The 72,089-nt window shown below is 38.0% G+C and overlaps 1 protein-coding gene across 3 annotated transcripts; it reads left to right on the top strand.

Annotated features, from left to right (window-relative positions):
• The first annotated feature begins 34,628 nt into the window (after positions 1–34,628).
• On the top strand, positions 34,629–40,070 carry LOC148038827 (DEAD-box ATP-dependent RNA helicase 15). 3 transcript variants are annotated; one of them, XM_087674710.1, is made up of 12 exons: positions 34,629–34,839; positions 35,462–35,604; positions 37,412–37,512; positions 37,627–37,799; positions 37,881–38,112; positions 38,203–38,321; positions 38,527–38,583; positions 38,690–38,874; positions 38,963–39,107; positions 39,236–39,319; positions 39,404–39,467; positions 39,595–40,070. In XM_087674710.1, exons 2-12 carry the CDS (start codon positions 35,489–35,491, stop codon positions 39,603–39,605), a joined length of 1,287 nt encoding a protein of 428 aa, XP_087530836.1. In that variant the 5' UTR covers positions 34,629–34,839; positions 35,462–35,488; the 3' UTR covers positions 39,606–40,070. The 3 variants fall into 3 exon arrangements, with proteins under 3 accessions (XP_087530836.1, XP_087530837.1, XP_087530838.1); XM_087674711.1 differs by lacking the exon at positions 34,629–34,839 and having other exon boundaries at positions 35,468–36,327; XM_087674712.1 differs by lacking the exon at positions 34,629–34,839 and having other exon boundaries at positions 35,468–36,455.
• Positions 40,071–72,089: the final 32,019 nt, after the last annotated feature.

The raw sequence follows: 72,089 nt of genomic DNA, 5'->3' as shown, positions 1-72,089 counted from the left end.
ATTGTGCACTGTCATGTTTTTTCTTATTCAAGTTATGTGTGTGCATTAGTGAAATTCTATATCTAGCACTTAGTATTAAAGTTGGCTTTAGATTCTTGGGTAGAGTCATCAACCCTCTTTGCTTTATCTCCTCTCATTTGGATGAGATTTCACAATCATTTTCTAGCAAATTATACTACCAATAAGCCTATAAGGCTTGATATCATTAGATTTTTTACTTGGCTCATTTTGGGCTCCATTATTCATTTTATAGATAAAGAATTTGAATGTCTAATTCATGATGTGCTATATAGCATATGTTGATTTTTTGCAAATTTTCCCCTACACAAACAACCTTTGCATCCTGTAATTAATGACTACCGTTGACCACAACAAGGTATTTCATACATGTGGTGTTAAGGATAAATTAGATGGAACTAACTATCCATTGTGGAATTATATGATGCATCATGTATGTATTGGCAAAAGGGTTGTGGAACATTTTATGAGGGAAATTTGTATATGTCCTATTGTGGCTATGGAAGCTACAAGTGTAGCCAAAATTAGATGCTAGTAAGAATGTTGTAGGTTTCAATTTCATAGCTACTAATACTAGAGAACCACTACCTATCACTAAGTAGATTCAATGGGATAGTAGAGATATGTAAGCTCATGCCTTGACTACTTTATCTATTAAATGTACCATGATCCCACACTGTTAACCCCAGTGCAAGAAAGGCACAAAAAAGGGAAGCAAAACAAAATTTTAAAATACAAGGCAAAGTGGAAAAAGGTGGATTGACAACATATATAAGAGGAAAACCCAAGGCGAGTGCAATATAGAAGAGGCACATTTTAAAATGCAAAGGCACCCCTAAATCTTTGTAAAAGAGTGCCAAAGCTCCCTCTTGTGAAATTTGTAAAAAGTAGACGAGCATGGGTGAAGGCAAAATGTAGATAGAAGGGAATAGGAAAAGAAAACCTAGGCTAAAATGGCCAATCATGTAAAAAAGGGGTGGGTGCCCAAAAGGGATTAGGGCATGTATGAAAGCAAAAAAGTGAATAGAGAAGCTCAATCTTGTGTGTGGCCAAAACTAGCCCTCCTCTTCTCTTCTTCTTCTTGTTCTTGCTTGCTTGAGCTTGTGCTTTGAGAGAGGGGGTGTGAGGGAGTGATAGAGTCAGAGTGTGAGGGTGAGGAACCGTGGTGGAGAAGCTCTCCATTTTCTCCTCTCTTCTTCTTCTTCTCTTCTCTTCTCTTGTCTCGCACACATCAATGAAGCATAGAGCTTGGAGCTTGGAGATCAAACCTGCTTGAGCTTGTACCTTGGATTGTGGAGCTAACAGAGTGCTTGAGGGAGGAGGAACTTGATCGAGCATGGATGTAAGCTCACTACACTCATAGGTGTGAGAGTGTATATGGCTATGTGAGAGGTAGCTATTGCACTTGGCTTGAAACGCTTGAAACAATAAGTGGTCAGTGGATCTTGGCAGTTGAGCGAGAGGCTCCCACATTTTGGTTCCATTGTGCCAGGACCAACAAATTCAATCTTTGAGTGCTTTACGCTGTGAATCGAACATTGAAGTAGGGTTTTCCCCAAATTGGTACTTGAGGTAGATATGTAGGAAGTGAGGGAGTTTGAAGAGGTATTCGATCTCTTAGCAAGTAAGTTTTTTGATTTTTTGGATCTAGAGATGAATAGGTTGGATTAGTGTAGGCATTTGGTTGTGATTTGAATGCATTAGGAAAAATAAAAATTAAGAAAAAGAAGGTTATACACATTAGGGTTTCTGGTATTGTAAACATGCCAAACAAGGAAAAAGGGAGAAAAAAAGAGCTTTAATGTGTAATGCATCAAAAGGAAGAAAGGAAAAATATCAAAACTGAGTAGAGAAGGGATTTAATAGGCTAGGAATAGGTGGGAGAGCTCATTTTCTCATTTGAGAGAGAGAGAGAGAGAGAGAGAGAGAGAGAGAGAGAGAGAGAGTGCTAGTTATAGGCAAAGAGGGGAGATTTTGCTTCGTGATCTTCGTGGCAGTGTGTTTTGGCCCTCCAAGTATGTTTTGGATGTTGCTTGATGCTTGTTGATCAGTGTCAGCACCCTAGTTGTAATCATTAGAAAGGTGTATATAGGATTTTTAAGATTTTTTCTCATTCTGTAACTTGCCGTTGTAATTGGACGTGCATCGCAGGCTCCAATTTCCCTAATTGGACCATCCAATTTTCATCCATTCAAACATGCTTCCCTCGTCCGAGTCAGCAAACTCAAACACTCAAACCACTTGTCCACTCAAACACACCTTGTTCGTTTGAGTCTCCAGACTCAGACCACTTTGTTTAGCCCATCCAAGGGCCGAGGGTCGAATGCCCAATTTCGCCCTTCCAAGGGCCGAGGGCCAAATGTAACAGGTCCGAATATCAAATTTGGCCAGTCTAAATGTGGTTGTTCGAGGGCCGAGTGGGCCGAGTGGGTTGAGGGCTGAGGGCCGAGTGCCAAGTTGGTCCGAATGGTCGATTCAGACGGGCCGAGCAGTGAGTGTCTGAGTAAGATGGGCCGAATGGTTGATTCGGTCGGGGCCGAGGGCCGATTTTGGGACTCGACCTAGAATCACTGTCACTCGGACGAGCCAAACGAGGCACAATTTTGACCGACGTAGCAACAAATCGCTCGAATCACACGATTTAGGTCACGGTCTGTCACACACACCTCCAAATCAAAGCTATGGGTGGAGGGGAAGAGTTGTATATACCTAGAATAGGCAATAAACTCCAAAATGCAAATCGCCAAATGAATCAAATCCTCATGCCTTGTTATGACAACAGAAACCCTAGTGCTTCTTTTTCTTTGTCTTTTCCTACCCTAATGCATCCGAATCACAAAGCAAATACCTACACTACTCCAATATGCTTTTCCAAGTCCAAAAACCAAAAACCTACTTGCTAAGGAGATCGAATACCTCTTCAAACTCCCTCCTTCCTACCTATCTACCTCACGCATTGGTTCGAAAAAAACCCTACTTCAATGCTCGATTTGAAGTGCTCAAGGCTTGAATTCGTTGGTCCCAGCAACAGAACCAAAATGTGGGAGCTTTCGCTCAACCACCAAGACCCACGGACCGCTTATTGCTTCAAGCATTCCAAGCCAAGCACTAATGGCTACCTCTCATATAGCCGATGCGCCATCCATATCTACGGGTGTAGTGAGCTTACCTCCATGCCCGATCGAGTTACCTCCTCTCCCGAGCATTTCGGTAGCTCCACGATCCAAGTGCAAGCTTCAAGCGAGCTCCATCCTCAAGCTCCTTGCTCCAAGCTCCATTGCCACGAGCAAGAGAAGAGAAGAGAAGAGAAGAGAAGAGAAGAGAAGAGAAGAGAAGAAGAAAGGAGAAGATGGAGAGCTTCTCCTCCACAATCCCTCACCCTCACACACTCACACCCTCACACTCCCTCTCTCAAGCACAAGCTCAAGCAAGTAAGAACAAGAAGAAGAAGAAGAGGAGGAGGAGAGTCACTTTTGGCCACACACAAGAATGAGCTTCTCAATCACTTTTCAACTTTATATACAAAACCCTAAATCCCTTTTGGGCAGTTATCCCCTTATCCCCTTTTTTACATGGCCGGCCTTGGCCTAGGCCCTTTTTCCCATTGTCCTCCTATCTTCCTAGCTTCCTTCCTACCGCCCATCTACCTTTACAAAATTGCACGGGTGAGAGCCCGGTGCTCTTTAAATTAAATCATGATGCACTTGCGCTCTTTTACAAAAGTATTGACTTGCGCTTTTTCTTGTGCGCCTTTTTCATTTATTTAGGACTTTTTTGCACTTCTTGTGTTTCTATATTTTTATTAGCACGTCTTCGTCTTCCGTTTCACTTTTGCCTTGGCCTTGTCTTCTACTTTAGATTTTCCAGCTTTTCCACCTTGTTCGTTTGAGGGTTAACACCTTCCATTAGTATAATTCCATTCACTCTCATACTTTGAGAGAGACATCGCATTCACTCCCATAGTTTGTCAACACATACACAATGCCTTAATGACTATGAAAGGTTAGTTCAAGGAAAGAGTGCTTGATTAAGAATGACAAAATAGTAACTTCATGAATAGGAAGCATGCTTCAAGGGTTGATCATCATCAAAATTAATGCATAGATGGTACATCATGACCAAGAAGTATACCTCTAGATTTTATATTAAAATTGTCTGCACACCAAAATGTAGTAGATACAAATGAGAAAAATTATAGGAACATAGCTTCATACCATTACACATCTATATGAGCAAGTTTAGTTTTGCACCACCATAAGTCTCTCCAATTAGTCAAAATCAAACGTTGTGCACTCAAAAATTCATAATGGCTTATAACTATAATCATTGCACCATGTGTCTCTCTAAGCAAACACATTGCTCATTCATCCTCTCAAAGCTTGAAACAATTCAACTTTTTCCCAAGCATCTTGATGAATGAATTCATTGACAAGGGTTCAAAGCCTAGAACATTTAAGAACATATTATACATATGCTTTGCAAGGGACATAAACTTGATGCTTGCTTTCTCTATTTTGAAAACCATCACATGTGCAATGCGAAAACTCTAAAATTGATATGGACTAATTAACACCTAGATCTCTACTCCCTTCTATGCTAATATGGAGCACATGCAACTCATTGCACATCACAATGGCCTCCTAAACAACTTTTGCATCCAATATGTTACCCTTTAGAATATTTTCCTATAATTTTTTTGTCAATCTTAATCTCCACTTCACTAATTTACCATATTGATATGAAGATTGATATCCACTGAGAACAACACACTGTAGATGAAAGGATATACGCGTTCTTATGGTCTAGCACATGCTCTAGAGCTTTGGATGTAACACTTTGTGCTTGCTTGGCATGGTCCAAATAGTTCTCCATTCTTTAATTGTTGGAAAACTATATTCCTCTCTCTCTCTCTCTCTCTCTCTCTCTCTCTCTCTCTCTCTCTCTCTCTCTCTCTCTCTCTCTCTCTCTCTCTCTCTCTCTCTCTCTCCTTCCAAACATTCCCCATAAGCATCAATAGAGCATAAATTAATTAAATACTTACTATCCAAATTAGAATTGTTATATTCTATGTAAAACAAAGAACTAAAAATTGCACAGAATCAACTCTATGAGTGCTTGAATCTATAACTCTCATCATGCTCTTCATTTCTAGTTATAAAACACTTGAATCTGATATTGTATGTAAAAGTTATGGCCAAAATACAAAAGTGTTATGAAGCTGCCATAGTTGACCATGACTTCTGCAGCATGCTCTATATCCACTCAAAATGGATGGGATGTCTGCTTCTCAGCCTTGGGAAGCTCCTCAATAAGTTGGGAGCAAGTTGAAACAAGCCAGAGAAGGGAAGAATCAATGCATATCTCAAGAGGAAGAAACGATGGCTGCCATGAAACTTTAAGCTGAAGCTTCTTCACAGGTTGAAGCAATTGATTGGTGAAGCTCCTAAAGTCCAATCTTTGATACTAGTTGAAAGGTAGAGCCCAAGTGGAAGCACACAAGCAGAAGCAAGAGTAAAGCAAGAGCTATGGTGGATGGAGCAAAAGAGAGAGACACCATATGTGGGAACTCCAATAGTCACAATGTGTGACCAACCTTCCCTTTATTGAATAGTCATTGAAAGAATAAAGAATGAAGTGACAATGATGGACGCCTACCACCTACAGTGTACACATGTGTGAGTATATTGTATAGTGAGTAAGTATGGTTGGCTAGGCACAAGTGCCTTTACCCCTGACAGTTTATAATGAGAGCCAAGCATGCCATAAAATGCATATTAGTGTCCATAGCTCGAATGTAGTTGGCCAAACCACACTTCAATATTGATTCCCTTGTCATTTGATATGTGTTGATCAACCTTGTCATTTTTTTCAAGAGTTAGAACCGTATTAGTCCCACTTCCCACGTACATGTTTGCAAGTTAAAATTCACCATTTGTTGCATAATAAACACTAATTTATCTTAATTGAGGGGATATTTGACTAGTATTAGGTATGAAATTGGTAATATAGGAGGAAAATGGTGGTGTTGAATTGCAATCTACAAAAAGAATTAATGTTCACTAGCATTATTTAAAAATGTTTAAATATAGTTTATTTACCACCATTTTACTTTATTAACCCCCTTTACAAAAAAAATTGATTGTAGATTGATTCCTTGATGGTCAGTTTGTTCTTAGGAGGAATTGGTCATACGAGAATAACTTGAAGCTCTCCCCCTATAAAAAAATAATATAAGCTTTAGAGCTTGTGGACTTAGTTCAGTGTGTGTAGTATTTTTAAAGTTATTAATATCAATTCCATGCAAAGCAATAGGGTGAGGTACACTAGCATTTAAGGCATTTTACTTGGTAAGGTTCTAAAGTCTTGTAGCTACTACGTGGGTGGGAAGAATGCGACACTTTTAGAGTGGGTTTTGGATAGCTTACAAGAGAGTTGCTTGTGGATAGGAATGTTCTTATGAAATACATGATTGTACTCTTCCCATGTGGGATGTCACTAGGCTACAAGTGCACCTATATCATGATCAATTAGACCTAGATCTATCATTGCAAAAAGTTTGGCAAAAGTACCAAAGTTAGAGTCTATTTCTAGGAAACATTCAATCAAGGTACTCTAGGTTTGTTGGACCAATTCTTCTACCATTTCATAGATAGAGTAGTAGTGCCTACTCTTCTTTAAATGACCAAGCAAAAGTGGCTTGTGATCATTGACTCTGAAGGGGGGTGCATTGAGTTCATACATGTGGGATGATCAAGCAAGTGGTGACTCAACCAGAGGTGTTGCATGTCAATTGTTAGGCTCATAACTTTCATGCCATGCATGTTGTGGGTAGATTAAAGGGATTTATATGGTCTCCTTAGATCAATAAACCATGATGGGTCTAGCATTCTTTTTTACATCAATAGTCATGGTGCTTGGCCTAAATGTGGTCGAGTGCAATGGACTTTGCAACTTGGTGGATAAGTCAATGTTAATGGTTTTAATATATGATTTGTGAGTTATAGCAACAACATGGGATTGTTGCTTCCATGGTTCCTATGGGTAAATGTGTATGTGGGTCTTCATAGGGTAATGCAATGGTTTTTATTTATCCAATTGCATGGGCATGGTTTGTTTGGTAAGACAAATGTATGTGCAGCCTTGATAATATCTCTAAGCACGTAGGAGAGCCTTGGGAACCCAACGAGGTGTTATTCAAGATATATGATGGTTAAGACACCGCTTACTACATATTTATTTAGAATGCACATGGAGCCTTGAAGAGAGGAAACTTGCTTGTGTAATGGATTGGGGTTCTTGGTGGGGTTGAGGCAACTTGGCATCAATACTCACTTGCCATTGGTTTTGAGCATGCATAATTAGCAACTAATAGGAGGGCCATTTCAATTGTGGGGATGTTTTATCACAGCTGTGTTGTGAGAGTCCTTTTTGGGAATGGGTTGTAAAGTCGTTCCACCAGGACTAAATATTGAGATGACCTTTGCCTCAAAAATTTCAAATTATGCACTTGTTAACGTAGTTGATATGCCAATAATCTGTGATGGATTTAAATAAGAATCCTAACAAGATGTCTATCTCGGTCCTTCCTTGCTCATTAAAACATATAAAAAGATAGGAATGGTATCTATTTCAACAACCAAGTATACTTTACACTTACCCAATAATGAATAAGGTTGGCTTTCATAGAATTATAGTTTTGAATCAACAGTTGTAGCATTGGTTGCCCTAATTCTAGCCAATTATAGTATGGAAGGGTATTGTAATCAGCACCTTTATCAATGAGCATATCAATTATGAGCTCTTTGGCAATAGTCAATTAGATTCGAAGTAAGTAGGGAGAATTATAATGTCATCCTCCAATCCTTGATCACTGATAGTGGCATCTTTGATGTTAAAGATTCTATGAAGAAGACTAGTTGTGGGCTAATGGGTGAGTTATGTGTATTGCTCCATTTGTTCATACCATGTTTGCTCAATTACCATGATGGCTTGTACAAGAACATTCAGCTCCTTTATGGTGCGTGGCTCATGCAAATAATGTGTTGAAGGGTAGTAGGAATGGTAACGGTGTTTAATGTGAGTTCTATTGAAGTGATCAATGCTTTGCCCATCCAAGGTTTCTAAGTCTACATTGCATGTTCTACTAATGACACGGACATGGCAAGGTCAAAGGCCTCGAAAATTGAGTTATTGCTTATGGCCTTTAATTGTGTATAGCAATATGAGACCACCTTTCTCAAAGGATCACTACATGATGTGTTTATCAAACCAGGTCTTTCATCGAGCTTTTTTAGCAACCAGGGCATACATTGCAAGTAGTCCTATTTCAGTTTTGTAAGGCAAGATTTTATACCTTTCTAGCACTCATGAGTCATATGCACTCATGAGTACAATATGAATACTTGGAATAAGGAACTCGACTAGCATAACTGTATCAATCTTCTAAGTCAACCTAAAGAATGGTTGGTCTATGCCCATGGTCTATGGCCATTTCATAGGTTGTTTGATAAGCCCAAAGTGTATCCATGAGCTTATTATCCCAATCCAATCTAGAAGCTCAGACAATTTTTTCAAAATGTTAACCCAGATTTTATTCATTGCTTTTGCTTGGCCATTTTCTTGTGGATAGTAGGAGCTAGACTTTTGGTGCAAGGCCATGAACATGGACAAAAGATGTTCAATAACTTCATTGAGAAAATGAGTTCCTTGGTCACCACACTAACAATCTTAATGGGGCAACGAAAGCATGAGATGGCCACAACATGGCTCCAATTGTGACTTTAAATGCATCAATATGCACATGAAAGGTAATTGTCCAATGGGGGGCTCATCAAATGGGTGCTATTATGAGAGCCTTTTTCAAAGCTTCATATGAAGCCTAGAATTTACCTATCCATTCCTTGACTTGTCAAGAGGTCATGCTATGGAAGTGTAGTTCGACACGATGTGGCGATAATAACCTGTATGTCTAAGGAAACATTAGATGCCCTTATGATTGTGTGGTGGGAGATCCATTATCACCTTAATCGTGGTTGTATCTATTGCAATGCTTTTCCTAGATACCACATGGCCCAAAATGATGCCATGTTTAACCAATAATTGGCACTTCAAGGGATTCAGATATAGGTGGTGTTATTGATAGCGCTTGAAGACTAGTCAAAGCTTTTCAAGGTGTTCCTCCCAACTAGAGTGGACACAAAGAAGTTACACAAATATTTGAGCCAACATCTTAGCATGTCCTTGAAGATAGTATAAATGAGTCTCTTGAAGGTTTTTGGTGCATTTGTCAAACCAAAAGACATGACAATCTAGAGGAGTACCCCCAATTTAATGGCAAATGCATTTTCCAAGTAATTTGCACTTGGTTGTAGCCTGACAAGCCATCCATGTAAGCTTCTTTTCCTACCATGCCTTCAATCATGTAATCTGTGTAAGGCAAGGGTAATGATCTCTTTTGGTTGCAACATTCAATTTCTTGTAGTTAATGCATACTCAAGTTTTACCATTCTTCTTAAGAACCATGACAATGGGTGATCACTTAGTCTATTATGCTCAATCTAATAAATGAATTCTGCTTTCAACGATTTCTCAAGCTCTTCTTGTACATGGTATACATAGTAGGGATTCACAAGCTAGGGTCATTGCTTACTAGCCTTGGCATCTGCAACTTCAAAGGAAATATATGTATCAACACCCATGATAGAATGCCCTTGAGGTTAGATTAATTCCAAGTGAACTTCAAAGGAATCTATCAACACATAGGATAGAATGCCATTGAGGTTATATTAATTTCAAGAGAACACATCATAATACTCTTAGAGTAGGTTGACTAGTTTTATCATTCATTTTCTACACCAAGATCCTCATTTACATAGATTGGTTAAGGGATTTCCCCTAGTTTAACAAGGTTAATCTCCTAGAGTAGATCTTTGTCGAGCTCTCAATGTGTTTGCTTGTTTGCCCTTCCCTTTCACCCTAAGCAGCAAATGACTCAATCTTCTTTTTTTACCACCCTAAAGAGCTTAGGGAGATCCTATGGTTTTCTTTTACTCTTAGTTTTAGACTCGTTGCAGTCATTACCACTCTTACCATCATGTTTGCCCCTAACAATCAATGCATGGAAGTACATGCTACATCCACATTCTTCTTATTTATCTCCTCTATGAGTAAAGTACCCTCAACATCTAGAGTTTCAAGCCATCCTTAGGCACATTAGCACACATGGTTGTATAGAGAGTGTCCCATGACTCAAGAAGTGTAATAAGTAAGAATAAGGAAGGTAGGTTATCCTTGAACTCAATGACTAAAATTTGTGCCATCAAGCAGTAGAAGAGGCTTTGCATCCACTCTTCTTTGTCATAAATGTAGGAATAAATAGATATGCCACGATAAGACTACTTATTTGAGCTACTCTTTTACCTAGACAAGAGGATATGAAATCTAGGAAGTTTACTAGTAGTAGTGACCCCTTTCTTTCATCTACACACCTAGTTGCAAGGGTAGCACTAAAGACCTAATAGGGTATGCTTGGAAAGATCACTACAACCACTACCTTGGCCAATATTGAGGAACTAAATAGAGCCATAATGAAGTTTCCATTTGAGAGAGAGAGAGAGAGAGAGAGAGAGAGAGAGAGAGAGAGAGAGAGAGAGAGAGAGAGAGAGAGAGGGAGGGAGGGAGAGAGATGTAAACAAAATTCTCATTACGAACCCTCATAGTCACATCACCTAGGGGTCCCTAACTTGGGTACATGTTATAACAACAACTTGCAAGATCCATCCCTAACCCTTGGCCCTGTATAAACGCAAAAATGAATGGATAAGATCATTCTTGTGGTGTGCAATCTTGTGGAGTTCTCTTCTTGCTTCTTGCTTCTTGCTTGCATCTCGCTTGAGAGAGAGAGAGAGAGAGAGAGAGAGAGAGACAGAGAGAGACAGAGAGAGAGAGAGAGTGTGTGTGTGTGTGTGTGTGTGTGTGAAAGAGGTAGAGAGAGAGAGATTAGTGTGGGAGAAGCTCTTCCTTCCTCTTCTTCATCCTCCTCCTCCTCCTCATCTTCTTGTTCTCCAACATGAAGCTCGCATGATGATCATTATGGAGGTGGAGCTTGCTTGAGGTGCATCACTTGAATCATAGAGCCATCAATGACCCTTTTGCAGATAAACTACACGAAGAAGGTAAATCAATGTGTTTGCCATGTTTGTTTTGAGAGTGTATAATTGTTATGTGAGAGGTAGCCATATTTGTGTTACTCAAAGCACTTGTAACACTAAGCATTAAGTTTGGCATGTGTTGCTTGTGAAAGCAACAATAGCACAATCAACTACCACCAACGTGCATCTAAAGTTTTACTTGAGCAATTGCATGAGACATTGGCTACATTGATTGGCCTTAGTCTTAACCCTTTAAAGAGGTTGAGAGCTTCATCCATGGCCCTACACAAATATCAAGAGGAATAGAAGGGACTCAAAGACAAAGTGCCACCATTATAAGAGCCAATCAATGATCAATCTAAGTCTACGAGAAGCTATATTTTTTTGGTAACTTGCTATTTTTATTCCATATAGTCAAGTTATTCCATTCAGTCACTACCATCACCATCACTACCATCAACTCGTCCCATAAAATTCCTCTATTTCTCATCCATTTCTCTCACTCTTTCTCGCTATGATCCATTTGATCCCCTTGCCTCTCTCTCTCTCTCTCTCTCTCTCTCTCTCTCTCTCTCTCTCTCTCTCTCTCTCTCTCTCTCTCTCTCTCTCTCTCTCTCTCTCTCTCTCTCTACAACATATAGTGTGCACATTTTTGTATTGTCGATACTATTACTTTATGCATTTTCTTTGATTTCTATGGAACAAGAGTAACAATATATTTACCAGCTCAAAAATGTTATAGCAGGTTTGGAACTTATATCCATGCTACTTGCCTATTTTAAAATGCTCACTTATAGTCAAGGAAATCAAGAGAGAGATAACAATAATTGTTATAAAAAAACTTACAAAGTAGCACATGGCATGCTAATTAGGGTAGCTACACAATTGGGGTACAAGGTGTGTTCTACTTACGATACAAGATGTAAATTCCTATTTCTAAGTATGGCCCAATGTATTAACATGTTTGCATTTTAATGACATAATCCACAAAAGCACGGGAACTACATGTTGGATTCACTGCTATTTATATGTTACAATACTCCTCCACCATACTTGAGTTACCTATTTGTACATTATTGAAAACCTCATATTTTAGGGTTTTAACCACTATGTTGGCCATTTAATAACTAATGCGAGAGCAAGGGTAGGATTGATCACATTGGTTACAACTTGTGAGACATCTTGCCAATATCTACCCATGCTTGATGTGCTAACTTTTATAGAATAAATCCCTTAGTCTCTAACAACTTGTTTTCATCCACGATTAGCTTTATGCTATGAGCTCTTGGTCACACTTGTGGAACTCTAGTTGGAGAATGCTTGATAGATGAATATATGAACTAGGTGCGGCTCATAATTTTGACAACTAATCTCCCTTGGCAAGTTGGACCACTCCACCACAACCTAAAATGATGGAGTGGGTGCCAATGATGGAGTGGGTGCTCCTATATCTCTAATGATGTAAGTACAACATTTTATAGTGAAAGCTAGCACAAAGTGCCATTGGAGGCTTCCAAGTTTGTCATGTCTAAGCAATAGAAGCTCTTCAAGGAAGCATCATTAATGGCTTGTACCCCACACACACTGATGACCCAAAGGAGCTCAAGCCTCAATGATCTTAAACATCTTGGAAAGCATAGAGAGAATCAAAGATATTGCCTTAATGAACAAAGAATAGACCAAGTTGTAGGTTTCATAGAGCAAGATGCACCAGTGCCATCCTCTTCTCTTATATTAGATCCACCCACTATCATGATGCTCCATATGGACATGCTTGAGGTACTTGAATTTGATATAAGGGATTCAGAAGAGCTGTCACTAAATTGATTGCTTATTTCGCATTCTCAATTTAATAAATTCATATCAATAAATTAATGACTCACTTTTCTTTAAGTGTTGATGATGATCTAGCATGGCCATGAGACCATTTAGAGACCAATATTCCTAGAGCATCACTTAATGGGGTGATTAGAGCACTGTGATGGGGATACTTGGTATAGGCAATACAAGATATGAAGGGGGAAAGAAGTGTCTGCCAAGTGTAAGAGTGTACACAAGAACCAAGGAGTTACACATAAATGAAGATGGATTAAGTTCTAAGAAGAGGAAGTGCATTAGCATTGTGTATATGTATTTATGTGTGCATCCGGGGATGTATGAGAACATTTACTTGCGTGTAATGAGCATTGCATTCATTTGGGGTCATCCTCTCCCTTACAAGTCAAGGTTTAAGGTATTTTCTTTCATTAAGAAAGACAAGAGAGGTAATTCTCTCACTAAGAAAGACAAGAGACATGATCCTCTAGAAGTGAGGAGAGAAGTGATTTTCTCTTTCTAAGGTCTAAAAAGACACAATATTTTGTGTGGAAGTCAATCTTAAGGTTGAGACCTAAGGGAATTTAATGAACTCTCCTTGAGGTGGTTGCATGGACCACAAGTTTAAGAGTACACTTTGAGAAGCTGCTCTTTTTAAAAAAGACATGGTGAATCCATTTTAAAAATATATTGCAATAAAAAGACGATCTCTAAAAATGGGCCACGAGGGTTATCGGAAACAACGAGATCTACAACTTTCATGTTGGACATTTTTTCATTCGAACAACGCACAGAGAGATTTCTCGAAATTAGTGCTCCAGAGTAGGTCGTGGAACAACCACATCTTGCATGAAGATCAACTCAAGTCTCTCTCCAAGAAGAGAAGCTCTTGAAAGCCTATAAAAGAGGAGGCTCTCCTTGGGTGTGAGGGAGGTAAAGGACGCATCACTTTGCATGCATCCAAGAGGAGAAGAGAAGGCGCAAGTGCTGCGAAAGCTCTGTTGAAATCAAGTGCTGTGGAAGCTATGTTGAAATCAAGTTTCAAGAGGAGAAGAGAAGGTGCAAGTGCTGCGGAAGCTCTGCTGAAATCAAGTTCCAAGAGGAAAAGAGAAGGTGCAAGAGCTGCAGAAGCTCTGTTGAAATCAAGTGCCAAGAGGAGAGCCCTACACATATTGTGTAGGAGAGAAGGAGACTCAAGAAGGATCAAAAGGTGTTAACTTCCAAGTTGTGCAAGTGTTAGCCGGTTGTGTATCGTGCAAGGAACCATGATCTTGTTTCCAAGATCTACAAGTAAGAACTGGCTTATGTGTAACGGAGGAGCTTGCTCCTTGTCAATAATATAACTCCATAAGGGGGGGGATTGCCCCATCTTCCAGTCCCTAATGTGTTGCCAATTTCTCTCTCCCCCCCTCTCTCTCTCTCTCTCTCTCTCTCTCTCTCTCTCTCTCTCTCTCTCTCTCTCTCTCTCTCTCTCTCTCTCTTTCTCTCATCTATTCTCCCTCTGTGCCAGCATACTATTCACCATATATATTTTAAGTATATAAGAAAGTCGAGCGTGTATCTCGAATCTTGTAACAAGAGCACTCTATCGAAGAAGATGAAGATCTAGAGCTAAAGGAGGCCTACTCAAGCATGATAAAAACATTAGGAGATGAGTCACAAAAGGTAATAGAGTACCACATTTCCCCTAAGCTTGTACCATAAAAAGAGAAAGGGAGCTCAAAAGGGATTAAATAGAGATACCAGGAAAACCAGGAGACTAGCCCTTTTGTAGTGTTTGGTTTCAAGGCTAATGAAGAGAGTGAGTTCAAAAGGCTGCTTCCCTCGTGCACAATATGGTTGCTCATACAAACAACTGAAAATATTGCAATGAAATGGTTAGATCCTTAGATGTCAAGGATTATAAAAAATCTTACAATGCTTAAGGAAGCTAGGGAAGATACCTAGAGATGAAGCTGGAAAAAGTGTATCCAAGCTTACCAAAATGGTGCTCTCCCATTTTGGAAAGAATAAGAGAGCTTGGAAAGCCTTTATTTATTATATAAGAAAGAGTGAGTAGATCCATTCTATTGCCCCTCCTAGAGAGGCATGGCTAGGAGCACTAAGAGAAAAAACATGGTAGATATAACTTTTCAAAGATCCCTAAAATTAGGGTAACGCATACTGACAAAACCTACTTATTCCAACATGTTGACCTAGTCCCTTCATTTGGCCATTTTGTAAAAGGATTTACCAATGCCTCAATCCTTTCTTCATCACCACTTGTAATTACCTCAAACTCCTCATCATGCTTTTATAACAACTAGTAACACCTTATGAAGATGGGATACCATCACTATTTTTTTATGGTAATGCAAGAATCGATGAAGTGGCGATGGTTTGTCTTTATCTTCGAGCCCTTTTACAGTCTATTATTACTGGGGGACATAGTGGGCATCAGGTTTGTCATGTACACACATCCTTTCTACTTGAAATCATGACTGTAGTTGTGAGAATCTGTCACAGAATATCTTTCTCTTAGCAAGGGCTATGCACACCTAGGCCACTCCCTAAGTGATTTGCTCCTCCTCATTTAGTCTCATTTGTATTTTGTGTATTTATTATATAAAAAAAGGAAAAAAACAACAAAAAATAAAATATGAAAAAAAAGCACATTGTATCCTCATTGTACTTGGGGCAACAACTTAGTGTAGTCTTGCACATCACAACCTTAGGGCACAATAAGTGCAGGACATCACAAGCTTGCTCAGATGACCTCTTAATGTGAGGATAATATAGCACCATAATCTCTCACCAAGTAGATCCTCAAGTGTAGGACAACATTGCTTGAAATTTAACCCAACTTCCATTTGCACTTGCACATGCATAATGACTCCAAACATAAGGTAAATACACCCTGTAGGAAAAGTACAAGTTACTTAATAAGTATAATGGAGCTTTGCAACACCAAGCAATGTTGGTGGCTTGCAACCATCATGATCCTTTATGCAGTTGACCGTCATGTTTAGGGTAAAGGCGCTTGTACCTATGCCACCCTGTATTTACTACACACACTGTGACCATACACTTAGACATTACAGGTGGTGTTTGTCATATTCCATTCTGACTACTCCATCAACAAGCAATGCTTACACTTCCTTGGGTTTGGAGTCAACAATAATTTGTTCCATTGCTTGAACATCAGTGTCATAGTTGATTGTTTCAAGCTCTATGGCTAAAGCTTCTCCCTCTAATTCATAGTCAACTTAAGTGCTTCTTATATCTTCTATGCTCAAAAACTTATCATTGATAATTGCTTCTTTCTTTGAATCAGTTCTCCTCTCAAGAAAGGTCCAATTGTAGAGTAAATTCAAACTGTGCACTCTGTCCATTTCCATTGCTGAGCTTCCAAGAGCTCCTCAAGCAGTTTTATGTTTACATTAGGATTGTTTCGTATATTTTTCAAAAACACTAGAATTCTAATCAACTCCATTCTATTTGCAGGCACATGGTAGGTCATGTCAGAATTTGTGTGTATGCTTATTGCCATCATATAAATAAGAATTCATGGTAGGTCTTTGACTAGTATTTTAGCTACTTCTTTTTGTCTTTCCATATTGTACACTTTATCAACTATCCTCATGTAGTCATCCTCATCTTACAAGAAGGACAAGTCAATGGTAGCAAGGAACATGCAATCTTGCTCATTATCAAGGTAGAGGATGTACTTTGTGGAGCGGTGCAATTTTAGCGTCACCCATTAGCAAGGCAAGGATGGCATCCAAGTTGATTGTTGAGATCTTCCATATGTCCATCTTGATCCTAGCTATTTCTATACAATTTTTGAAGAACATTAAGACAATGAAGTTCACCAACCATTGTACCATAGGCCATCGTAACATTAACATGTGCAATTTCTACATGTAAATTGTCCCAAGCTTATAGAATTGCATGGCTGAGAATATTAACTCTTGTTCCCGTGTCGATGATCCCTTTTCAGGTGGTAATGTAATGATGGGAAGGATTGTGTACATCTCTGTCACCTCCTAGAAAGTGTTTACTTGCAAAGTTCCAAATGTAGGTAGTGCCTCCCATGTCCAGAGGATGAGTGTAACTGAATGCATGTTCTTGCAACCATCGACTTGTCATTCTCTAATGATGAGGATAATTATAAGAAAGTTGTTGAGCCAAACGCACCAATTGTTGATACTTTGGATGGACTTCTATTCTTTTAGAAGTTGCAACTCACTTCAACAACAATCTCTCACCTTGTCTCTCAACACTCTACTCTAACTAACCAAGCATCCTTCTCTCCAACCCAGGAAAGCAAGAACACAAGACTAGCTTCAAGTTGTAATGAACTCACCAACTTACCTTCCCACATTGTAGTCCAAAAGCTTGAAGGCTCGAAGTTGGTTCCACAACCATGATCAACACAATCAAATGTCGTCACTCCTTCGTATCCACCACCAAGCACACCAACAAATTGAGAAGCTAGTAGAGGAGAATAAGAAGAGAAAGAAGACAACCAAGAGCTTCACCTTCCCTTAGTCCCTCGCTCAACACAACTCTCAATCATTCTCTCTAATTCACTCTCAACAATAGAAGCAAGATGATAGAATAGAAAAAGAGAATAAAAAGCTTCAATAGTTGCACTAATAGAGCTTTCGAGCATGGATGCACCAAAAGGGTCAATACAACTGAGACCTCTCACCCTTATATAGACACAAATTAGGGTTAGGGTTAGGTCACCTCTCTAGGATGACACATTGTTTTAGGATTAGCGTTTGCACCCCACTTTGCATTTTAGGGTTTGCATTCCTTTTGCATTTTAGAGTTTCCACCATTATGAATTAGGGTTTGTATCCCACTTTTGGGCATCCTACCCACTTTGTGGGATCTAGGATGCGATCAAATCCTCATCGCATGCTTGTACCTTAGTTTAAATACACCAAGCCACACTAATCTAATCACAAATACATGTGTGCAACCCATGCAATAGTTGCAAGTACGACAAATACAACTACGGGTGATAAATACAATGTGCATATGAAGCTCCCATAAAATAATACATCCATGATAATCCGGTATCCATGAGTACAACAATAATCCACAAGTGCCCAAAATAATGCAATGAAGCTCTATAAAATCATAATCCTTCCAAAAAATAATAGTTAACACTTGCTTTCACAAGCTGCACATGCCTGACTTAGAAGAAGAAGCAAGAGCTTCTCCCATATCGGTCCTCCTTGCCTCCCTCCCCCCTTCTCTCTCTCTCTCTCTCTCTCTCTCTCTCTCTCTCTCTCTCTCTCTCTCTCTCTCTCTCTCTCTCTCTCTCTCTCTCTCTCTCTCTCTCTCTCTCTCTCTCTCTCTCTCTCTCTCTCTCTCTCTCTCTCTCTCTCTCTCTCTCTCTCAAGCAAGATGCAAGAAGAGAAATCCATAATATTACACATCATAAGAATGAGCTTGTCCTTTCATTTTTTTGCTTTTATGCATGGACTTAGTTTTCTTGGGCACCCTTCCATCGCATTGGCTTAAACTAGTCTTCTCTTACCTTGCATACACTCTTTGGTTTTTTACAACTCTTTTCCAACTTTTTGGGCTAAGATTCTTACACTCGTGCCTCACTTAAGATGTTACTATGATTTGCAAGGGAGTAAGCCCAGCTCTATTTACAAAACAACTTTTTGCTAGAAGATTACAAGTGCATGAGAGACACTCTGATTTTTGCTTCTCCTTTCATTCTAAAATTTTGCCTTTATTTTTGTGCCTCCTTTCTCATGCCTTCCTAGAAGGGGTCAACATATGCCTTCGTCAATTTCTTAAGTAAAACTTTGGGTTACTTTTTATGAAGGATTATGCCTTGGTCAATTGCTCTAGCAATACTTTAGGTGCATGTTAGTGGCTTTTGTTGTTGCTTATCATGTATGAGTCAAGTGTTCTTCTTTTGGATCCGTATTGTTGAAATCTATATTTCCCTCCTTCTCCCTAAAATTTATATTGATCCCTTAAAACAAACAAATCTTCTACTCGTCACCTCATTGATAGTTATGGAATGGGATCAAACAAAGAAAGTAATACTATTATCATACATTTAAAAAGACTTTGATTAAGGCACATGTATGTTCATTCAAGGGTTATGGAACCAATACATTTCTCTTAAAATTTGACCGATATTATTTGGATGCTTACAAAGTTAACCCTCCCCTTAGTCATTGTAAATGATCGTGTTCTTGAAATTTTCATGTTTTGCATTCAATGAGGTAGTAGTGCCTTAAGCTCCCTCCTCTTTGCATATAACCCTTATTTTGTATGATGGATGCTTTTATCAAATTCATTCTCAAAGTGTGTGAATTATAAAAACAAGCACCTAGATGGGCAAGGTTTTGTAGTGTAACCTTTTACATTTTAAAGGCCTACAAAGGCAATTTGCATAAAGATAGTTTAACTATTTAGTGAGGCAGTGGGTTTTAAGTTTGATTGGGAAAAGCCTTTCTTGATTAGTTTAACAAAAGAGCCTTTTATACCATTGTGTTGGCTAGGGTGTGCAAATGTTTTGGACATCTTGAAAATCCTCGAAGAGTTCATTAGGATATATAATCAATATGTGTATATTTTTGGACATCTTGGACATCCTCAAAGAGTTTTCTAGGGTGTATGATCAATATGTGTAAATTTTTGGGACATCTTGAACATCCTTTGATAGTTGATGCTATGTTATAATATATCATTTTGTGTCCAACTTGTCTACCTTGGTGTGTGAGCAAATATAGATAGTTAGGTTGAGATGCGTATTCTCTAGATGGATGTGTCTAAACCTTTCAAACATCATCATGATGCAATGCATGGGTTGGGCCACTAGGATAAGACACCTAGGAATGGTGAAAACTATGGGAAGTCTACTTGTTCTCCCTCAATTGATTAAAAATATACTCTCCAAAACATGTGCTATTACAACCCATCATTTTAATAAATAATATATTTGTATGACAAAAAATGACAACATATACGTATGCTTAACAATTTTCACTGGAGTGCAAGGAGAAAGAGGACACAGTAAATAGTGCTAGTAACTAATTTAAGTGGCAATAAAACCACATGTCTCATCATGCATGGTGCATTAATTCACCATGCATGTGTGAGTGCCCATGCACTTGATGCATGAGATTAATCTACAAATCCATTTGCAAGGCTAGAGAAGTTGAAAGAGAGGATGTGGTGATGTCAATGAGTGTGAGTGAAAAGACATTAAGCAATAATACTACATCAACTAAACCTAATTGAAGATTTTCTCATCAACACAAATGCAAAGACAAGTGAGTAGATGACAATAAGGAGGGTGTACAATGGGAGTACAAGCACCCTAAGCAAAAATCCATTGGCACATAGGAGCAGATATAGACTTTGAATCGAGGTAGATCCCTAGTTGGTCACAAATATCTTAGCGCTTGCTTATAGAAGAACATCGAAGAAAAGTAAGAAGGATTAGTGAAAAAAGCCACACTTAACTAAGATGAAGTCTACAAAAATGTTATCCACTTTAACACTAGATTTGTTCTTATATTTTTTTATAGGGAAGCATCTAAAGCCAATGGAGACTACTTCTTGGTTTGATGTTATTCTCAATGGCAATGGATCAATGGATCAAATCTATTGTGGGAATTGTGGATTCTTTGAATTTGTATTCAGCTTCTTAGATGCAACAAGTACTTGTTCGTGGTATATATTTATGGGATCTCGTTCTTATGTGTGTCATGGAATGGAAGCCCGTGGAGATAAGAAGGGATACCATAAAAGAAGATTGCCTAATTTGGGTGGAGCTCCCTAAGCTTCTAGCTTATATACGGAAAATGTTGCATGAGATTGCTAAAGTTTGGGCAAACCATTAACATTCCCCCTTTGGCAAGTTCATTTTGTAATAGAGTGTGCTTATTGTGGGGATACAAGGGAGACAAACCTGGATTATGTGGAACTAGATAGTCCCTATGTCTACAATCTCAGGCTTCATCTAGTTTGGATGAGAATGCATGCACACATCACAACTATGGCATATGGAGACATTATTATAGAGAATGCCCACAAAACAAAGAGCTAGGAGAGGAGGATAAGTCAAAATGACAAAATTTTGACTTGGGCCAACATCATCAAAGAAATGAAAAATGTAGCTAGCAAGGATGGAAATCTACAGGTAGGAAAGGAAACCAAGGAGGCTTGTCAAGTTGTCAAAGACAACAAATGGAATAACCTTGCTAAGAAGAAGGAGATAGAAGTCCCACCAAGCATAGGAGAAAGACCCCTTGCACCAGATTAAGAAATCTTAACAAATATCTATGGAGCAACTGGACACAAAGTATTTGGGAATTAATGCTCAAATATTAGAGCAAAATTAATTAGTGGTTCAAGGATCAAGAATTTATGGAAATATGTGACAACTTCTCCAAATAACTTGTAAGATAAAAGTACCAAAGGGACTTAACTATCAATATTTATTGTAAAATATGTAAATGGTGAGGCTAAAAAGAGTTTGCTCTAGAGAAATAGCTTTTCTAATTATCTATTGGTATAGATTCGTTACACATCTTTATTTCACGACACAAAAACAATGTAAAGCAATGCTTTCTGATCAACAATTCCTTTAAGAAAATATCTTAATGTTTCCTATCCTATCTAGGCATAATGTCAATCCAAAGGTATTATTCCCACCAAGTTTAGTCCCTCGATTAGTATTAGGACTTCCAGAATACTATTTGGATTCGAAGGGTAATTGACAATTCATAAGAGTTTAAGGAATTTGTGACGAGAGCCCCCTGGTATCCTCAGCTCCTCCGTCCAACTAGAATTCCCTACGATAAGACCTTTCGCATCATAGTCGGCCCATACTCATCAACACAAAATCAAAAACCCCTTGGAGTAGGTTTTATTCATGCTAACATTGGGGAAGTCTAGCGTCATCAAGTAGAGATCATGGCAGAGGCCAAGGTGGTGGTCATGGTCAAGGCTATGATGCATAGCAAAATAGAGGAGGACTATCTTGAGAAAGGGGGAGCCAAAGAGGGCAAGTTGTAGATTCTAATTGGCAACATAATCATGGTGATAGCAGAGAGTACTAGCATTGTGGTAAAAAAGGCCACATTTTTAAAAAAGACTGAATTTAGAAGTTGGAAAAAGCAACAGGGTAATTATGCATCTAGTAGCAGAAACAATAATGATAGAAGTGAATAATTGTTTGCTATTTGATGTAGTTCTTATTTAAGATCATAAGTTAAGTTGCATGCTCACATTGGGCATAAATTCTACTACAACAACTTCATTTGCTTTGTTGAATTTGACACTAAAATATAATGCTCCAAATTATAGACTTCTTGTGGTAAGCATGGAATGTGAAGGGAATAAGGTAGACATAGCAAATATCTATGGCTTTGAAGGGTAGAGCAAACATTTAGCAAGAACTAAGCACATTCCTAGATTTCAAAGGCCTAATAGAGGGGAATCTCAACATGGTGCAAAGAGAGGACACATCATCCACAACAACACTCTTACATGGTTCATGAGCTTAAGTCTTATGATGAAGTGGAGCAATCATTCAACATCATATACATCAAAGATTGCTTGCAAATGAATCAATGAACACACTTTCCACTCTCAATGCCATCTTGGGTATTCGGTTTGCTTAGACCACTAGTATTGTATTCGAATGGGGGATTGGTTACCCTAATTTGCCTCAATCCAAGTTGATCATGGTAAATTGATTTCAAATCATACTTAGGTTGTTTGAACTCTTAATTCCTTCAAAATTTTTAGGATCCCTAAGATGCACAAATGACTAGTGGTAAATGCAATGCATTTTAAACAAAAAGCCTTTGGCTACATGATAAAATGAGCAAGCAATATCTTCAAGGAGCAAATAGAAAAGGGAAATGAAAGTGCTTGGGAATGATTCTTAAAAACCACATAATAGCATGTCAAACTCCAACGGATTTGGCTTTGTAGTAGTAAGAAAAATGAAGAGTTATAGTGGGCATAAAACACCATTTTTAACCTGGCAAAAAATACAAAAATTTGATAGATGCAAGGAAGAAGAACAAGAGTTATGGCATGGACGTGCTTTGGTCAAGTAGCAAGCCACTAACAGAGAAATAGAAAAACTTGGCATGCCATTCAATAAAAGGTTAATGGGAGATTTGCATTTTTAACCGAAGAGTTAGTAAAAGGGAGTCCTAGAAAGAGAATGAAATAAAGTATTGCTACCTTGCAAAAAGAAGATAGGTGGTGGATGAAAATTCTAGTCTATATAGCAAAGGAATGCATGGTTATCAAATTTAGGGAAAATGAACAATTCATCAAAACTTTCACGAAGGAAGAGCTCCATGAAGCTTTGAAGCATGTTGGGTAGGAAAGTCACGCGGGTTTGATGGGGTTACAATATAGTTAATGCTCCATACGGTAATATTTTATGTAAAATATATAAATGGTGAGACTAAAAAGTAGAAATACCAAGCTCATGGAATAGGACCGTTATTTCTTTAATACCTAGATAGCAACAATGTAGCAAACTTTAGCATTAGAGACCAATCTCCTTACTTGTGAGATAAACGATGACATCTTAGCTAGGGTATTGGCAACTAGGTTATCCCTAATCTTAAATAGGTCCATAAACCCTTATTAGTATGGGTCTATCAAAGGGTGGTCCTTGATAATGTATCATGTCATGATAACAACTGAATGAGTAGCCATTATTGGTGGATAAAAAAGTAGTACTACTATAAGTTGACATAGAAAATGCATTTCACAAAGCGGATTAAAAGTTATCAATCAAACCATGATCAAGTGATTTTCACAAAAAAAATCTCAAACCTTCCTATGTTCTTGGCAAAAGACTTATAGGATTTCAATCCATTGTCATTGGAAGACGGGTCCGTTAGGGATGTCCTCTCTCTGTTTGCTTTTGTTTGTTATAAAAACACATCCTTTATTTTGTAAATTAGAAAAATTGGCCACTTATACGTAGCGAATCAAAGAAGCCTTCTCCTACTCTCTTTTCATATCAAAATTGAAAGGATGACTCATAAAACCCAAAATAGAGTAAAAAGAATAGTAAAGTAAAATTGAGTGACACACTATTGGGTGCAATTTCCCCCCGTACATGGAGTGGGGATCTACTCTATGCCATATTTATAATATTAAAGTGAGTCTTGCTATAGGCCCTTTACAATCACTCTTCGCAAAAGAGTTTGAGTTAATGGGATCAATGGTTACAATCAGTTGCACAATCCACAACTACTAAGAGCCATAAAATATTTCTAAACTATCTACAATATATATTCTAAAGTCTCAAATATCAATAAATATTTACAAAGAGGATGTATGCACACCTTATAATAAATGGCGGTGCATTTTATTTGAATAATTTAATGAAGAAGTCTTTGGAATAAATTGCCCTTGCCATAAATATCCAATTCATCTTACTTTACACATTTGCAGTCAAAAATTCAAAAATTCGTGTTAGAAAAACAATTAATTGAATAAATGCAACTAGCCATAATAAATCAATTAATCATTGAAGTTTAATAAAATAATCAATTCACATAGACATTAACACTTGAGATATGAATATTATGGCATCACTCATGTACGACTTCACCCACATTCACATTTGCAAGTCTCGCACTCGGAAAGGATAAGTGTCCCCATCTAAGATTTGCTCTTAGGAATGTGCCCCATGTTAATGGAGAACAATTTAAGGCACTCATTTCGTCAACAAGCACACAAGGGAGAACCATTGAAGGCACTCAGCCCCTCGTGTAGGTGCCACTCGGCAACATACCCTCGGGGTGGGTTGTCCTCAATTGCTATTGGTGGAATGTGGAGTGAATAAATGTGGATAATGACGCAAGGCATGAGCAGTCATCCATCGAGCTTTCTCGTCAGGATAGTTTTGAAATTTTACAAGATAGCAGGGATAAGTATTGCTAATGAAAGTGGTCATGTAATCAATATCAATAATAGATTGGTGAATTAAAATCTCATTATCATCTTCAAGCAATGGTGGGGGAGAATCATACACAATATGGACAGGTAAGGAACCTTTAAATGGACAGAGAAGACTAATACAAAAGGTTTTATGAATTTTCCAATGCGAGGGAAATTCTAATCTAAAAGCATTAGCATTTATATAATGAAGAATTTAGAATGGTCCATGAAATCAAGGTGCAAGTTTAATATTAGGATTCTTCTCAACACTATGCAATCTTCGTTTCTTAATTCACAACCAAACATAACTACCTTCTTTAAAACACATAGCTTGGTGTTTCTTATTAGCTTGCTTAATATATGATTGTTGGGCCTTAGCAATCAATCGTTGAACTTGTTCAAAAGAATGAGTATGAATTCAATCATTAGCAGAAGGTACTTTTTGACTTAAATGAAATGTTGGTGTTGGCATTTTGTGACCATAGATAATTTCAAAAGGTACTTTGTTGGTGGCAGAGTGAGGTGTATTATTATAAGCAAATTGTAAAAGATGCAAATGTTGGTTTCATGTAGTAGGTGAAGAAATAGTATAGGCACGAATCGAATCAAGAATAGTGCTATAAGTAGCTTCAATTTCGCCATTAGTTTTAGGATGAAAGGCTAAACTAAAATCAAATTTAGTACAAAGGTTAGAAAACAAAGTGATCCAAAAGTTATTGCAAAAATGGGGATCACGATCAAATACAATAATGTGTACCAAACCATGATGTACAAAGACATGTTTAAGAAAAAGATTAACAGCTTGTGAAGCAATTAGAGCTTTCTTGCATGAAATTAAATGTGCTTTCTTACTAAATCAATCTGATAATATTCCAAAGCATATTATTTTGTAAAGAAGTCAGTGGTAAACGGGTAATAAAGTCCATTGATATTTGTCCCAAGATGAGTTAGGAATAGGTAAAGGCATTAACAAACCATATTGCTTACCGTGATGTCCTTTAATTAATTGACAAACAATACATTCAGAAACAAAGGCAAAAACATCTTAATTCATATGAGGCTAGTAACAATCTTCTTGCAAATTACGAAGAGTAGAAATGATACCATGGTGTCCCATATAAGGTGGGTTGTGAACTTCTTGGAGAATAAAACAGTGAAAGGGTTGAGTGATGCACAAACATTTCTCATAAAAGAGAAATCCATCAGAGACAAAAAATTATTAACATGAATCTTTGGTTTCGATACAAATTCAATCAAACATTACGAACATATGTCATGCAAATAAGTATTTTTCATAGCATCTAAGGAAGATATAGAAAGCAAAAAATATTATTTATAGACAGCATATGACTTAACGCATCAGCTACAACATTTTCTTTACTGGGATGATATTGGATTAAAGGATGAAAAGGCTTAATGAAAGATGCTCATTGTATATGCCTATTTGAAATTTGTGGTTGAGAAAGAAGGTGTTTGATACTTTGTTGATATGTCTTAATCATAAATTTTGAATCCATTAAATAATGTTTCTATATGCATAACACATGTACTATAGCTAAAAGTTCCTTATCATATATAATATACTCAATTGGATGATCGTCTTCCATCAAGATGATCATCCAATATACCAGAACCACTAGCGTCAACAAACGAATATGAAGAATGGTCTATTGAAATCCGAGAGTTGTAAGATAGGTGTGTGAGTTAATGCATGCTTTAGTAAATCAAAAGATTATTGTTGGTTGTCATCCCAATGAAATACAAGATATTTCTTTAATAATAAAATTAATGGTAAAGCAAGTAATTAAAAGTTTCTAACAAATTTATGATAAAAATTGGCTAAACCAAAAAATGAGCAGACTTCATGCACATTTTTGGATGAAGGACATGCATTAATAGTCTCAATTTTGTGTGGATCAACTTTAATTCCTTTATTAGACACAATATGACCTAAGTATTTAATTTTTGTTTTAAAAAAAGTACTCTTTTATGGGTTAACAAAAAGATGATTTGTTTTAGTAAACCAAAGACTAAAGATAAATGATGTTCATGTTTTATTTCAGTTTTACTAAACACAAGGATATCATTGAAAAAGACAATAATACAGTGCTAAAAATTTAGAAATATTCGATTCATCATTCTATTGAAAGTCGCAGGTGTGTTAGTAAGACCGAAGGGTAGTACTAAAAATTTGTAATGGCCAAATTGGGTTCTAAAGGAAGTTTTATAAATATCAGGGGTAGCCATGCATATTTGATGATAAGCGAACTTAAGGTCAATTTTGTTAAACAAAGTAGCACCTTGCAACTTATCTAACAAATCATCCACACGAGGAATTGGATGTCGATTTTTAACAGTAATTTTATTTGGAGCTTTATAGTCTATGCAAGTATGGGAGCTCCAAAAGGTGAACTACTAGATTAGATTAATTTTCTATTTATAATTCTTCAACTTGTTTTTGGATTTCTTTTTCCTCTACTTAATTATGGTGATAAGGAGCTTTGCAAGGAGGTTGACTACCAAGTAGAAGGTCAATTTGATGATCCTCAGGTTGCAATGGAGGATGTTGAAGAGGCAATTTAAAAAAAAAAAACAAAAAATGTATTGATAAAAATTTACTATCTTATGATCAATTTAGAATGAGTAGTTTTGACTTCATTAAGTAATACAAGAAAAGCTTTTGATTCTTTTTGAATGGCACGCTTCGCTTTAGTATGAATAATTAATGGATATAACTCAATGTCTATTAGTCCTTCAAGAAAAAAAAGTTTACTTTCATGTTGTATGTGCATCAAATGCATGCCATAATTAATATTAGGATTAAATTGATGCCGCTCCCAATGTGTACCTAAAATTACATCCACAAATTGCAAAGGTGGTACTATAAAATTTTGTTTTTCTATGAAAGGTACAATGCAAATTTGTAATCCATGTATTTTTTTAGTTTCGTTCTATCGTTGCCCCAAGAATGTTGCCTTAATTTTATAAGTAGATAGAACTGCTTAAAGTTGCAATTTTTGACTACCTTTTTTGAAACAAATTAGTCATGCATATTTTTGTTATCATGCAAATCAATCATTTTATAATTATAGATTTTACATCTCATTTTCAATAAAGCATGGATAGAAATTTTACCAACAGGCTTATCAATGTCGTTATAGTTTTGTTCCATAAGTGTGACTTCATCAAAATCTGGTATTGCTTCAAGGTCTTTAGTTGCTTCATCAACTCCAATATAATTTAGATGTGCAATGGGCTTTTTCCAACATGAGTATTACCCATAGGACAATGACTTGCGATATGGCCAAAATGATTACATTTGTAACAAATTATATTCTTGAAATTGGTATTTGAGACACTTGGATTAACATGTTTCGGTTCAAATGGCTTGGTAATAGACATATGAGAAATATTGGGATTAGACTGGCTTGCATTATTATAAAAATTTCTCATCCAAGGTCAATGATTAGGATGATTCTTTCCAAATTGAAAGTTGAAAACATGAAAATAATTAACACGAGAATTGATGTTACCCATATTATTGCCTGTGGAAGTTGAAAGTTATCGTTAATCTTTAGTTTGTTTCTTTTAAGCATCATGTGCCAAAGAGATAGCTTCGTTCAATGTATTAGGTTTAAACATATTGACCTCAGCTTGGAACAATGGAAGAAGACATGACATATTGACCTCAGCTTGACCATTTGAAGTTGCAACAAAGTATTCTAGAATCTTTTGATGTATCAAGGAATGGTCTCTCGTTCTCGCTGCATATTGACATCCCATTGTTATTGCATGCGAAGCTCAAATTGGGCAATAAGAAAATTAGTAGGAACCTTCTTACAAAATGCTTCCGACATAAGAGGACAATTAATGCTCTTATGTGTAACATCCCACCGTAAAGAAGATTTATCAAAAGAATAATGCGATACACACTTGATTTTACCATTTTCTACATAACTTTCATGATCAAAATATGAGTCGAATTGACTTAGCCAAGAGATAACTTTACAATCATCTTTAATATCATTGTAAGTATTGAATTTAAAGGTACATTTACTTATATTTGCCTCTTTGCGATTGGATTGAGCTTCAAGGGTGGCATTGATGGTACAAACTAAAGCATTGTTGTCCGAAGAAATTTGAGAGGACTAATGCTTAAGAGATTGTAGCTCTTGCTCCAATTGGGCTCGATGTTGATGCTCTTCTTCTAGTTGCATGGCCAATAGATCCATGTGTTGCTCCATGGTTGGTTCAAAAAGTAGTGATGCGAAATCAAAATTTGTAGTTTTGGATAGAGGCTTTCACGATACATAATGATTGCGGATGACTTAATGAAGATATCCGTATAAAAAATACACTTTACCTATAACAATAGAATTTTGGTGTGTAAGCACTAAAATAAATAGCAACTTCTTGGCATAATGATAAGACAGAGTAGGCAAGAAGAACGGGAAATTTTGATGATATTTTGATGAGGTTCTATAACCTCGAAGTGATCGCGCAAGGATCACCTCTTAGAGGTTGGAAGTTAGTGGTGACTTGGACTGATTTGTGTAATCTACAAGTGACTTGGAGTAAAAAAGCTTGAAGTTGGGTAAGTTGAGAAATATTAAACAATGCTTATAGCCTTTAGTTAAAATCTTGACTTTTAGGAGATAAATATGGCGTCACTTTGCAGTTGATTGCCAAAAAACAACTCCCCCATGCATTAGAAATTGAAGCTTTTAAGCTTCTTAAATTTGATTTAAAGCTAATTAATAAAGCTTAAATAAGCTTTTTCAAATCTTCTTTTGTCATAAATTTCACATAATGATGGCACCATGAGAGGATGGCAGAAATTTTCAATATTGTCATGAACTATAGGATTCCTAAGCAAAGATAAGAGGGGTTTGGGGTTTCGAAGCCTAAGGAATCCACCCATGCTGTCGATTTGAGTTGAGACGGACTGTAGAGCCTGATTGCCCTAGAGAGCTTGCCTTTGTGCAAGATGATAAGCGATTGGAAGCCTTAGATGTAACTTGGCATTGATATCACTGTTGCACAGATCGCATGCAAGACTTGTACGTAGCAAATCAAAGAAGCCATCTCTTACTCTCTTTTCACATAAAATTTGAAAGCATGACTCATAAAACCCAAAATAGACTAAAAGGAAGAGTAAAGAAAATTTTAGCGACATACTATTGGGTGCAATTTTTCCCCATACATGGAGTGGGCATCTCTTGCATGTCATATTCATAAAATTAAAGTGAATCTTACTTTGCCCAAAGATAAGCCCTTTACAATCACTCTTTTCACAAAATAGTTTGAGTTAATTGAATCAATGGTTACAATCAATTGCACAACCCACAACTGCTAAGAGCCATAAAGTATTTCTAAACTATCTGCAATATATATTCTAAAGTTTCGAATATCAACAAATATTTGCAAAGAGGATGTATGCACGTCTTAGAATAAACGACATTGTGTCGTATTTGAATTATTTAATGAAGAAGTCTTTGGAATAAATTGTGCTTGCCGTGAATATCCAATTCATCTTGCTCTACACATCAGCGGTAAAAAATTCAAAAAATTATTTTAGAAAAATAATTAGCTAAATAAATGCAGCTAGTCATAAAAAATCAATCAATCATTAAAATTCCATCAAATAATCAATTCACATAGATGCTAACACTTGAGATATGAATATTGTGGCATCACCCACACACAATTTCACCCGCATTCGCACCTATAAGTCTCACGCCCAAAAAGAAAAGGCATCCCCATCAACCTTCCACCTAAGATTTGCTCTTAAGAACGTTCCCTGCGTTAATGGAGAACCATTGAAGGCACTCATCCCCTTGTGTAGGTGCCACCTTGCAATAATATCAATTTTTGGGATTCCTTGATAATTTGTTTCCTATGGAGTAAACCAAGGAAATCAAGGCATTTGGCTCTAATCAGTCTCAATAGAAGTAGGTGCTCTTAGAGTCAAATTGCTTAACAAATGTTGGGAAATGAGTGCCCCTTGGTTCTAAATGCTTGAGGAAATTCTCTTTGTTAAAAATGGTAAACTTAGAGTATGGAAAATAGATCCTCATGAGGTATTATCCTCTAGAATACTATTTGTGGTTAAGGCTTGAGGGTCGATGGAAGTTTTCCAAATGAGAATTTTGTCTAGGAAAGCACTTGATTTGCAATCAATCCAGATAGTAATGCCTACTAATCCTAGGGATTGAGTATTGTTGGGGAAAAAAGTACATCATCTTGCAAAGAAAGAGCCCTATAAAATCAAGCATTGGGTTGATCAAGATATAGGGGGAAGTCTTAGAAGAAGATAAACAATCTAGTTGGCAATTATTTGAGGCTAACAAACTTGTTTGGGAAGTAATCATGAATACCATCTGATAGTGGAAACAAAGCAAACCATAGCTGAAGCAAGACACCATTCCACCACTGTGTCTTAGGGAAAAAGAATAGAGAATGGGTTAACTCCACATAATGCTAGATAGTTCTTGAGGTGGAGTAGAGCTGAAATTGAACTAGTTTGGAGAAATTAGGAGGTGGATATACTTGACATAGAATTGGAGGGTATCTTCTGATAAGTATAGTTAGGCAATTTTCATTTAAAAGATAGATTCTTTGCCTAGAGAAATTGTTGTTGGTGTATTGTTCTCAATAAAGAAGTTAAATAGGAGAGATATCATAGTTGGAAGGTGCAATGAAGAAGAATCGACGGTGCGCTTATTTTGTAGTGGTTGTGTGGCTACATGGGTATGGAATGATGTATTGCCAAAAATGAAAACAAGTCTATAGGGGAACACCCATATTAAAACACTGCATTTTTGGAAGTTCAACTTGCCAAAATAGGATGCATGCATTAGTAGACAATGAATTAGATTGATAACACACCATGAGATATGGTGTGTTTGATAGGGAGAATCTTTAGGTTACTTGGGCTAGAATTTCAACTCAAGGTTTGTTGGCTGCATGTTATGCTTTGTTACATTAGTGAACTTAGTCAAGGTGAGTTAAGCAAGTTGGCTACTTGACTCAATTGCTAACTCCTTTTTGTATCAAGCAACATTTATGATTATCAATACTAAAATACTATTTTGCATGAAAAAATGATAACATACAAAAAGAGGCGTTCAACTTGTGATAATGAAGTGGAGACTCTTTTTACTTAATGCATGGGTACGAATACATTTTTTGAGTATGTAGTAACCAATGCAAAGGCTCTATAATGTAAGAATTTCATAGGCACATGTCACATTCTTTACCCTAGCATGAGGAGATGTTTACCAATAACTGCTCCATCTCTTAAAGCTTATGAAACTAGGCATCACTATCTGAATTATTAAACTAGATAATGGAAACAAAAACAATTAAAATCAGGCGAAGTATCAAAAATTTGATAAATGAAAAGAGAAATAAAAATAGAATGGCTAAAAGAAGTCACAATTTTTTTTAAAAAAATATTTATCATTTGTAGCCAACATTCACTTAGTAATCATAACGTTGGATGCATCACATTGGTTTAGTATGATAACAACTTAAATTTCAAGCTATAAGCTACCATAAGCAATAGCAAGCAAAGAGTTGTTGGGCTCTAACCCTATGCCTAAGAGGGTCTACATGTTGTTGCATAGAGAGAGAAGATTATGCTTGTGAGCAATCATAGGTGGTTGTAGTCATCATAGTAGGCTACCAATTATGAGTCGTTTTCCAAGGTGTGCCACCATTGACACGTGTGGCATCAAGGGTTCAATAGCCCCTCTATTTCATGCAAGGATGCAAATATTAAGAAACCAAGGCTCTGCTAGCCATATGTTGCCTTGAGCCTTTACTTGAAGTTGGCTTGAAGAGGATGCAAGCGTCATCTTGTTGGGACCAAGAGGGACATGACTGTGACCATAGTTTGTAGGTTCGAGGACTACATAAGCAACATTGCCATGTTGGGGCTATGTATAAAATCCCTATATGGGTTCACAAGCTACATTAAATCAACATTGGTCACAACAAAGGAACAAAGTTCCTATGACTATGGGTATCTTGCTCGATCTATAGCGATTTGAATTGATGACATCATATGCTACACCCTAAGCCCATGAATGCATTCTTAATATGCTTTCGGCATTTAAGGTATGACAATTATGTAGTTCAACACCTGAAGCATACACCATGCGTACCTTGTGATTGGTTTGTGAACTTTATAGCCATTATTATCCATCTCTTCATTAGTTGGCTATATAGAGGAACATTAAAAACAATAATTGCTACCAATATAACTACTCACTAATTGATGTAGGAAGAGGGCTACTATTTCTTTAGCACTTCTTTTCATAGCCTTATTTTTAATAAAGCTCAAGTTGGAAGCTCCATTGTGTACTCCATAATTTCTATTGCTTTATTTATGACTTGTGATTTGACTCAAACCCTAAAAAGGAATTGGATCATGCTGGGAGGGTGAGTGAGTCTTGTAGAATTTTGGGCAAGAGAAGAGAAGGGAGGACCCCCACATGGTTGAGCATAAAAAAATGTGGCACAAAACTAGGTTTGTGATCTAGTATGCAAACTTGAAGCATGTCTATTAGGACAACCTACACTCTCATGGATAGAAGATGGCACATGTGCTATCCTTATATAATATACATAATGTCTAAGTAATAGCTCACAAACTTAGCATTTTTTATTGGTAGCTTCTTCCCCCTCTTACTCGGAATTGACTTGCAATATGGATATTTCTGGCTCAGTATGGTGTTGCTACAAACTAGAAAGTATACATGGGTAGATCAATTGGCAAATTAATGAAAAATAAGAATAGTGTTCTATGAATGTATAGTATGCAAACCTACACAATATGCTATACAATATATATGGAAGAGAGTTAGCAAGAATGCACACCTTGATTAATGGGGCGAACCATGGCCCTGGTCTTTATAAATTACAAAGAAAATCATGATTTGTCTCTCTCATACATATTGTATGGCATCGTATGTAGACTTGGGATCAGCACCCAATTCAAAAATTGCATGCCCACACATTGGGCACGGGTTGGTGGGCATGCACCTCTTTAGTAATATTATGCAAAATCGAGCTTTAAGGCTTCCAAAGGCTCCTTCGACGTGCATATAATTGCTTAATTGTATAAACATCCAAAAAGTGGCCACATATGGATATGGCAATGTGTAAATGTCATTTGGCCAGATCGAGACCATCCTATTGGTTCATTTTCTTGCATGTGTTTGTCGGGAGCTGTATGTGTACCTAACATTTTTTCAAATTGGAGGCACAAGCAAAAGGTGGACCCTTATCTATTATTCTGGAAAGTGGGCGGAGGAGACACCCTGTCCAAAAATGGATGGGGAGTTCACCAGGTTAGCATGTAAATACTCATATGGGATCCAAATCATTATGGGTGTTTAACTAACTTGAGTAGTAAGTAGCTAACTAAAAAAGTGGGGTCCCCAAAGGTCCACCCTTTTACCCAAGTATAATGATGGTAGTTTAGGGATGTTCATTGATTCATCGATGATTGATGACGTATATAATTCAGGCTTTAGTGCCACTAAACCCTGAATTCATTCATTCGTTGATGATGCATAATTCAGGCTTTAGGCCACTAAAGCCGTCAGATCTTGAGATAGAACGCGGGCCGTCCGATGAAAGGAAGGTGTAAATTCGGGCCGATTGAAATATAGGTTTGGAACAGATTAGGGTTTTCTTGAGGAGCTTTCTTTGCAGGGCGTCGTCTCAGGAACTTCCGTTTCCCCTTTCAGACCTCCTCTGTTCATCAGGCTTCCCCTCTTCCCGCCTCCTCCTCCCGGCTTGGCGTCCCTACCGTTCGTGCGATTCGGCCTCTCCTCCCTTCTCTCGCGCAGGCGTCCGATCATTCTTCTCGGCTTCGTTCAAACTTTCTCTGCTCCAGGTACGGTGTCTCTCTATTGGATCTCTATGTCTAGCAGATATACTCTGTCCTGTTTCATCGCAAGTCGTTGTGCGACCTATATTCTGGGCGTTTCAAGCGTTTGCCTTAAGCTGCGTGCTCGGAGCAGTGAAATTTGGCAGTATTGGATGAGGTTTTTGGTCCTGGCTTGTTCAATTGTCTGCATGTACGTCTGCCCTTCTTTCACTCTCTGCAATCGTAGTCCAGATTTACTATTCTTCAGATAGGTATAGAGGCCTGTCAGTTACATGTTGCGGAAGGCATAGTCCTTCTCTGCAGTTACGGTGCACATGGACATGTTGATCGTATGGGTCTTCGCAAAATTCGAGATTGTCAAATGAATTCTGAGGTTTCGGTGGAAACTCTAAATGGCTTGGGAGAAGATCGTATAGTTGGTTATTGCGATTCCCCTCCCGCCATAAGTTTGTAAAATGCTATCTATCTCCTCACAAAATGTAGGAGTTTTTGCTGGTAGGAATTTTTTGGTTCAAGTTTTTGAGATGGCTTTTTGAAATGTATTTCTGTGATTACTGACTTAAAATACAAACATCAGGGCTGTATTTTAAGCACTTTATCTAATTACAATCCAATTGTGTTTCTCCAGGTATTTGTATCCTTCACGGCACAAGCGATGGGTGACATGAAAGACGGAGATACCTATCAGGAGGAGCTCCTTGATTACGAAGAAGAAGAAGATGCTGCTCCAGATGCGGTTGCAACCAGAGCCTCTGGAGATGCTGGGAAAAAGTAAGTTCAAGAGTCCCAAGTCTCAGCAGGCCTCTCAGTAAATCTCTTGCGAGGAGATGACCCCTTTGGGTCAGGACCTTCTTCAAACCATGATATAATATAGAAGTGTGCTATGTGATAACTTGCTGGAAAATGATCTAGCACCTCTCCTAGTAACAGTTTGGCCACAATTGAAGCCATTTGGATCATTGCATGATTTTTTCTTCAAGGAAGGGACTGCTGAGACTGGTTTGGATAATCATTTCCTCCTAGCCAATCCAGCTGTATGGTAGCTCTACTGATGGAGCGACATGGAGCTCGCGGACCTTTTTCCTGGATATTTTCACAACGTTCACATTCAAATGCACATCTAAGCAGTGTGCAAGCATTCAAGTTGGATCACTCCCCATCAAATATACCTTCCCTTACACCGGTAGCTCATCTAATTTCCCTCCTTCCCACTTTATCCGAGCAACAGACATTGGCTTCACTACAGACAGGTGGCAGAATGCTTGTGTGTACTGAAGGCCCTCCGTGTCACAGAGGGCAGAGAAAGCTATGCCATTTAGTTATTCCATGGGTGCCAGAATAGAAAGTTGCAGCCTAGATCTTGAAAGTACCCGACTCGAGTGCTTGCAGAAGATCTTTCAGTAAAGCAATTGGGTTTCTAGAATGTTGGAGCGATGTGTTTTGGCTGGCCTTCAGGCGAGTCTTTGTGGAATTCCAATGTTGCTGATGCATGGAGTAAGAGTTCTTCTCAAATAAGAAGTGTTAACTCGGCGCCCAATGTGATTTGGCCTGCCTAAACTAAAATGACATGGAGGTAGAAATTATGGCTAATCATAGCATATTTAAGCAGATGGGATTCTTTGGTTAGTACCCTTTTGTTCTTTATTTGCTCTGAACTGATTTGTAAAGAGTGTGAAGCAATGACCTGAAATTTCTCTTTTGGCTTGTTCCAATGACTAATTCTTATTTTGGTCTATACTGTGTTTGATTAATATGTCGCTGTTTCACATGTGATGCATTTCTAGACTCTACATATCCTGAGGGGATGCCATGGGTTGGGGTCTTCAGTTATTGGATCTTTGGGAGAATGACGCGAGAAGGAAGTAGGAGGTCCATGCATATTAGAATTACAACTTACAATGTGTTTCCTAGGGAAAATTTTGTGCTGGAGGGTTGCAGTTCTTTTTGGTTTCTGTTTAGGGCTGTACACTAGCAGCCCCAGAGAAGAGATAAGAGAAGGCCCAGAAAGTGGATTGTTCTACTCTTGCAGTATAGGACCTTGATGATCAGGTCGATGCGATTTTTGGGTGTTCTAATTGTCAACTGATCAATGACAGGATGCTGATTTTAACACTTGTAGCCCTAGATAAGAGTTAAGAGGGGGCGTGGAATGTGTTCTGGCATATGTCTGCGGTGTAGGATGCCTGATGATTGGAGAGAGTTTCTGGTGTTCTACTTGTTAGCTGCTACAGAGGATGTTGCGCTTTACACACAAGTGTTAAGAGGTGCAGATGGTGGATTGGTCTATGACTGCAATGCAGGAGCTTGATGGATTGACACAATTTTCTGGTGTTTTACTTATCTGCTTGTTTACAATGGACGATAAGCTTGATCAGATGCAAATTTAAAAAGGCTTCCGAGCATGGACTGTTTTGGTCTTCAACTTCAATAAGACCTGAATTTTTGTTGCTATTTTCTACTAGAGCTTTCTAAGCTATGTGACTGTCATGCAGCATCCATTTTGTACAGCTGTCAGGGAACTATATGTTTATGGAGACAATTCCAGTTTTGTGGATTACTAACATATGACTGACTGCAGAGGCTATGTGGGGATTCATAGTTCCGGTTTTAGGGATTTTCTTCTCAAACCAGAGCTGTTGCGGGCAATTGTTGATTCTGGTTTTGAGCATCCTTCCGAAGGCAAGTCATAGTACATGTACTTGTTTTTGTTGTTTTGATTCTATGAAGGTTCTAATGAATGATTATAAAAGGTAGTGGTTTGTTGATATTCAAAACTCATGTTTGGTCTTTCAGTGCAACATGAGTGCATCCCACAGGCAATTTTGGGAATGGATGTTATCTGCCAAGCCAAATCTGGCATGGGCAAAACTGCTGTCTTTGTATTATCTACTTTGCAGCAGATTGAGCCTGTTGCCGGTCAAGTTGCTGCTCTTGTCCTTTGCCATACAAGAGAGCTAGCTTATCAGGTGCTGCAGAATGACTGCAACTTTTCCTACCTCTGTTTGGTGTTCATTTACAGCTCAAGTAACATATTTTGCATCATGCAGATATGCCATGAGTTTGAGAGGTTTAGTACCTACCTCCCAGACATTAAAGTCTCAGTGTTTTATGGAGGGGTCAACATAAAAACTCACAAAGAGTTACTGAAGAATGAATGCCCACATGTGGTGGTGGGAACCCCTGGGAGAGTTTTGGCATTGGCAAGAGACAAAGATCTAAATCTGAAAAGCGTTCGCCATTTCATCCTTGATGAATGTGACAAAATGCTTGAATCTCTTGGTTAGTATTAGCTGTGAAGCTGCCTTCTATTTCATTCTACTGCTGATGATGTTGAGCTTATACTTAGTCACTGGTCTTTTTTGTCTATAGATATGCGGAAGGATGTCCAAGAGATTTTCAAGCTCACTCCACATGACAAGCAAGTGATGATGTTCTCTGCAACTCTTAGCAAAGAAATTCGTCCTGTCTGCAAGAGATTCATGCAAGATGTATGGAACTTTTTAAAGCCTTACTAAAGTGTTCTTTTGTGTGTGCCTTTGTTTGTGTATGTGACACACACATGCATAGCATACACAATAAATATAGTTCAAAAGGAAATGGATCATGCTTGAATTGCTAGTAAGGAAATTTTTATGGGAGACAAATTATTTGCTTGGTCTTACCTGCTTAATCTGTATGCTTGATGATCCACAGCCCATGGAAATTTATGTGGATGACGAGGCAAAACTAACTTTACATGGGCTGGTTCAGGTACTGGGGTTTCCTGATTCTAGTGTCATTTCTGTTCTGATTTTTACAATGTTTTTGACCTGAGTATCCTGATTTTCTTCAAGAGAGATGTCCTATCTTGTTTCAGCACTATATCAAGCTAAGCGAACAAGAAAAGAACCGGAAGTTGAATGATCTGTTGGATGCACTGGATTTCAACCAAGTGGTGATATTTGTAAGGAGTGTGAGCAGGGCAGCAGAATTGAATAAGCTGCTAGTTGAATGCAATTTTCCCTCAATTTGCATACACTCTGGCATGTCACAGGAAGAAAGGTTGGTTCTGCTGTAAGAGTTAGTTTCTTCTCCGAGTAACGAGTTTTCTTCAATCATCATACAGATAACTATGTTGCAAAATGTTCAGGCTGACTAGATACAAAGGCTTCAAGGAAGGACACAAGCGAATACTTGTTGCTACAGACTTGGTGGGTAGGGGTATTGACATTGAGCGTGTCAACATAGTTATCAACTATGACATGCCTGAGTCAGCAGACACATATCTTCACAGGGTAGGTTATGATATGCTTAAGTATGATTATAATATAGTAAAGTAGATGACCTCAAACAAGGAAGTTTGTGCAACAAGCAGACACCATTTGAATTATAGAAAGTATATAATGTTATTTGCATGTTGCAGGTTGGAAGGGCTGGCCGCTTTGGAACAAAAGGTTTGGCGATAACATTTGTTTCATCATCTACAGACTCTGATGTCCTTAATCAGGTTAATGATCTTTTAAAAGCTTTGTAAATTTGCTTTATGTTAGGAAACAAGCATAGGTATCCTTAGTGTTGTTTTGGGTCACAGGTTCAAGAGCGTTTCGAGGTGGACATCAAGGAGTTGCCAGAGCAAATAGACACATCTACCTATAGTAAGTGCTTGGATAGGATGTATTTTTGCTTGATTTATGTGATGTAGCTCCCGATGTTCTGTGCTGTTTCTATACTGCCTTCATTGTTGTTTATCACCTGACACCTTTGATGTCTGACTGACTGCAGTGCCATCTTAAGGCTTTTGCCTGTTATGCTGTTCATACACTTTGATCTTTGAGTGCATGTGCAAGTCCATTATGCAAGAGCATTGCTCTTAGTTTGGATGGCAGCCTAGCCCAATGAACTTGCTGTGGGCTCTTTCCTGGAAGTGTGACCCAGGGAGGGATACAGCATTCAATCCAAGGCGTGAGTTGTGGAGGATGAGCTATTCTACTCGCAATTCTATTGTCCTGATAGGCTGTGTTTCTGAGCAACCCTTTCTACTCTCCTCTAGGAGCTAGCTGGTGGACGTTTTGGCTCAAAAAGAGGCCCCTCTCTCTCTTCTATGTACTGTTTGGGCCTTTTGGCTTTACTTTGTACATGCTGCATTGTGTGGACCAGGGTGAACCAAGCTCATATCATATCAGCATGGCCATGTACTCGAATTGAAAATTGATGTTAGTCAGTTTTTCATAGTTAGAAAAGTTTGACTTATGACATTATGATAGTATATCTGAATTGGAACTGGATACTAGCTTTTGCATTTAATGTCAAGTTTGGAAATTAGATGGTTTTAAAACAGTAAATGTAATGTTTTGATGCTTTATACAAACTAGTTGGTCATAAAACTGCAATCATATTGTGTTGGCAATTCTATAAAAATCTTTGACATGGCTGTTAATGCACAGAAATCTGACCTATTTGTGCGACCTGAGGAGGAAAAGTAGTCATTAATACTGTTGAACGTGGTAGATTGGTACAACAAATCCATTACCCTGCCCTGTAATAATACTGCAAAGAAGCTGGACGTGTTAAAAGTGATGACCATGCCTCCTTTGGAAGTGCAAATGAGAGTTTTTGAAAAGTGATGACCATGCCTCCTTTGGAACTGCAAATGAGAGTTTTTGAAGATCGTTGGTGCTCGCTTTGAACCAGAGCTCTTTTGAAAGCACGTGACTTTTAGAAAAGATCATTTGGAATTTTTAAGAGCTTGCTCAAAAATATATTGTGGGGAGATGTAATGTCCATGCTAGCCAGATGGATAATGCAGTAGTTGGGAATGGGCTTAGCCCTCTTCTAAGGCGACATTCGAGCTTAAATAGCCTGCATCCCTGAGTTCGAATGTGTTGGCAGTAGAGATAAACCGTATAGCTTTGTATGAACAGTAGGGAAAGATGTTATGAATGATGTCATCTGCATGTTTAGTCTCTCGAGGAAGCTTGTTAAGCTTCCTCTTGGTTCAGTTATGAATGATGTCATCTGCATGTTTAGTCTCTTGAAGAAGCTTGTTATGCTTCCTCTTGGTTCAAAATTAACTTGCAAAACAGCCAGCGAATATGTATCTCAATGGGCGTTCTGTTGGTGTTTATCACTTCCTTCTGGTTCAAAAACTAACTTGTAAAACAGTCAGTGAACATGTGTATCTTTATGGGCGTTCTGGTGGTGTTTATCACTTTTGCAAATGTGCTGCATGTGCTGCATGTGCCTAGTCACCTTTTTGAGGTGTAAGAAGTTGATGCAAATGGATTTAGAGTGGATAATTTATCATGTGCATGTGGTGAGATGCGGAATGCTTCACGGTACGTGCTTTATCATTATTCTGCAAGCTGTCACAAGCATGCTGCGAACTTGTGATGCTTTGCATATTAGTAGTTGGGTGGCACAATGGTGATTAGCGAATTATATTGGTACCCTAATTATGGGATAGGTCTTGGGTTGTCCAATACTATATTGTTCTCTGCAAGGTTATCAGAAGCCTACTAATTCTTGTAAGGTTTAAAATAAGAAGGTTGTGTGTGCACATGGAGCTGCTTGCTATAAAATTTTACTGTATGTTGCACATAGTTGAGAGCTGTGTATCTCAAGGTTCATTCTGCTGTGACTAATTATGTTTGGTGAGCTTGTTACAATACTTTAGTGCTAGCCAGAGACAAGACGTGACCTAGTAGTAGAACCCAACCATGGAGAGTTACACTAACGGCCTTTCAGTGCATTTATAATAGAAATTATCTGGGCCTGGTTAGACTTTTGCAGCAATGCGTGTAATTATGTTAATGTTTTGGCCGTTGCTGCAATGAGTTTCTCATCGAATGTGAACTTGGAGTTGTCTACATAATGGACCAACTAATTATGTGCTTTGTTTAGCAACCAAACTAGATTGCTATCTTTGCCTCGATACTTGCAATCGAATTTTGGAGTGTCATGCATGGAGTAGTTTTAAATATGTAGAGTCCGCATTGTGAAACTAGTAAGGTACATAGAGTATTAAAGTTTTTCCCACTTCTAGTACACTATAGCAAAGCTACAAGAAAGGAAGTGGTGATACTCTAAATTCGTATCTATTTTGCAAGCTTGTGCTAGGAGCTCAATCATACATTTGTAAAGTAGGCTTATGCGTAGTGGTTGAAGTTGGGTTTGTGATGCATGGTAAATGCTTGGGCCTAGTAGTAATAGTTGGGTTGTTGAATTTTGAATGTCAACTTAGCAAACCTTGTCTCAAGCTGCTCATGGGTTTACTGTTTTTGCATGTTCATTTAGTGAACCAATGCCTAAAGCCAGCTCAATCATGCATTTGGTAAAAGTAGACATATCCTTTAGCTATCAAGGTGGTGGGCTGCTTGAGGTGCTTTTCACAACTAGGTTGATGTGCAGCCAGGTTTAGGTAGTGATCAGTAAATTGCATTGGTCTTTTGTGTTGTTCTTGTAGAGCATCTTGGAGATCAAATATAGATGTGGATTTGGTGATGTCATAGTGTCTGTGAGTCATAGAATGTTAGGTGTTGTAAGCTTGATTGCTAGGTGTAGTATAGGTCCATGGGTTGCATGATAATATTCCTTGTCCTTGTGAGATTTCTTTGTTCTGTGTTGGCAGGAGAGGTGTCCGCATATTCAAGTCTTTTTCTTGTCACTATCGAAATTTGTGTACAGTTTAAGATTACTTTGGTCGGCAACACTAGCTTTTGAAAACATTGTGGTGGAGATTAGTTTTTGCTTGTGCAAGTTGAAGTCTTAAAAATTGAGTTTCTTGGAATCTTCTATATGAATGTTCAATTTATCCATCAGCTTGGCCTTGAGGTAGAATGAGATGGATGAGTGAGTTATCATTGAATGCTCATGTGGCCTTCTCACAAGAATGGTTGGGTGATAGAGTACAACATTGTAGTGCTCATCTCTAGGGTGGTGTTAGATGTATTATTGAGGTTAAGGTTACTATTGGCTCTCTTTTGTTGTGTATTAAAATTTGCATGTAGTTTAAGACTGTTGTGGTTGGAAACACTAGCTTTGATAATATCGCAGTGGAGATTAGTTTTTGTTGTGTGAGTCCGAGTCTTGCATATCTAATTTCTTGGCATCTTCTAATTGAATGTTTGATTTGTCCATTGGCTTGGCCTTCATTAAATACTTGAGCAAGTAGGATGAGATGGATGAGTTTGTTATCATTGAACGTTCATGTGGGCTTCTCACAAGAGTTGTTACGTTGGGTGATACAGTACAACATTGTAGTGCTCCTCTAGGTGGTGTTAGATGTATTATTGAGTTACAGGGTCTATTATTGGTTTTGGTTTGTTGTGAGATGGAAATGGGAATTTGTATTTACATTTTTTTGGCTGTTAATATTGGTTATATAGCACGTGTAATGATACCTATGAAGTTGCTTTGTTAAGACAAGGACTCTTTAGTTTTTGCAGAACTATATTGCTTGTCATTGGACGCAATATGTGTGCAAATTGTTTGTTATATTTTCAATGTTTGCCTCATGCAACCATAGGATGACATGTATGTAATGAGCCCTTACGTTGAATATTGTACTTGATTAGATGATGTTGGATGCATCCCACACAAGCAGCTTCCCCAACAATGTATTGATTGAAGAAGAGGTGAAACCTAGTGTGAAAGAGGATGGTAGACTCGATGATGCGATCTTTCCATGAGAAATCTAGATTGAACTCCTTTGTGATAGCTTTTGATGTGTTAATCTTGGCCCATCTTGTACCAATCATCTAAGTTGCAATGAATGTAAGGAAGAAGGGTGTGTTGCACACAGACCATTGCGATAAGGTTCTTCAAGTTACATTGACGCCAAGACGGACATTGGTATTGATGCATAAACATTGTAACAAAGTTTGTGCATGACTACCTCATTTGAAGTGTTCTTGTTTTCTTGTCTATAGGTATCAATCTCTTTGTAAGCAAGTTGTGCTCGTGCTATTTGTGATCAAAACCACTTGTTTTAGTTCGTATAGAATTAGGATGTAAGTCTTGTGTATGTTGTAGACGAAGAATGGGGTTGATATGCACATCTTGGTGTATTCACTTAGATACATGTTGCCATCATATGTGCCATGACTAAGTGGAAAGAGGAATCAAAATAGTGTGATCTCCAATGTGATATCTAGGCAAGATGAGACTATTGAAGGCAAGGTGTTTGTTGTGAATGTAGGATGATGGATACAAATTCATGTTGATCGGCTCTTTGGAATGCTTGCTATCAGTTGGGCTCAATTATGTTATTGAGTAGAATATGATCTACTTTGTTTTCTACTTCTTGCAATGTGTCAAATTAGGAAGTTTTCACAATGTACTTTTAAAATTCTTTCAATTGATTACTTGGTTGAGGACACATGCCCGTTTTTGGATGTGGATATTTTGCTATTGTATTGTATTTTTGCATCACTAGATTATGTAGCATATTATAAGGGAATGCTTTAGCAATACTAGATGTTGTGAAGTTAAGCTCTGGTGCATCATTGAGCAAATGGTGCTTCATTCCAATGCACTAAAGGATTGTTGAGAATCGATTTTTGGTCCAACATTTCGTTCGTGATCGTTGTTGTTGTTTTGGACATTAAGATTGATACCTTGATGATGCTCAGAAGTTGTAGTTGTAGTTGATTGGCACATAGAATCCATTTTATATAGTTTGGCAATATGGAGATTACGTGGTTGTTCCAATCTTTGTCTGCAAGACATGGTCTAGATTTTGTTATTATAATATTGAGCTTGTGCTGTTGGCATACAAGGATGAGGATTGTACTTGACAGAGCCGTTTAAACTCACATTTATTTCATAGAATTGTTCATTGTTTTGTGAGATTTGTTTTAATGCTGTTGCATTATGATTACTTTGAAAGCTACACATATTGATGTATTACACATTTGGTTCCCCAAGTTGATTCCACTTTGCATATATCATACCAACTTGCGGCACATGTTTTTATTGAAGCTATAGTTTTCCTTTTTCTAGAAGACCTTAATAAGGCCTTGTGATTTGGCATATGCATGGAGTGTATTGGTTTTATTGATGTTTTTCTTGAAGCTGTAGTTTTTCTTTTCTTAGAAGAGCTTAATGAGGCCTAGTGATTTACATATGCATGGAGTACATTAGCATAATAATATATGTTTATTCACGATAATAGTATGATTATATGAATAAATATGGCTTTACATCTTAGTCTCTATGTTTTGAAAAAAGTACATGATTTTTTAGAATGTGTTGATTGAGTTTAGTTGCAAGTTTTTGAAGCTAATCCGATTTGGCTAGAAAGTTGTTGTATAGCTTGGATGTTGTGTTGATGAAGAGTACCTTTCAAAATATAAGACTGAAAAAAAGAGTTACTCGGTCAAAGTCGAAGATATGATGGTTTTCATATTTAACTTTTTATTTTTTGGGGGGTTCAAGAATTAACTTATAACTTCATAAAAGTGTAGCACTAGGACAAGAAAACACATAAACATGCTACACAAGCAACATGTCGAAGAGTTGACATGTCTCTTTGTTGTTTTATAATTATGGGGGAAGGTGCCATTCCCCTATCTTTTGAGAAGATCTAAACTTTTCTTTTCTTTACTTTCCTTTATTGCTCATTACCAAAAAGGGGAAAAAGGAAGATTGCAACGTTATGAAAGATTGTAGGTATGACGATTCTAGTTGCCTTTGCTAAAATAAAGCATGCAATGATGTGACATAACTGAATAGAAAAATAGATTAATTCTAAGTAGAACAATTATTAGTTTCATTTTTAACTACACAGATACACACACTAGCTATCACTAACTATTTATTAGTTATGTTATTTGCATTAAACATTAACTAAAATTGACTACTCTCTCTCTCTCCCTCTCTCTCTCTCTCTCTCTCTCTCTCTCTAATTGATACTATGGTTAAAGATCTCATTGATTTAGATACTTATAATTAACTAAAAAGTTATTAACCATTGTTGTTAATTATCTAATTGGTTTAGATATTTAATTGACTACTAAGAACTAAACTAATACAGTAATACTTAACTCCATAGCCTGCCTAATAGCCAATTAATCACCCACTTCATTAATTATATCTAAGTGATTAGTAATATATAAAGTAGTTACTACTAACTAAACTAAAGTGAATAATAATATCTAAAGTAAATACTTCTAACTAAACTAAAGTAACTAATTAGTCAATACATATTTCCTTAGAACTAAACTAATACATATGTTTAATTAAATAATGGTACCTAAAGGAACTTAGTTAATTAAATTAACTAATTAGTTAAGTACTATTGACTAAAGGTGTTGCTGACACAATACATATAGAATCTAATAGTTAACTACTAGCATAATGTGTATTAATTCAATTAATAACGAAAGGCTATAGTAACTATGCTAACACTAACATAATAGATACATAATCTAATTTCTCCAAATCATAGTAGCATGTCACATGCAACAACGTCAGCACACATCGATAGCACACGTCACGCACAACAACGCGTCCAAGCAACAGCAACGATAATGTCAACCCACGTCAAAGCGACAATCGAACGAGACATGGCGGATCAGCAGTGAAACAGACACACGCTGTCGGATTATAAGCAACGAGAGAACAGCAGCGCAGGAGAGCGCAACAACCGACCAGAGATAACAGCAACAGATGAGATCACAACAACGCATGCATGAGAGTAGATGCACAAGAGCAGCATCAATGGACACATCACAAGAAACTCTTGTTGCTCTTCATATAAGCTTCTTTCATAAATTTTGGCATGTAGGTACAAACATGTACCATTGTCACTCTCATGTTGAAAGAAAACATAGTCTATTTGTGATTCAATCTGCTGTAAGGTGGTGACAAGCTTTGATGGGTCCTATCTGATGTAACATCTTTTGGCTACCACAGGACTGTGGAATTTTACTATTGTTGAGGATGTCTAACGGCAGACTGAGGTTACAACCATAATTAGCATCTTTTGGTTACCAAAGGGTTCTGGAAACTTGCCGTTTTTGAGGATGTGTAAAGGTAGATTAGGGTTACACCAATTAGATACAATTTATCGACAATGTTAATCATTTAGCATGGTTGCAATTGGAGTACCTTTGATGTAATTATTAATGCAGGTTTTAATTGGCCTAGTTCATTGAAGACTTTGTCTACCAAGAGGTGAAATGAATATGGGGAGCATCCTCGATTATAGAAGAGGATGATTTGATTATGGGTTTCTACTTTGACACCCCAATAATTGTATTCAAGACCTATATAAACGACACAATATTTATGGTTAATATATGCATATGTTTAAATGGATTAATTCTCTCTCTCTCGAGCATCCTCTCCTATTTGATATTTTGTACTTCTCAGCTTATTATTAGAGCCAAATGCATTCTTTATATATTGTACTCTTCAACCATATCTATAGTTTCTCTCTCTAGGCATAACTTTCATTAGGTTACAAGACATGCCCCTCTTCTTCTACCTATAACTCTTGTTGGAGCTTATGCAAGCTGAAGGGGATGCAATGGTAGTGGAGAAGGAGAAGAGGAAGATACGGGAGAGAAGAGCACAAAAAATGTAGGTGCTGTCAAGAATGATATATGACAACCTTATTGCAGTATCTCATATATATGAATAAAGAATATGAGCGGTCAGTGTACATGGGCAGGCCCAAGGGCCTTTTACCCCAACAACCTCCCACTAAAAGGCCAATGGGCCAGGGAGTGAAAAAACAAAGAAGAAGGAAAAGAGACAAGGTGAGGAATCATGATATCTCACCCAATGCCCAATCGGAAAGCGAGCTGTGCAATAAGCTGGAATCTCTGTGAAAGAAGAGTCAAGAATCCCCGAGTCCATGACATCTAGGAGATAAACGGTCTCGCAACTCCATACAGTGGAGCAATCCAAGAATGCTTCTCATGAAGCAAGTACAACTCATGAGTGCAAGGTTGTAATGCATAAGCATTAGAGTAGCGCATAGCATCAGCGTGGTGCATAGGAGACAGCTGAGAGCACATAGAATCTTCAAAGTCAATCATAGAAGAAGGGCTTGCATCCCGGACACATGTCAGATAGGGTCTCAAGATAGTATGCGGCCTCATTGAAGCAGAAGACTGACATACGACTGTAGCATCAACCATAAAGCGCACTAAACGTGCATCAAGAGGCTTGAGAGATGTTTACATCTCATAAAAGATAGCATGACGGCTTCGTATAACCTGCTAGGCATCCAAATCCCATAACCTGTAAGCCTGAAAGTCACCATCTCCATAACCAAGGAGGATACATCTGCGTAACATAGGCATATCTGGCATACATACAAATGCTTGGCAGCCAAAGATCCTTAAGTAATCATAGGAGGGTCTCATGCCACTCCATACCTCGTGTGGTGTAATACGATCCAAAGTCAGACACGACGTCTTATTAAGCAAGTAGACTGCTGTCATAAGGGCCTCAGCCCAAAAGCCATAAGATAACCCAGTTGTGGTAAGCATAGAAGCAACCTTTGCCTGTAGAGTCAAGCACATGCCATGAGCAATCCCATAATACCGTGGGCATAGGAAATCAATGCGAGACTACTGACAATAGGACTGAAAGATGGGAGAGATAGCATGACTCTCATAATCCATCTGCAAGCACCTAGGCTTGCAACCAATAGAATCCATAAACCTGTCAAGCTTAATTGTAGCATCCTCAATCCGTACCAAGGGAAAAGCCCAACCATGGTGGGTAGCATGATCCATGAAGGTCACAAAATGCGAAGCTCCACCAAGTGACTGGGTAGGAATAGGTTCATAAATTGCACAATGGACAAGATCTAGAGGATCATGCCTCTCATGATCGCCATGAGCCAAAGGGGCTTTGCAAGGGCCATAAGAACAATTGGGGCAAGCATCAATATCTGCACGTGACAAAGAAGGCAACGATGAGTCTAAATGAGACAAGATCTCCATCTCTCTGTGGTGCATATGGCCTAGGCGATAATGCCATAATAATGCATATGGTATCTGGATAACTGCAACCATAGAATCTTCCACATGAGAGACATGCATTGCGTAATGAGAAACAGCTCTAGAACCTGAGTGAAATGTGAGCTGCAAAGAAAATGACAATGAACCAAGAATTGAGCTCTACTCTTTTCTTAAGAAGAATCAGGAGCATAAACATCAAAGTGGCATCATCCAAATACATCAATATATCATCCCGAGTAGTCGCGAGCACTTGTAGACCATAGGCATAACCAAACTGAAGGTAAAATAACTTGTCAACCAAGGTAGCATAAATCCCAATCAACAACGAAGTGTCTGCATCCAAATCAAGACTCAATAGCTCTCAAATAGCATATCTGGGCATAAACCACGATGACCAAGCATCAATACATCCAACAAGACACCCGAATGTTAACAAAGAGCATAATGCATAAGTCGTCCCTAATAAAACCTTGCTGCCCAAACAATGTACAACAGTAAATCCCTGCATAAATTGAGCTATGGAAGCTCAAACCAAGTCCCAAAGCATCTCAAAACATTGGGCAAACATCCCCAAAGCATCTGGGCATCAAATACCAAGCCTAGGGAGCATCACATAAGCTAAGAGCATGATATTTTCTTTCTGTAAATAAGCTCAACTTTGTTGTAGAAAATTTTGTGATCAGAATTTGGAAGATCTGACATCACCATTGCGTCTGGAGTGTGCCAAAACCCCAAGTTAGACTCTTACCTTGCCTGAATTGGGTTCTGGATGCCAGAGATAAGAGAAGAATTGGATTTTTGAGCCAGATTTTGAAATAACCGCAAAAAAAACGTGCGCTGCTACAATGGGGCATCTTGACGATAAGGGGAAAAATGGGGGTATACAAGGTGCCCAATGAAGCCAAGGAACACCTGCAAAGAGCCTATGAAGGCCATGAAGAGGTGGGAGATGAAATCTTACCTTGGGGGAAAGAAGCCATGGCTGGCATTGAAGCTCCAAGATCTAGGTCTTCAATCTGGACTGAAGTAATGCCAAGCCAAGCTCCACAATCAAGCTTTGATCCAAAGCTTTGATACCAGTTGAAGGGAATGCAATGGCAGTGGAGAAGGAGAAGAGGAAGATGTAGGAGAGAAGAGCACACACAATGTAGGTGTTGTCAAGAATGATATATGACAGCCTTATTGCAATATCTCATATATATGAATAAAGAATATGGGCGGTCAGTGTACACGGGTAGGCCCAAGGGCCTTTTACCCCAACACAAGCTCAATCATCAGACTTGATGGAATGTTTATTGTTTCAAGTGCTTCATCTGATTTAGTCACAGTGGCTACCCCCCATATAGCCTATACATCCTTTGAACTCATTGATCTATCCATTCTTCTCCCAAATCACATGAAAGCAAGAGCGAACAAACTGAGGAGGGTGTAGTAAACTCACAACCTTACATTCTCCTTGATGCTACAAAGAAAAAGCTTGATGGTGGCTCCACAATGTGTGTGATGGTACTTAATTCACATCCTTTACTCTATAGGCTCCTAATATGATCCACAAACTCCTGATCCATGAGAGGAAGTGCGAAGAAGAAGAAAGACTACATGATTTATCCTCCAATCCACCTCTCATCCAAGAAGGGAAAGAAGAGAAGAGCATATGTAAGGAATATGCTTCATCTCTCAAGTCTCTCACTCTCTTCCTCACTCACACTCACACTCTCCCTCAGTCTCAAGTTTATATACAATAAGAATGAGGTTATCCATTCACTTTCTGATTTTTATATATGGGGTTTTGAGTTTGGGCTTCCACTTAAGTTGGCCACCCATCTGGGCTTCCACTTAAGTTGGCCACCCGTCTCACCTATTTGGCCCTTGGCCGGTCTTTCCCATGGTTTATGCATACACATTTAGATTATATTGATTGTCACAAAAGTGAATGAAAGCTAGTGCAAGTACCCTTGTTGAGCTACGGGTCTTCTTGACATAAAATATTACAACTTGCAAGGGTGCTACACCTGGATTTAATTTTTTTAAAAATAATTAGTTGTATGATTATAAACTTTGATTGAAAATTATTAACACCATATAGGGGAATATAGGAATTTTCCAAAAGTTTGGGACATGTAGTCAAATCTATGGATTTGTCATAACTTGAACACTATAACTCCAAATTGAATGCTCTATAGCTCAATAGATTCCATTTTTTAGGCGTTTTCCAATGATAAGGTCACATCATATGGCTTTGAGAAACTTATGGGTATGTTATCCGGGTGCCACCTTTTTAGTATTCAAAAAATGGGAACTGGGAGATTCCCAAACTCACTAATATTGTGTTTATTGTACACCTTGTATGCTTCCCTTGATTTATACCTCTCATTACTTTTGCCACCTTTGTCCACCTTCTGCTTTATCATTGTTTTCATTTTATGGTTAACATTACCCCCTTCCTACCTGAGTGCTAGTTCCATGGAGGTGGCATGCTTTAGCTTGAACTCAAGACGAGGGATATGGGGATAGGTGTGGGATCTTATGAGAAGAATAGTGGTTATTGTTGGAGCTCGATTTAGAGGTTGAGATTGTTGGGAGATCAATGCGAGAATCGAGATTTTTGTACATATTGGATGCCAAAGTAGGAAGTGGTAATGTGGATTAGATGCACCTTGTGGAGTTAGGATCTCCTAGTGGAAGGCTATTTGGAATCAATAGGATTGGTTGAAGCTAGGCACCTTAGAGGATGTTTTTGTGAGCTAGAAATTGCAAGCTCCTAGGTTCACTTATGCATGCAAGAAAAACCTCTCATGTTCTCTCCCTATGGGAGTGCTAAGTTGTTTGTCTACACATGATGTACGTATGGATTGGGAGATGGGTTGCAAACTCAAAGAAAAAGCAGGATTGTTTTCCTATACTTGAGTACCTAATCTGTGTATAGGTTGTGGTGCAATAATTATATGAGTGCACGTGCTTACATAGGCCATTACATAGTTAGAAGACAATATGATGGCTTCCATTTGTCGATCATCAATGAAGTAGGTATCAGTTGATGGATAGGCAATGAGAAGTATTGTCATTGTTGAGAAATAAAGTGGTCAATAGGGCATCAAGAGAAGTTCAAAGTACTATGTGGTCAATGAGACTTGAATTCATGGATATGATGTTAGAGGTTCCTTTTAGTAGATAGAGATTACAATGATGAGTAGGATTACATCATTGAATGATACCTAGTTGACTTGTTGAAGTCGTGCTCCCTATATTGTTGTGGTAGCCATGAGAGATTGGAAAAGATTGGAATAACCCATGAGAGTGACTCAAGGAGAAAGGCCTATGAGCCATGGTTCCCTAGGTGTGTCCTACTCTTGATGTGCCGTGAGTTTATGTGGGGGAATAGGGAGCATGCCTAGGGGGTTAGGGATGGAGCTAGTCCAACAAGGTCGTTGGGCATACCCAGCTTAAGGATCCCTTGGTACGGTGTCATTCTAGTGCATGCATATTGTTGCCTGTTTTTTCTTTTTTCTAAAATACAATGTAGTATAGAAGGACCTTCTAGCTTCAGTGAGGAGAATACAACAAGATCAAGAGACAAGCATCGATGAGTCATGGGAACTTTACTAGGAAGGATAAGTATTGTGAAACATTGCGCAACACTATTCCTTATCCTAGTCTACTAGCAACATGTAGTTCCTCTTCCATTAGAATTTTGTCAAGCAAGGGATAGTCTAGGATAGGTCTACCGACTAGGGCCATACCATGAATAGTAGCTAGTACATGAAAGGAAGTAGAGGCTACATAGGTCAAGGTCTCTTTGAGATTATCATATGGCTCATCACTCCTTTCAGATAGCTAGTCTCCCAATTTAGCCCATTGAAGCTCGATTATTAAACTAATGTTTCTCAAATTGGCTTTGTTCTTCAAATTTTTGCTTTAATTCTTCCATATTAAACAAGCCGTGTTGACAAAACAATTTATTAAATGTGATTGTTAAGTGGTGCTCTTCAACTTCCTTGTCTAAGATGTGCCATAAAAGATTGTTTAGAATCCCATCACGGTGCTCGCCAAGATGTTCTTGCTCCTCCCAAGTTAGAGGGTATCCCAAGTATTCCTCATGTTTCTTAGGCAGCGTGCCCATGTCAGCATAGATGTAGATGCATGCAAGAAACTTTAACCTAACATCCAATTCTATGAGACAATAAGTGGTGTTCCTATTTTCTAAGCATGCTTGCTCTATTGCCCTTTCTTGTAGGGTTCTAATGATCACTTTGGGCTTTAGCATAGTGGGAGGGTAAGATTGATGGAGTGTAGGATTGGTTGTGTTTTCCGGATTCTTTTGTTTATCTTGAGGCTTTGTGGCCACCATGTCCTGTTCCTTATCAAATGTGACAAGTATGACACAAGTGATGGTTGTGATTGTTTTGTTTCCACACTTGATTAGACATCATGCACCTTATTATCAATTGATCGAATTTCATTTGGAATAGTTGGAAGCACATGTTGCTTGGAATCCTTGGAACCTTTGAAATCATTCACCAGCTTAGTGATTTTGGGAGAAGCAGCCATGGAGATATCTATGAATTGGTTTTATGTCAAGGCTATTGGCTTCTTGCTCGACCTTGTGGATTCTTTTTTGTGACTTCTATAGTTGCTTACTTGCAACTATTGTTTCTTTAGCTTCCTTTTCTTTCTTTTGGATAATGAGGGTGTGGAATTAGGAAATTCTATGCCCTTGATTGGTTTGGCAACTATATCATTAGATTGCTAATTATGGATCTCTTTTATTTCTATCTCCTTGTGGAGCTTCCCTAGGTAATGTTGAGTGATATTGCTAGGTTGTGATGATTCAATTGACTCTTGTTTTCAAAAGTTGATCCTTTCAAATATCTCTTCTTTGTAAGGCATATTAATTATAAGCACTAGCAATTATTCTTGATCCTCACTTTGGAGCATTAAATGTATTCGTTGTACTATATAATTTACCTAGCATTTTGTTGTTTGCTTAAAAGCTCTACCAAGAAATTCTTCCTTTCCTACATCCTCATAGTTTGGGAGTACATAGAATAAGATGGATAGACTTTTGGTCTCGATATTTGTGAGAATTTTGAATTTTCCTAGGAGAGAATATGGTTTTTCCCCATAGGGATTGAGGATTGCATTGGTCGATGTAAACTTTGGTTTGCCTACTTTAGTCCATGCTTCATAGGCCAAAATATTAAAGTTTGCTCCCTCATTGATAAGAGCATCAATAACACGTTCTCTCTTTGCTATAAGTTTGAACCTAAGATAGGTTAGAGGTATTATCTCATCATCTTCCAAGTCTAGGTCTATAACCTTGACCTTTTAAATACAGACGCTTGGACTTCTAATTGTGCTATCATATGCAAATTGCATATTAGAATTATGGATCATTTGTGTAATGCTAATGTTATTGCATTCAATGTCAAATTTTTTGAGTTGATTTTGAGTTGATTCACCTTCATATTGGTCTTACAATGGTACTGCATTCTATTTAGATTTACTGCAATTTGAATGCAATGTGCAAGTGTTTCTACATGGTCTAGTTACCCTTGATGGCTAGCATGGCCTATTAAGTTCTATGGTCTCGGTTTTTCCCTTGTTCAAGTGTGGGTTTTCCTTGTTTTATTGGATATGGATGCTTCTTGTTCTGATCTTTGATAAGTTCTCAATTTGATTTGTTTTCCTTCACCTGTCTATGGTTCGTTGTTTCTTTATACTACTTTTCTCATGCAATTCTTGGGTCTCCATTAGAAAAAATTTGGATTCAAAAGTGGGTGCTTAACAATAATATAGTTCAAGATGTGGGCCTTTTAGATTGGTTAATAAGAAGGCTAGATGTTGACATCCATGGAGGGTAAAGCTTCTCTCTCCAAATCTCGGGTATTTGTTTAAAAAAAGGGGTAGTGGGGGATTAACAAAGAGAGAATGAATAGTACATAAAAATTGAGTTTCTCTTAGCTTGCATTTCCCCCCCTTTGTTTGGAAAATATTTAATTTTACTTTTTTCCACTCTCATGCAATTAGTTTGACTCAAAAGTTGAGCAATAGATTACTTTCCCTATATTCTCCATTTTGGTGCATTTTCATCTTCATTGAAGCTCTCTAGTGAAAGTAATCAGGGTTTTAAACATTTTGCTTACCTTTCCACGCTTTTCTCATTGCATCTCTAGAATTTGGGCAAAATAGAAGTACCCATCTCTCTTTGCATTTTCTCTTGTTTGTTGTTTTTTTAGTAGGATTTGATGCTGTTTCTTACTATTTTTGTTGTTTTGTTGCAGATGTTATTTTGGGTAGGAGACACAAGTGCTCTTCTATGTGTGTGTGTGTGTGTGTGTTCTATTTTCTATTGTGTTTTCAATAGACATTGATGCTGGTTCTAATTGTTGTTGTTTTCTCATAGAGATCATTGGAGTAATAGGTGAAGGTGTTGAGATCTCTCTCTCTGTGTGTTTTTTTTTTTTTTGGTTGCTATCTTTTCAATACAACATAATGTTGGTTCTAATCCTTGTTGTTCTTTTATTGTAAAGATAAGTTTGGGTGAGTTTGCATAAGTACTCATATCTCTCTCTCTCCCTCTCTTTTTCTCTCTGTGTGTTTCCTCTTTTTAATTGTTTTTTCAGTATACCTTTATGTAAACACTAACTTTTGCTATTGTCTTTTTGCAGAGATAAATTTGGGCAAGATTGGATAATTGCTCACTGCTTTCTCTCTCCTACTCACTCACACACACACTCTATCTCTTCCTCATGTTTTCCCTTTTTTGCTATCTTTACAGTAGGCTTTGATGCTACTTTTACCTTTGGGATAGATTGTTATTGCAATACTTAATACAAGGTAGAGTAGAGATTCTGTAGCTCTAGGTTTGCAATAGGTTTTGATAAGCAATGATTCAATCTTATTTTCAAATAGATTAACTTATGGGTAAATTCACCCAAATTTGTGTCACTTTTATTCATGTAACTATTTAGATATTTTTTTATTAAAATGGATTTATCAATTGAACAACTTAGTCATTGTTTTCTCATGACTATGATTTCAATAGGTTTTAATGATCATAAGTTTTGAATCACTTCTTGTTATTGCAATCAATAGATTAGTGCATATATTCTACCTTATAGGTAAATTCTCTCTTTTATATTGCAAGAACTCATGAATAATTAGTTATTTTGGTTGTTATTAAAGTGCTATGTTTATGTGACATGCGAATTATGCAAGGTTTAGGTGAAGCACAAAATCTGAATCAACTATTTTAATGTGGTGAGTGATTCCTTTTTGTTGGACGATATGGATTTGCTAAAAGTTAGGGTTCAAACATTGTCTAATTTGTTCGTTCCATGTGTCCATTTGGATCTCCATGCCAATTGGCTATAATCCATGAAACTCTTGTATCATATCATCCATATAATGCACAATGTGCTCAGTCATAGAATATCTCAAGTGTCAATCCAATGTGCATATTCAGATTTGCATGCCATGTGGATGCCATCCTTATAACAATTACTTTGTAATACCTATGTTTTCATACAATGTATTGAGTCTATAATGCAATTTCTTTTTGCAAAATTCTTTGAGTATTCTTGTACTATTTTCATTCTATTTCATGTAAATGGTATGATTAAAGTGATGCCTTGAAATTGAATATGTACTTTGTGTCGATGTACATATCTATATGCATTCCAATATTAATGTTTGTGTTTGCTTACAAAAGTGTAAATATCTCTTAGTGCCATGTTGATTTGTATGACAATTGTTTATTATTGGTTGGACTTACAATGCTTAATGTTTAGGGTTTAATGCATACTTCTTTACATCTATTGCCTAGGTTATAATGCTTGAGAGAAGAACAAGCATTCTCTCAATAGAAGTACATAACATGAAAGATGAAGAAGAGAATTGGATCACTAATAGACATAATTGCTCATCTTGGGTACATATGCATCTAAGTATGAAGGAAGCTTTCAGGGTGAAAGCATCTACAATTGCAGATATATCAAAGCATTGAAAGGGAAATATTTTAGCTCTTAGATAAAGCAAGGTCGATTCTCACCTTGTAATAGGGATGTTGGTATAACATGTATTCTTGTAAAAACAAATACATATTGCACCCATTGTAATGTTCAATGAATTATTACAAACAATAAGTCTTTGCAACACGTTGTGAATGAGCAACTTTATGACACCTATGTAACTAATTCTCTTGTATTTATAGAAGTATACCCTTTGGATTGCTATGGAATGGAAAATGTTGAGAGTTCACAAGTTCTTTTAAGTGTTACCACCTCGAAATTGGTAGACTGCTCTTTGAGGGGGTGTACAACCAAGCAGCTCATAGAGAACCTTGTATTTTTATATGAATCAAAGTATATATTGCCCAAGGAGAATAAAGAATATGAAACCCTTGAGTCTATATACATATCAAATCTTAATAGCATAGAATGGACATTGTGTAGTAGCAACTTTTGCACATGTGCAGCACAAAAATTTCAATAGACATATTGTGCTCTATGAAGCGAAACACTTGCTCAAAGAATGTAAACCTAAGTTGGTTCATACCAATTGCAATTTTTGCACATATGTTCAAGGAATGTGAGGTTTGAGACACACCAAAAGCATGTACATTATAAAAGGCACATCAGAGGATTATGTAACAAGGATTCAAGGCAAAACTTTGAGGTCGAAAATCATTCACAGTCTTGAATAGTGGAGTCACAATAAGGGGCATGGCTTTCAGGTATATTTTTAGTTTCTTAGTTGCCTATTTTCTTACTTTGGGATGGATCAATGAACTTTCTTTCCCAACTGCAGATACTTTGTCATATAATAAACTTTATGCCTAGTATTCAAGTGTTGTAGATGGAGAATGTCCAAGGGTGAATAGTTGTGCCTTGATCAAGACATGCGTGAAAGTACAACTATAGATATTAGTGTCATCTGTGAGGGTCACAAGTTCCAAGTGTTGTAGATAGAGGATGATTAGCCCTTGAGTATAATGCACTACAAAGTCGCAATGTTAATGGAGAATCCACTTGCTATCTTCTATTTCAAATTAGATGGTAGGAAGATTCAAAGCCAGGCTGAGGGTACTATTACCAATGAAAAGTGTGTGGCTCCACATATTTTAGAAATTGTAGAGTCTCTTTAAAAATTCAAACGTCACAAGTTGTAATATTCAACACTTGTAAACTTTTGGATTTATTTATCTAACTAACGAAATACTGTCACTTTGCAAAATCATACACTTGTAATATTTTAAATTTTTATTATTTTTGAACTTGTCATGTATTTATGAAATTATTTTCAAACTACTAGAACATGTGTACATGCACTTTAAATTTTGAGATAAAATGCATGTGTTTGATTGCGCACCGAGGGAGAAATGCCTACCCTAACCTTGATTCTTTTGAATACATATACATACATTTTTTAATCGAGATAAGACACATACATCCAAGCATCGACCTGAGGATGGGGAGAAGGCATGGATGCTTTGAATTTGTACCAGTGGAGATTCCACACATCGACCTGAGGATGGGGAGAAGGCATGGATGCTTTGAATTTATACCAGTGGAGATTCCACACATGCATTTTAAAGTTTTCAAGTCTCCTGTGAGATGCCATTCCACCAAGTATTGACCGTACCCTTCAACTAAGACTATCTCGCCATGTTTTTGGATGATGGATGATGTTTGGAATGCTTATATGTTTAAAGAATAGCTATAGTACTCAAATGTAGTGAACCACTACACATGATGCTTTGATTGAATACTAAAGTTCCTTGGGTTGCTCTTGTCAAATTGTAAAGCTTTGTTTATCAAAACACTAACCCTTTCAAGCTTTATTCCTTTGATAACCTCATTTGCAACCTTCAGTGTTTCCCCACCTTGAACATGCCCAGGATCTCCTATTAGCTCCAAAACCTTTCTATTAAGTTGTTATTGGGTCTTTATCGACATTGAAGGTGTAGGAAAATGCATGATTCTATTTCTCTTCAGCACATGACCAAACCTAGCCTTCACATCCTTGAATATTTTTGAGTAAGTTATTATGCTAATACCGACAAGTCTATCATAAATGGATTGTGCATCTATAGTTGAGAATACATCTTTCAATGTGGACTCAATTAGCTTCCCCTTCATAGACTTGAACTTTGGATTGCTCAAAGTGTTTTCCAACGTACTTGCCTTAGCAATCTTCTAATAGATGATACAAGCTCACTCTCACCTAGATTTTCATTTTGAGCTTCCTTCTGTGCTTTAATATATCGCTTTAAATTTCCCGCTTGATGACACTTTCTGCACCACGTACTAGAGCGCATCACATCTCTTCTAGCTTCCAAAGGAGTGGATATATTGGCAGTATTCACCTTCAGCGTTTGTAACTACTCTGTAATCACATCCAGAAGCTCTTTCTTGATACTTGCAACTGAGTTGGATAAGTAGTCCTTCAGATTTTCACCTCCTAAAGTGATTGTAATAGGGTTTTGGGAAGCTTTTGTAATTACTACATACACTGGTTGGGTCGATCCAGAGGGTCCTCTGTTCTCGTTCTGATTCAGAGCTCCTGTTGAGACTTGGGGTTGTTGATTCCAGTTGGTAGGTTTCCATTGTTGTTGAGTCGCCATTGGAGGAACTGTTTGAGGCCAATGTTGCTATGGTTGAACCATCATTTGAGGCACTGTCGTCTGCGGTGACCATAGTGGATTAGTTGCATTATACTGCGGCACTGTTTGCATATGAGGATAGGGGTAGGGAACTGTCCTTGGGACTGCATTTGGTGGGTATACTATTCCTGGCATGGAAGGAGGTAAGAATCCTCTTCCTGGAGTCATTGACAACCTTGCTTCAACTTCGTCATACAATCTTACACCTTCCACTGTAGCTTGCAGATTGACTGGTCTTCTCAATTCCACGAACTTGCAAACTTCTGGTTGTAGGCCTCTAAGGAACACTTCTTTCTGGATTCCTTCATCCAAATGATGGTTAGTCCATCTCTTCAAGATGGATTCCATTCCCGAAACATAAGCTTCTACTCTTTCTCCAGAGGACCGACTTAGGTTCATGAACTCCTCTCGCATCTGCTCTTCAAAACCTTCACGCCTGAATTTAGTGAGGAAGGCCAACTTCAGGTCATCCCATGTGCCAAAAGTTCCTGCTGCTTGTCTCTCATACCACTGAAATGCCACGCCTTTGAAACTGGCGGGGAATATTGCTAATCAATGCTCAGGGGTTCTGGCATTGTTAGCCACACATGCTACCATAAATTCTGCTACATGAAGGTCAGGGTCTTCATTGTACTCTCCCTTAAAAATTGGCAATGGGACTACATTTGCTGGCCTGTCATCTATATTTCCAAGACGAAACTGACTAGGAAGGGGACCTTGAGTCACCATGGGGACTTCTGTAAAGAGTTCTTTTAGGGCGTCAAAGGAGGCTTTTGCTGCTTCTCAGCTTTGATTTTTGCCTTCTCTCTTCTCATGTACCTCTGGACTCGTTCTAATGCTTGTCTCTTTATTGCGTCATTCATCAGGGGGTTGGCTCCAACCAGTGGGTTTGTACTCAACAGGATAGTATCAGAGAGGGGCTTCAGTCTCTCTGAGGGATTCTCTGGCCAACATCTCCTCTACTTCCTTCTTTTCAACATCTCTGAATTCAGCTTTCAAACCACTACAAAGGGGAAGATATTCTGTTTTGAAAGTATTAGAACTCATTCTTCTTAGGATCATTGTTGTGTCATTATAATAATGCCAGCTTCTGAGGGTTTTAATAGTGTATATTGTGAAAAACACTCTATCTACCAACTTCCAGTGGGTTGCTAATTGGACAAACAGAAGATTGTCAGTGCACCAAGGATCCCAGGTATCTTGCTGTTGAGCATCCACGAACAAATTCCAACTCTTTTCCTTCTTGTTTTCGTGAACCTCCACAGACCACGACTCCTGAAGCTTCTTCACAATCTCCCACTTGATGATGTCTGAAAACTTCTCAATGAATGCCAAATCTTCCATGGATTCTCATTCTCTCTATTTTTGCTCTTTAGTTTATTCCCAAACAGTTTGCCACCAAGATGTAAGTTTCTGCTGCTTCAACAGGAAGAGGAAACAGTCCACCACATGGAGCATGCATCATGATGGTGATATGTTTCCGCCATTGTGGGATGAACTTCTTGTGGAAAGTGGCTTTGATAATGAGAATTTTCAACTCTTCAGTGGAAGAAGGAACTTTGCAAACATCCATTGAATTTCCCTCTTCTTGACAATGCCATTTCCTTCATTTTCAGCCTCTTTTGATGCTTGTTGATGGCAAGTTTTCCCCAGCTGCACACCAAAAACATGGAGCCCCAAGAGGAACACTAAGGAAAAGGGGATTCTACTACAAGAAAATCTATCTTGTAACATCAACAATCTTTTATTTCATTCTTTTGATAATCAAAACAAAGGAAACAACAAATCTTCACGCAGCATCATAGTAGATATCTCCCACGGATTTGATAAAATCAACCATAATCTTCAACATCTTCATAGAATCCACCAATATAACAAAGAAAAGAAAAGAATACACCATCTTTGAATGGAAATCAATCACATAATATTCATCTTCAATGTCTTCATAGTTCTCTCTCTCATTCTCTCATATACAATTATACTGTTTTGATAGATTTGGCTATCTCTAGCTCTCTCTCTCTCTCTCTCTCTATCACTTTATCACAGCCAACATTTGTTCTCCTTTTGTAGCCATTATTTGGAGTACCAGAGCTACATACGCACATACACATACACGACACTTATCACACTCACAGCATCGTATTTTCAGTTTCCAGTTTTTAGCTTTTCATTCAGCACTTTTATTTTGGATAGCTGGACCTCATCAGTTGTATCACAATTTGTCTCATAGACCAGTTTTGGTCTTTAGAAGACGTTAATATAACTTTCTTTCTTTGTTTCTTTCTTTCTTTCTCTCTCTCTCTATCAATAGTACATCATATCCTCACTACAATACTCTCATAATAACTCTCAATAATCCTTCTTAGGTCGTGGATGCACCTCCCAAGAGGTATGTCTAATATGAAGAGTCACTAGAGCCACTACAGTGTCTCTTCACAACTCACTACTGTCACTGTCACTTTAGTCTTCTCTTCGGTCTTCAACAGCTGCTTTTTCCACTTGTTTTAGCTCTTTTGAACTTAGATTCATCCTTTCCAAAAGTTAGAAAAATTTTCCAAAGTCACACATACATTCTACAGAACACTACAGAAGGTCTACAGAACAGTACAATACAGTTTCAGAGCAGCTACAATACAGTTACAGAGCAGAGACAGAGGCTCCACAGAAGGTTTATAGAAGGTCATCAAAACCTCATAACTCATACTCAAACCATTCCAAACTATCAAAAACTATTCAATAGGCTTCCAAAAGATGTCAATCTTTATCAATCATCAATCCATGCTTCATACATAAGAAAATCAAAACAAAACAGAAGCTATACAAAAGGTATACAGAACCAATCAGAACCTCAACAGAACCTATCAGAACATCACAGAGCTTCATATCTCCACTGAGAATCATCATGAACTCCCAAAACAAAATCAATATCATCCAAAAAACTCTCAAAAACTTCCACTAACAACCGTACATCACTCTAAATCCATAAAAAATCAATCATTTAGACCTCAAAAACATAAAAAATTAGTCAAAAATTCAGTCTTTTTCCACTCTCAACATGAGTTTGACTCTTAAACCTCCAAAGCACTAGAGTCAAGGGGGTGTTTCATGAGTTTGACTCTTAAATCTCCAAAGCACTAGAGTCAAGGGGGTGTGCCATCATAAGAAAAGAAATCAACCATACCCAAGGAGGGTAGTGTGCCCAATCTACGGATCTTACACCTAAGTAGTAAGGAATAATTACATTACAAACTATCAAAGACATCTAACAATCAAAAGCGGACAACTTTGTGGATCTTATACCTAAGTAGTAAGGAACTTCTACATCAACAAACATCAAAGCCATCTGATAATCAAAAGTCTACAAAAAGGCATTTTTAATAAATAACTCAACAAATATCTAGAGGCAAGGACAAAGACCACCACTAGATGAGCACAACCAAGCCTTCTTAGTCTAATGGCACTAACTTCCCACAAACATGGTGCCATCTTCTGTAGGAGATTTTCAGGATGAAGTTTTAAGTGGTAATCATATACTTGCAGACAATTGAATCTAATTGGACCTTGCAAGAGATTCCATCTTGCACCTTTATATTCTGGCTTGTATCCACAAACTATAGAATGATATTTGCATCTGAACACTTCACTAGGAACATGGTTCTTGAGGTTTGGACTTTAATGCTAGAGAAGAAGTCCACAAAAATGGATATAAACATAAAGGTAGATATTTTACTTTGCCTACTTGCAATGTTGGGATTTAGGCATTTTTGCACCTCATGAAAATTTTCACACTTGTAACTCTAGCTTATCCTCGAGTTTGCTAGCAACCACTCTCTTTGTGCTTAAAATCTAGAAGGGGAAGGCTAGACAAGGTTACCCATTGCTCATTGGAGGGAGGTGATCATTGCTCATTGGAGGGAGGTGATACATAAAAATGATTGTTAAAAAATTTGCCCCTCTTAGCTTGAGTTGCTTTGGTCCTCCTCTTGTAAAGATCCTCACAAAAAACAGATGCATGGATGACATCTAAAATATAAACCACACATTCCATTGCCTACCACTCCTTGAGTCTTGATGGATACAAGTGTGTTAACTTCAAATGGTCTTTTCAATTACAAGATGAATAAGAAACATGGACCTTCATTCACACTAGAAAGTAAAGTCAACTAGATTACACTTTACAATTGGTCTATAGAGAGGGAGATTGAAGGCATTGGGCTCAAGAAGAAGCTCCTTATGCATAAAAAATATGTTGCACACACACTTTCTTGATTGTCCTCTTGGACCCACCAAGCCTAAAATAACTTGCCCTGCCCTTCCAACATGATAAGAGAGGGTTGGTTGTCACAATCTCTTTTACTTTTTTTGCTGCATGATCATCCAACTTTCCTTTGTTATGGTCAAAGGGAACCCACTTGTCTTGCGCATCGAGCATATTATAAGTGTTTATGGAGTCAATGGAAGCACTGGGCCTTTGGCATCAAGTAGATGCCTCCATGGAGTGGGAAGATGGAGAGAAAAAAAATTTGTGGCAGAGTGGATAGAAAACAAGAGAAATGGTTGAAATGTGATGGCAAAACATTACTATTGGAAAATGACAATCACACCACTCCATCTTAGTGAAACCGACAATTGATCCACTTTACTCCTTAAAAGTGACACTTACTCGAGCCATTTTAATAAAACTAAAAATTTTAAAATTGTCAAAATGATTTTTTGAAAATGCCAAAATGATTTTTTTAAAAGTTACATAACGGAAGCCTTCTCCTTGTTGTGGAAGGCACTCTCTCTTCTCCCATTAAGTGGCCAAAAAATGACCTCAAACTCTCAGTAATGCTTAGTATAAGTTCAAGCTCCATTATACTAAACCATATGAGATAATCAAAGATATCGATCAAGGTACTTTTGTGCTAGCTATGTTGCAAGGTGAAATAATTAAAACTATAGTCAATGGTTTTAGATTGTAGAGACTTGTTCAACCAGATTATGATGACCCAAATAAGGATTCACAAACCAAGAAAGTAGTGGATATTAACTTGATTTGAGTTATTGCACCAGTTCCTGAAGTAGGAGTTCAAGGTCCTTTGGATATTTTGATTATGCAAGTCTTATGGGCCTAATAGTCTTCAAGTTTTGCTAGTTAATTTCAGAATATAAAGGACACTCTAATATTTGAAGTGGAATTTTCATATGTTAAAAAAAAGTAAAATAGGTCCTATTCTAGCTATGAGAAGTGTGGGATTTTCTTTATAAGACCAGATCCTACTGTGGATACTTGGGACTCTTCTTAACTTGGGGTATCGGTTGCAAGAAGCTTGTTCATGTGGAATGGTGGGAAGACCAAGAGTATTCTAAGGATTTTTCAAATTTCTTTATGACATTAGTGATATGGATTTTAAATGGGTTTTCCCATGTTTCCAAGATGTCCTTTTTAACAAGACTTTTGAGTAACTATGTCTAACTGTGAAGCTTCAGGAGGGAGAACATGCCATCAGCTCCAACTTTCTATTAGAACTCAAGCATGTGAGGTCAAGTATTTATGGAATATAAAGGATAACTTATAATCACTGGAGTGAAATGGATGTGTTTTCTTGTAATTTCACTCATAATTTGGAGAAAACATTAGCCACAACCAAAAATGGTATGGCTAGAAAAAGCTCACAAAATTTGACTCCAACTTTCTACTAATCCATTGATCATTGTGCACTTCCTTCACATCAGTTAGCATCAAACGCTAAATTTCAGCCAACTCCTCTATCTCAGCTATCTCCTCTTTTAGGATGAGGGCAAACAATGTGCAAAATTTACATGTCAAGAGGGCAAGGCAATAGGTTCATGATGATGATGATAACGATTCTAAAGCAGTCAACAATCCACTAGAGGCTACACCTTCCAAAAAGGAGGGGAAACATCCAAATCCATGCACATGGCTGCTAGTATTAAAGAAGGTGAGTTGTCCACTCCTTTAGTGGATTATACGCTATACATGTAAATACATCCAATGCCAATACTTGAGGGTGGTTATTGCAAATTGGATTGCTTAATTTTATTGAGTTACCCTTAGAACTCTTGGGCAAGTAATCCCCATGCAACCATGCAATTGAAACTCCTTTGAAGTATTTGCTCTAGAATGCAATGATCGTATCAAGCATTGAAGGTGCATAGAAGAGATTACACAATCAAAATTTGGCATGTTGACGTGTACGAAAAATCAATGTACCAAAAATCAATATATGCTAAGGCAAAAGTGGATCCATTCCATAGGTAGCACATAAAATGGTTCATGGAGTGGTTTTTATTGTTCATCAAGACCAATTCTATCACAAGGGATACCTATGGAATTTTGTGGCATGCAAAAAACAATGCAATACCAAATTGGGAAAGTACATTGCATGAGAGAATTATGCAAGAAGTCTATGTTTTGACTATTTGCAAGAAACAACAAAAGAATCGAACCAATCCAATGCTAGTAGCATTGTATGCTCACTTGATTATTGTGTGCCCAAATGTCAAGAGTTCTTTTATGGGATGGTTCTAAAGGACTTATGCACGATAGTTCTCAAAAGAGGAAGCACCTTGACGGTTTCATTATGGATGTCTATGGTCATGATAGCAATTAGTAACAATAGCAGGTATCATTGTAGCATGGGGTATTGATACTCATAAGCCATTGGATTCTTTGGATATGTCTTATGGTATGCATGCTACTCATAATGAAGAAATGGGCTCGTCTATGCATATGGACTTTTCAAATTGGCTTGATATGGATCCTAATCATGATGCAAAGGATGATGTTGTTTTGTTGGGCTGCAAAAGAAAGGCAGGTTTTCACAAGTCAAATTGGATGCTATGCCTAAGAAGGTGGATACTATGCATGATGTACTTGGTATGCATGAGGATAAAAAGCCACTTGTTTTTTCTCATATGCCTCAAAGCTTGGATGTAGCTTATGCTTGGGCAAATGAATTGCATCAATTTTTGGTTGACTTGCAAATAAGTGGTGCAGTTAAGTTGGATCTAGTCCAAAGATTGTATCAACAACTCAAAGATAAAATAGCGTAGATAGATGTTATGATCATGGAAATGCATAAAATGAAAGAATTTCATGAGAATGACGTTGAGGCTCTTAGAAGGCAAGTTGATAAATATGGTTCCATGCGATAGAAATGTAGGATTTCTTCAAGTGTTTTCAAAGAATGAACTACTAATATGCAAGATAAGTCTGATCATGAGATTTAATCAATTGCCCAAGATAATGGATAATTGTGAACTAAAAGGCTCTTATTGGATGCACAAATGGAACATTTGTTGTAAGTAGAAAAACAAATCGTGTAGGATATGAATGTGGATATCAAAGGTTCAATATTTATGTGAAAGGATCTCACCACTATGAAGAGTTCTTTGAGTAAGTTGACATAGCTGGAACAATGGAATACTATGGCAAACAAGATGTCTCATAATATTGGCAAGCCTTATGCCATTGTCCACTAGAGCTTTATGTCTAAAAGTTTGGAATCTCTTATGTATGAAAAGGATTCTTTGAAGGCAATGATGGATGGTTGCAAAAAGAATATGAAAAAATGGTTATGGTTCTTTCTAATTTGCAAAGTGGTAAGACAGTTGGACATGTTGCTAATATGCATGCTTTTGATAGATCCAAGTCTGATATTGATGAGGTGTTGATAGACATAAACCAGCAAGTAGAAATCAAGGATTTAACTCCAAATAAGATCCATGAGGGGGTTGTTATACCTTTGGTTATTCATGAGCCACATGGGGATGCTATACCTCATGAGGGCTCAGATTTTGATTCACATTGAAGGTTCAAACAATCAATGGTATTTTTGTTTATCCCATCACTATATGCATATGCCTTTCTTTTTGTTGGTAATCTCTTGAGCGAGTTATGCAATTACATTAGTGTGTTATGTGTATCCTATCAAAGAGGCTTTGCTAATTGTTTCTCTATGTGGCGTATTTTAAAGTACAAGGCTTTGAGTAAGGCATAACCATATCTCATTAGATTTGTAATACTTATCTTTCTTGTATTACCCTTAGTCTATTTAGTGCCTTTATGTGAATAGACTTTAAAGATCATATGACATGTAGTTATTGGAGATTGTTGCTAGGGTGGCTTGAAGAGACTCTTTCTTTATCTCATTTACTAATTACACCTTGATGTAGTATGGGATTTTGCCAATACAAAACTGTCTTGATAGTTTGTCATATTTCTACTTCATCTCTGTGTTTACTGTAGCAATGTTCTTTGTCTTTTGTCGTCATAATGTTGTTATAAATACTCTATGGTAGTTTCTCCAGGTTCTATGGTATTAACTTTGAGTTTTCTTCTTGTTTGATAAAGCAATAGTCAATTTTTCCGCAATACCTACAACAATAAGCTATATTTCCTCACATAGCAAAGCAACCATGTTATGTTTTATGCATAGACTAGGGACTGTAACAACCATCGAATCACCTTTTTCCTCACTAGGAGGTTTTCACTCCTCTTGTTGAGAGTGGAAAAAGACTAATTTTTTGACTGATTTTTGTTGTTTTTGAGGTCTGAATGATTGATTTTTGATGGATTTAGAGTGATGTATGGTTGTTAAAGGAAGTGTTTGAGAGTGTTTTTGATGATATTGATTATGTGTTGGAAGCTTATGATGAGAGATATGAAGCTCTATGATGTTCTGATAGGTTCTATTGAGGTTCTGATTGGTTTTGTATACCTTCTGTATAGCTTCTGTTTTGTTCTGATTTTCTTCTATATGAAGCATGGATTGATGAGATTGATGAAGGTTGAAATATTTTGAGAGCTTATTGAATAGTTTTTGATAGTTTGGAATGGTTTTAGTATGAATTATGAGGATTTGATGTTCTCTGATGACCTTCTGTAACCCTCTGTAAATCTTCTGTATAGCCTATGTATCTGCTCGGTATCTGCTCTATTCCTAATCTGTACTGTTTTGTAGATCTTCTGTAAGTGTTCTGTAGAGTGTATGTGTGACTTTGGGAAAGTTTTCTAACTTTTGAAAATGATGAATCTAAGTTCAAAAGAGCTAAAAGAAATGGAAGAAGCAACTGCTGAAGACTGAAGAGAAGATTAGAGTAACAGTGACAATAGTGAGCTATGAAGAGACACTATAGTAGCTCTCGTGCCTCTTCACATCAGACATACCTCTTGGGAGGTGCATCCACTACTTAAGAAGGATTATTGAGAGTTATTATTAAGCATTTTAGTGAGGAGATGATGTACTATTGAGAGAGAGAGAGAGAGAGAGAGAGAGAGAGAGAGAGAGAGAGAGAGAGAGAGAGAGAGAGAGAGAGAGAGAGAGAGAGAGAGAGAGAGAGAGAGAGAGAGAGTCAATTCTATCAAAACAATGTATTTGTATATGAGAGATTGAGAGAGAAAACTATGAAGACATTGAAGATGAATACTATGTGATTGATTTCCATTAAAAAATGGTGCCTTCTTTTATGTTCCTTGTTCTAATTAAGGATTCTATGAAGATGTTGAAGATTATGGTTGATCCTATCAAATCCGTGGGAGATATCTACTATGATGCTGTGTGAAGAATTGTTGTTTTCTTTGTTTTGGTCATTAAAAGAATGAAATAAATGTAAAATATTACACGGCGCAGCGAACAGAATCTGAGAAAGAGATAGAGAGTACACAACAGATAAGAGAAGAATCAGTAAAATTCTTTAACTCCAAACAACTGATACAAAGATGGCTCTGTCCACCCGTGCGCTTCCACTGAGTGAAGCTTAGATGGCGATCTAGACAGAAGATAGGTGAAGAGCTTAAGGCTAGCTGGAACAACAACTCTGACTTGGTGAAAGATGAGTGTAAGATGGCTGCGAAGGGGTTTAGCTTTTATAGCCCGCGAAGGTCGTTAGGTCGGCCTGCTGACCGACCTACCATATGAGCCTCCACTAGTCGGCCAGGGAATATTCCAGGGAATATTCCCTTTACCATCGGGCCGGGGGCGCTGCCCCCGGACCCCCGCCAGGGGGGCCGCTGGCCCCCCTGGGACCCCCCAGCCAGGGGCCGCTTCCGCGGCCCCCGGACCCCACAATAGGGGCCCCTTTTAACTCCCTTACCACGCAACTCAATGCAATGTGCCTCGAGTTGCTACCAGCTTAACCACTCCGTCTAACCCAAAGATTAGACCCACAACAGTCACCTTTTTGCCATCCGGTCACATAGACCTCATCTGATATACAAGTCAGGACTCAACCAATGTCCGGGCTCACATTTGGCTTCTCCTCATAATGGGGGCCTTACAACTTTGAGCACCATGGATCATTGGTAGCACCTAATGAGGGTGGGGCATTGATCATATCTAACACCCCCCCTCAATGTCCACCCATAGGTGAACTATCTCCTCGGCCCAATGCCGAGTCTCTGAAGATGAACTTGAAGCAGATCCTTCGTAAGTGCTTTGGTGAAGATATCTGCTCCATTCTCCTCTGTTGGACAGTAGACCAATTCCACTATCCCATCCTCCATCAAATCACGCACATAATGATACTGGATCTCTATATGTTTGGTGCGTGCATGAAACACTGGATTTTTGGCAATGGCGATGCAACTCTGATTGTCACATCTCAGCACAGTTGGTTCTTCATCCTGCACTCCCATATGCCATAGAATCCTTCTCAACCATACGGCCTCACATGCAGCAAAACAAGCTGCCTTGTACTCTGCTTCGGTAGAAGACAATGCCACTGTTGGTTGCTTCTTACTAATCCAAGAGAAAATTCCTGAACCCAAAGAGAAACAATAACCAGAAACTGACTTCCTGGAATCAATGTCTCCTGCCCAATCTGAGTCACAGTTCCCCACAAGAGAAGTTCCGAAACTGTATGTGATACCATAGTCAAGAGTTTTCTTCAAGTATCTGAGCACCCGCATCCCAGCCTTCCAATGACTCTCATGAGGTTTGTTTGAGAACCTGCTCAAAACACCAACAGCAAAACTGATATCTGGTCTGGTGTTACACAAGTAGATTAGACTGCCGACCAACCTCCTATACCTCCCAATGTCTGCTAGTGCTGATGTATCCTCAACGGATAACTTTACATTCACCTCCATAGGTGTAGCTATCTCCTTGCACTCGGTCATGCCAAATGCCTTCAAGATCTCCCATGCATACTTCTTCTGAGAGATGAAGATCTTTCCTGGCTCTTGCCAGACTTCAATCCCCAAACAATAGTGCAGCAAGCCCAAGTCTGTCATTTCAAACTCAAAACTCAAAGCCTTTCGAGTTTGGTTGATCATATCTTCATAGTCACCTGTAATAAGAAGGTCGTCCACATATAGGACAATCACTACAGACTTTTTACCATCCCTGTAAACATACAAGTTAGCATCTGAGGCACATCTTTTGAAGTTTAGGTTTAAAAAGAACCTATCTATCCGCTGGTACCATGCTCTGGGGGCTTGTTTCAGCCCATACAATGCCTTCTTCAGTTTACACACTTTGTTCTCAGAATGGGGGGCCTCAAACCCTGGTGGCTGAGCCACGTACACCTCCTCCTTGAGGTCACCATTTAAGAACGCTGACTTAACATCCATTTGGTACACTGGCCACTTCTTGTGGGCAGCCACTGCAAGTACCGTGCGAATAGTGGTCATTCTGGCAGTTGGGGCAAATGACTCTTGAAAATCAAACCCTTCAACTTGTGAAAATCCTTGGGCAACCAGTCTAGCTTTGTACTTTTCTAAGGTACCATCAGCCTTGTACTTTACCTTCCAGATCCACTTGGTGCCAATAATCTTCCGCTTTGCTGGCCGATCCACTAGCTCCCAAGTGTCATTCTTCATTATGCTGTCATACTCCGCCTGCATAGCAGCCTTCCATGATGGATCTGCAAGTGCTTCTTCTAAGTCAGTTGGCTCCTTTACTTCTCTCATAATCTCAACCATCAAAGCCATGTTGACTATGTGAGCAGAAGCCCTCCTTTGCTCCTCTATTCTCTGAGACCTCCTTGGTCCGTCTGCCTTCTCCTCAACAGATGCAGGCATAGGATTATTGTGGTCATAGAGCTGCTTCACCCAGCGCGGCAATGGCTTTTCCGGTGGGGTGATGTCAGGTTGGTGAACTTTTTCCTCATCATCTGAAGATGATGCTTCCTCCTCCTTAAGGATAGGGATAGCTCTCGGGACAGGTTCATAGTGGACTACTTCTTCGCTTGATGATAAAGTGGAAGACCTTGCCTTCTCCTCCTCCACTGTATGCGGCTCCTCCTTGAACACCACATCACGGCTCGCGATGATCTTCTTTGCCTCTTGGTCATATAACTTGTAAGCCTTCTGCTCATCACTATAACCCAAGAAGATACATTTTCTGCTTTTTGGTTGTAACTTGTTTCTCTTCTCATCTGGAACATGTGCATAACATTCACATCCAAAAATTCTGAAATGTGAAACAGATGGTTTCTTACCAGTGTAAGCCTCATGAGGTGTTTTTCCCTTGAGAGCCTTTGTGTAGCTCCGATTTAGAATGTAGACTGCAGTATTAACAGCTTCAGCCCAAAAATGGTTAGGCAATCCCTTGCCCTTTAGCATGCATCTTGCCATCTCCACAATGGTACGATTCCTGCGTTCCACAACACCATTCTGCTGAGGTGTGTGA

The sequence above is a fragment of the Lygodium microphyllum genome, chromosome 3 (genome assembly GCF_053477565.2).
Source record: "Lygodium microphyllum isolate KBCC chromosome 3, Lygodium_microphyllum_v1.1.10, whole genome shotgun sequence".
Taxonomy (NCBI): Eukaryota; Viridiplantae; Streptophyta; class Polypodiopsida; order Schizaeales; family Lygodiaceae; genus Lygodium; species Lygodium microphyllum.
Note: the sequence above shows the minus strand (reverse complement) of the source record. Positions and strands in the feature narration are given on the sequence as shown.

What these genes read in the sequence shown, in the direction of transcription:
- LOC148038827 (XM_087674710.1), top strand. Translation starts at nt 35,489, where the DNA reads ATGGGTGACATGAAAGACGGAGATACCTATCAGGAGGAGCTCCTTGAT. An exon ending in TCTGGAGATGCTGGGAAAAA is followed by an intron (nt 35,605 to 37,411) that starts GTAAGTTCAAGA and finishes GACTGACTGCAG; the next exon opens with AGGCTATGTGGGGATTCATA. An exon ending in TTTTGAGCATCCTTCCGAAG is followed by an intron (nt 37,513 to 37,626) that starts GCAAGTCATAGT and finishes TTGGTCTTTCAG; the next exon opens with TGCAACATGAGTGCATCCCA.